Genomic DNA, 70,820 nt, shown 5'->3' on the forward strand with positions numbered 1-70,820 from the left:
TGGATTGCCTTTATTTGAAAAACGAAGTTGGTTCTCTTTGAAATCTACACAGATTAAAAGATCTTGCTGTTTTTCAGATTATTCCTTCTGTCTGGTGTTATTGATATGTGTCTGGTCTAATTTTAGACTATAGCAACCTGCTTAAAAAAAGAGCTATGGATAAAACAGCAGCAAAGATGACACATATGGTGGGCAAAGACAATTCTGTGGGAATTTTTCCACTGATGGAAAATAAAGACAGTCTTTTTTCCTCAGGGATAAAATAAGCCTAACTGTGTTTAATGCCTATGAATTAGAATGTGCTTCTTGTTGATATATATGAATACAATATTCAGGAAAAGTTTATTTGCTTACCCTGCAGAAGAAGCTGGCATTTGCATTTAGCTGCACCATCCGTTTCTCCTGCTCTGTTCCCGTGGCAGAGTTTATTGGAGTGAGGGATGCTCAGCTCCATACGAAAGAGTACAATAGAGTGCTGGATCTCAAAGCAAGCTCTGGGGACCAGAGTTCAGCTGTGGTGAAGTATCCTCTGCCCCAGACCTGTTCACAAGTGACTTCCCAACTGCCAGGGAACAGCTGCTTGCAATCACAGAACTGCTTATCTGGGACCCAGCAGACAAAACACTTGCATCAAAAAGCCACTCACATGGGGCAACAACAGTGGAGCCCCCTAAGAGGCTGGATATGAAGTGAGCAGTGGCTGACAAAGCATTATTTGTCCAGAGAGAGCAAGGTAGTTTTGTACAAACTGCTCTCTAGCCTGGGAGGCTGTGGCAGGCCAATATCAGAGGCTTCACAGGGAGGCAGAGGTGTTCTGCAGCATCAGCATCAGCTTCCCTGCAGGAGCATTGCTTCTGAACTCTCCATCTGGAAGTGCTGGTGCCCAGCCAGCAGAGAGAAGAGTAACCGGACAGGCCACACAGGCTGTGACCGTGGCCCTGGAGAAGCATTGTTACCCTGCCAACCATTGGCTTCATCCCTGTTGCTAGACCTGTCAAGCCAGGTGTGAGAGGGGGTAACAGCACGTGCCAAGTGAACAAGAGTGTGGATAGATGCTCCTGTTTGGGAGCAATGCTGCAATGCTGCACGTCGACAAGAGGATGGTTTAAGGAAGAGAGGGTATCCCCATCATGCCAAGGTACAATGAGGTTAGGGGAGAGTTCAGCTTCCACTGAGAGATTGGTATCTCATTGAGATACTTCCACCTTTCATCTGGATACAGAGAAAGGGTAGAAGTGAGAGAATATCCTACCAATAGCTTAAGGAAGGAGAAAGTTTCAAGTTGATAAGATTTATCATGTTTTCTGTAGCTGTTCCTGTGGATGAAGGGTTAGCCCAGTAAGTCTTTATGTGTGTGTGATGGACAACCAGCTCTATCCACTCATCCAGGGAAGAGACTGGTCTTTCTGTATGCCTGCAGCAATTTCTCCCTTTATGCTGTGTGGTTTCCACAAGGCAGTTTGCAATAGAAAGCCCACGACATGAAAAGTGTCAGCATGAGATCAAAAGTCTTAAGCATTCTGCAGGTTTGACACACTAAGGTTGAATTGCCCAAGATCCCCATGCCATACTTCATGGTGTCCCTTGACGTAAGCATCACTCATTTCACAGGCTTTTCTGAATGCCTGCAGTCTGTTAATTGGAGGTGCTCAGGTCAAAGCCATGAGAAATTAAGCTGTGAGAATCTGGATTAGCATTTCCACGGGCAATGAGAGGGTGAAGATTTCCCATGTGTGTTGTGCCTTTGCTGAAGTTCTTCCCAAACGAGCGGCTTGCAGCTGCTGTAACTCTGCTTGTTTTGCCATGTCCCACATTTTTAGGCATTACTACTGTCAGTGAACAGTAGCCTTTGGCATTAAAGGTGTCCGCAGTGACATTAGATAAGAAAAGCATTAAGCCTTTACAAGCCCAGATCAAAGGAGGAATGGACGATATGAATGGGAAATGGGGTGTGGAGTTAGGAGTGAGGGAGGCATGGTCAGGCTTGGCTGGAAGCATCTAGAACAGATTGTTTTTAGAGACCGGGGGTGCCAGAAGAAATAGGCCATACATGGTCTCTCTGCACTTTTTGCAGATGCGAGAATTTATGCTTGGGAAAGTTCTGTAGCTGAGTTCCCATGCTCTCTGGGATGCTTTCAACAGGAGTTTAACTATATGCTATTTGGATGTGCTTTTCTGGCTAACTAGCTGCAAACACATATTGCATATTAAGCCCCCCTCAGTCTAAATAGCATGTCTTTCTACCTAAAGAGTTCCTCTCTCTTGTATGTGCTATTTATTCTGTGCATCGTCTTGCTGGCTGGTTGCAGGACAAATGGAAGTGATACAGTCCGTGATGTTCACAACTTCTACACTTGTCATGACATGGAGAAGGCGGGGTGGAGCCTCAGCTGGTGTGTGGGTTTAAAGAAATAGAAACCAGCAAGTTTCATACTGCTCTGCAGTGGTGCAACTGATGTGTTTGTGTGTATATTGTGGGGTTGTCCATGTGATACAATAATTTGCAGAGACAGGATAAACCTCACAGCTATGTGTTAAACTGCGTTTTGTCACGCCTAACTTAAAATGTGAGCAGTCATCCACTGGAGAGGAAAGGGCGGTGGTTCCCTTATTTATAGCTTCACTCAGTTTTGAGGAAGCGGATATTGGAAGTCCCACCTCTGTGGTTTTGGTCATTTCTCTAGTGTGTCTTGTCATGTTCCTGTCCCTCCGAGGACTGCTGTATGTCCAGTACTTAGGGCAGCTGGCTTTGCAAGCTCAATGGTACAAGAAAAGGGTGGATTACAGTCAACACTGAGCAGATGTAACTCTTCCTGTGCACAGTTTAGTTTTTGGGTTAGGTTGTTTTTTTTTGGTCTGTTGTTTTTTGTTTTGTTTTGGTTTTTTTTCTGTCAGGGATGATCTCTGTTCTAAGTACTCTGGTAAACTGTATGATGAACAAAACCTACAGAAACATCTACATCTAGTTTTTCCAAAATCATTCAGGGTTGCCAGACTGACTGATCTTTTGAAAGTGCATGATAGGTATTGAATAGAAAATGCCCTGGTTTTACAGCATTTGTGTAGGCATGTTTTGTCACAAAGCTTTAACAGGTAAAAATAGGAATAGTTCCCTCTAGGACTGTAGCAGTATGAGTGGGATCTATGACAGAATACATTCTGCACATCTCACTTATCACATCTGGGAAGACCCAAAAGTTCCCTTGTTTCTTAACATGAATAAAAAACTTAATATGGACATGAGATAAGGAGGTTGTTCCTACTATAGTTGCATAGTGATTGGGATTTAGTTTTGTCCTCCCATGTGGAAAGGACCATAACTTTGCTCTTATGTCAGAAAGGGAGGTATGATTCTGCTGGGCAGTGGGTGGACTTGCATCTCAGACTGTCTGACAATCACACTGTGGTCGCTGCAGAAGATTCTGTGGGATTGGGTTCATGGCAATCCATTTGTAACTGGTGGAGGGGTTTGAACTAGTTCTCAGGGGGATGGATAGCCCAAAGGTGCCTTGCCTTCCTGGGTGCTGTTGGATGGGATGAACGGGATCCTCAGGCTGAGGTTCTGAACACATGGAGGAAGCAGCATGAGCTGGCTGGTGCTAGGAACAGAGACCCAAACCTGGAAAAATTAACTTTTTTTCTGTGCTTTGATGTAAAAGAAGGTGTGGTGAGATGAGAGCCATCTGATATGTGGTGGTCTTCCCCTGCTTTTATAAGAGCAGGGGAGCTGCAGTCCCCATCTCTTTAACCTCCATCTTAGTCTCTTCCATTTTTCCATTGGAAACAGCCCAGCTGAAGGTATTTGCTTATAATGTGCAAATGGTACCTCTGCTCTGGCAGACCCATCTGAGCTGTCACTTCCCACAAGAACCTCTCCCACTCCACATCAAAGGGTTGGTGGTTGGTGGTATTCTCCACCTGCACATGAAGGCCTTTCTCATGCATTCTGGCAACCAAAGAGGTTTTCTTTATTGCTCTCTCCTGCTCCTGGTTCATTTCTAACTCTGTCTTCTGTGACTGTTGTACTGTGCAGTGCACAGTACCACTTGCTTCAAGGTTTTACCATGTTAGTAGAGGAAAAAAATCCTACAAGCACCACGAAGTGGCATAAGTTGACAGTGTCTTACTGTTCTTCTTTCATTCAGTGACAACAAAGTGAGTTGTCTGCTTGACTGTCCTGCATCCTGGACTGCAATTGTGTTGATTGTCCATAGAAATGGACCTTGGTTAAGAGGCCAAGGCAAGGGCAGTGTCATTTGCACTGTGGTTGAGGTTTGATAATGGGACATATTTCTATTTATCTGCTGCTCCCATGTGCCATTTGCACGTGTTAGTTCTACTCAAGGTTTGCTGGACTTTCTCCTTAGAGCAGATGCTGGTGTTCTGAGAAAGTTATAGGATCTCCTTTTGCAGGCAGAAGTAAGGTTTGGAAGGCACATAAAGATTTCTGTACTTGCTTCTCACTCTCTGCAATATTTTGCTTTTTTGAATCTCAGGATGCATTTATTTAAGTAATGTTTTAGTGTCACAGGCTCTACAGATATGCAGGAAGCCTATGCTAGCCTGGGAACATAGATGGCAGAGACTGAAAAGGACCTGGCAAATTAACAAACCAAGCAGGCAGATCACTTTTGCAACTAAATGGAAAGAAAAGCCCAGGGAAGGCTTCCTGGTGGTTACCTATACTGTTCTCCCATTGAGGAGAAGGGTTGATGGGAGGGGGAAAAGCACCAAGCCCAATGCATAGCGAGAAGAAGGAGATGAAAAAAAGGAAAGTGTCTCTGGGATGGAAAGACAGCTAGACATTGGCAAGGTCAGGGCAGGACAGAGAGGGCTGAACGCCATGGATGATGCAGCCAATAAGGATAATGCCTCTGAGCTCCAAGTTCCTGACCAAAGTAAACAGAGCTGGCAGGAGGCTGGGAAGTCCTCTCCTTTCTGTTGCTTTTGCATGGAAGAGGGAGGGGACAATATCTAGGTTTGCTTTTTCATTCCCTGACAGAGAAGGAAATGATTCCTGTGACTGCAGAGCGATGGTTCCTTTCTGAGAGGAAACATCTACTTGTGTCACACTACAGGCCAGCTTCTAAGTTCATTTGCAGTAGGACAGAACCAGAACAGCTTGAATCAACTTCATGGCAGGTTTTCTGATTACTAAATCAGGGATTGAAGCGGTGCCACCATGTCAAGAAACTGGTGGTAAAGAGAGAATTTGTGGGGGAGAAAACCTCTCACCACAGCACAAAGATTGAACATTTAACATTTCCTTCCTTGCTCCCTGCCCCCCTTGCTTCTTGCCAACTCTTGATTGGACTTTTGAGAAGAAACATAAATTCTACTTTTCTTCCCCTCATCCATACCCGCTCCTCGTCTGTGCCTTATGCATTCACAAACACAAAAATCGTCATGACTCCATTCCTTCTGCTTTTGTAATGTACAGTCACCGCTTGTGTGGCTCCCTCGTGCTTGAGGCAGGATATGGGCAGGAAATAATAGCACAAGATTCAAACTGGAAAAATGCAAACCTATTATCTGGGGGAAAATAAATTCAAAGTTAGCTATTCATAGGGTGTGAGCCTTTGGAACTTGCAAGTAAAATAAAGCTGGAAGCAACTTAACAGGGACAGCAGAGAGAGAACTGGAGAAGAGGTTGCAACGTGATAGCACAGAAGAACACAGATCATGCCATTTAGAGCTCTTCTGATGCTGATGTCCCTCCCACATCCACAGATCTCAGAGCCGTATTTCACCCCTAGATATGCCCTATCAGTGGTAATGGCAGTGGTTTTCATTTCTGAGAGGATTTCACTTAAATCCTATGACAAGGGATCTCTCTAGTGTAGTCACAAACAGTGCTGTGGGACTAAGGAGTTGCCTGGATGGTCTGTGATACTTTCATACCAGAGTCAGAGGCATAATGTCCCTGTGCAGCTCCATACTGGGAGTATGGGGGAGGAAATGAGCTAGCAAGAGGAAGGAGAAGGGGAGTACTCACCACATTGCCAGGCTCTGAGGGTGATTAAATAGCACAAAGGATTAAAAGCCTGGGATTTTGGATTTCAAGTGTGCTTATCAAAGATAATGCTTTGTGACTGTGAACAAAATTCAGCAAAACATCTCAATGTCACAAAAAGATTGCTTGGATTTGATAGGCGTGTCTGAACACCTCCGTCCCTGTGAAATATATGACAAAAAGTGAGAATTAGTGAATTGAAGCAAAGGACATGATACAGGTGAAGAGTCCTCACAGGCAGAGAATAAAGACTTTTGGAGGTGAACTGAAAAAATGGAGATTTTGAACCTTGGACTGAAGCTTAAGAGTTGCTCTAAAGCTGTAGGTACTGCCTTGCTGAGCAAATATGTTACATCTCCTGTGATATGCAAGAGAATGGGTCTACTTTATAATAATCATCAAAATTGGACTAGAGGGTCAAACTGAGCTAAATGAGGCCCAGGCTGAAAAACCTGCAACAATAGCTTTGTGGTGCCCAGGTTTGGTATGAATGATGAGCTTTTTGGGTCAAGTGAAGCACAGAGGTACAAGGGGCACCATCATCTTCATCGCTTCCAGAAGAACAGGACACAAGTTTTCTGAGTGCAGGGTCTGATCCTCTTCACAGTGCTGCTGTGAGTGTGTTGAGGTGGGCAGTGTGCAGACAGCTGATTGGTCACTCCAGTGTCCTGTTTCTGTTATTGTTGCTAAAGAGGCATCGAGACACGTTAGGAACTTCATGTGGTACTTGTGTTACATTTCTTATAGCTGGTTATGCTCCTTAAAGTGACAGTGTTTTCTATGATGCTTTGGAAAGACGCCCTTCTGACTCACAGACCACTTGCAGTACAGCCATTCCCACCAGATCACTCCATGTGGCTGGCTGCAGAATCCTTTTGTCTATAAGAGAAGTGGTCAGGGTGGAGGGGAAGGGAGGTACTGATGTCCTTTGAACTCTCCAAGTGTTACAGCAAGGATGGACTCATTGTGAATCCTCATACATGAGGAGCAGTAGTGTGGCAGGGCAGACCAGCTCTGATCAGGCAACGAGCGCTTATGGGCCGCACAGCGTACGGAGGTTCCTTGTGCTGTCTCCTATCCGCTTGTTCCAGTCCAGTGCTGTCACCTTCATGGCTCCATGCAGAGGTGATATCCATGCCATGGGGCAAAGGGTGGGCAGGGTGAAGCTCTGTAAGTTAGTAGAGATCTCTGCATGTCACAGCCACCAAAATAAGTGATTGCCGAGTGAAAGCAGGATGGAAACAGCAATGACAAATGGAAACTGCAAAGTCTGTGGTACCTGATGTGCATCTTTGTCTCTCAGAGGGGTTTTATTGTTGTCTCTGCTGTCCCCTTTTGGGGGAGCAGGATATGTGGCTGCATTGGAGACATGAATTCCAGCCTTTCTCTTTGCTGGAAACTGATCCCTCCCAGTACTCATACAAGTGGCCACTGATGGTTCTCCATTGCACTCTGTCCCAGCAGCAGCTGATGCTGCTCACCAGTGTGGGTCACCGGGTATGCACTGTATCCCTCCCAAAATGCCTGGAGAGTTGCCAAGCTGAGAGGCTCTGAGTCAGAGAGATCTGTGGAGGTTTCTCTTCCCAGGAGAGCAGTCTCTGAAGGCAGGCTGTTGCTCAGCCTGTGACTTGCTGGGTTCCATGCAAGCTCAGTTCTTAATACAAGAAAGGCCAGCTTGTCACTGTAATTTAAAAATCCTTTTGCCGTCTAGGGAAATGTCAGCCGGCAGAAACAAGTAATGGGAGGGCTTGACCCAGACACAAAGAAGCTTCTGTTTTCTGCCTGTCCTGGCTGTCAGTGGTGTTAGGTTGCTCAATGCTGCTCAGAAAAGCAGCTCTGGAAACTCTCTGCCTTCCACGAAGGCCGAAGACACGTGAAGTGAAATGCCTCTGCCTGAATAAACATCTGTCATGGGAAGAGCTGGGATGCTGAAGTACAGCAGGGTGAGAACGGGCACCACGCCCAAACTGTGAGTCGAGGAGAATCCTCTGGCAAAGCTGACACCTTGTTTTTGCTTGCTTGTTTTCCACCTTCAGGTGTAATTGATACCCAGGTGCTGGAGTGACTAAACTTGCCCGCTATTGCTGCCACTGGTTCAGCAACTGCACCAGGCAGTGTGGGGGAATAGAGGGAGGGGATGGGTGTGAGAGAAATTCCTGTCTTGAGAACCACAGAGGCATTTTCATGCCTGGGATACTTTCCTATTTGCTTTCCCCCAAGGTGGCCCCTCTCACCTTGGAGACACTGTGGCACCTGACCATGAGGTTGTTGGCAGCTGTAAAGTCAGGAGCAGAAGGCATATTTTGCAGTTCAGAATCCTGACTGAGGGACTCTGAGGGGCTGTATGTAGAGGAGCTGGGCTATGTCAGAAGAGGATATCAGGATGATACCCTGGCTGAGCCTGTGGCTTGGCAGAGGAGAGTGGAGGGTGTGTTGTGCCCATACTTGGCCCACTGATCTGTTTCTAAGCCATCCTACTCTTGATAGATGGAGGCGAGGAGTTGCAGTGGAATGGTGCAGATCTGCACCCCATCCTCCACTGGTATGAATAGCCCCAACATTCCCTGTGCAGCAGGTCTGGTTTTCCCATGCACCCCTCAGATCCTCTGAAACTCAATAGCACAGAAACCAGCAGGCATCTGTGTTCAGTTTCTTGCATCCCTGGATTTGCTTGATTTAAGGTCCAGGTCGTTAAAGCAACTAGGTCTAGTTATCACAAAGAGTGGCCTCACATACCTGTTGGCTGAGCACACTGCATCTGTAAGGGCTGGTGCCAGGCACTCCTGTGCACTGGACCAGTCTCAGAGGCAAGCCCTGGCTGTGGAGAGCTCTGTAAATGGGATCATAAGTAAGAAAACAAGTGTCAACCTGAGCACTTCAAATGGTCAGTCTCGACAAAGAGCTCATCAGAAGGACCTCACAGGGCTCTGTGGTAGCACTAGTGCTATTCAACACACTTGTTATGGTCTGGACAGGAGCATGAACAGCAAGTTTACTTGAGTCCCACAGTTATTCCAGAAAGGCAATATAAAGCTGACTGCAAAGGATTGCAGAAAATCTCGTGGCACTGAGTGGCTGGGCTCTCCCTGGCAGATGAAATTCAGTGGTGGCAAATGCAAGGGAATTCCACTAGGAAGAAAATAGTCTGGCTTTACAGATATATTGAATGTCTCTAAGTCAGCTTCTACCAGCAGAGAAAGAAATTCTTGGATCCATTTCAGATAGGCTGCTGAAAACAGTCTCTCAAGGCTCTGTTGAGGTCAAAAAGCCAAAAAGAAATGTTAGGAATGAGTACAGAAGAAACAAAGAACATGATTATGCTTCTGTGTACTTCATGGTCTGCTGAAAGTCTGAAAGTTGTGAGTGCTTCTGGTTACTGCACTGAAGAGCATAAAGAAACACTAGTAAGAGAAGAGAGGACATCAACAATGATCAGAAGTAGGAGATAGTTTCTGGGTAAACACAGATTGCTAATCTTGAAGAAGAGATGCCTGAAAGGGAATCACAAATGGTATGGAGAATGTCAACAAAGAACTAACATTCATGCAGTTCCATATCACAAAAACTAATGGCACCCGATAAACTGGTTAGGCAACAGGTTTAAAATAAACAAGCTATGGACTTTTCCACGTAGGCATCAAGGAGTAATGGAACTCTGCCACAGACTGTTGGTGGGAGACAATCCATGAAGGGGTTGGGCACATCAGTGCAGCATATTTCATTTGGAGACTGTCAAATGCAGCAGCACAGATGTTACCTCTACATCAGAAGTGTCCTAAACAGCAGGATGATGGGAGGTGAGAAGGTGGACAGGGATACAGTCTGTATTTCCTCTGTTTCTTATACTTCTTTCCTAAGTGAGGCGACTGCAAGAGAAGAGATACTACTTCTTCAGTCTGGGCTAGCACAGGTCATCTTACATTTTTAGTAAAACTGCTTTTTGGGGTCTTTGTTCTACAGTAATTTCCCAAATTATTATCTGACCACTGGTGATGTATTGCAGGGGAAGTGGAAAGTGAACTGATGAGGTGGAAAAGAGAGCAAACTTCCAGATGGAGAGCTGACATCTCTTAAGGACATTCCTAATGTTCTTTGCACTGGTGTGCTAGGACATACCATAATCCAGAAATAGGTACTTTTGAGTGAAAGTAAGCAAAGATTGTGGTAATGTTCTTAAAATGAGGAAAACATGGTTTTCCCTATTAGCTTTGCCAGGGCTGTGGATTTCCTTAGACATTTAGGAGATAGAAGAGACATAGTCTTCCCTTGCAGCAGATGTGCTCTGGCTGTCTGATCCAAACAGTTACACCTGTCCAAGCAGGAAACACCAAATTTTCTATCAGCAATGAAATTTGGATTCTATGTATTTGCAGCTGTGACTAGAACACTTGCAGAAATAACTGAGAGTAAAATTTGTCCCCAGGGATGCTGGTCTTTGCAGCTTGCACAGATTCATTGCTTGGACACAAATTTCAATTAGGGAGAATAATTTTGCATGAATAAGCTGAGAGAAGGTATAAGCTGTCCATAGACAATCTTTGCAGAGGCAAAGATAACTAGCTACAAGTCCAGGACTGTGGGGTGCTGGTAAGAGAAGCATGCTGGTTGTGGCTTAGCACAGTTTCACCCAGAAGCCATTTTAGACGCAGCCTCCCTGGAGGTGTTTCACAGTGTAAGATCCTGTCACAGCTCTGGGGAAGGAGAGAATATTCTCTCTGCAAACAAAGCTATGTTTCGGTTTATTTGGCCTTTTCCATTTCAAAGGCCTCGATTGTTGATGCCTGCCATATTGTTTAATGACCAGTCCCTCCTCAGAGACTACAGCTTTTGAGATGATACACGTCCTGAACCATTTCAGCTGTGGTCCTGCTTTTTTTTCCTGTTCTGTTCTGCCCAGTTTCTGACTCCACCTTCTCTGTTGCCCAGCCTCCTCGGTAGACAATGTTTTTCCATTTAATTTTATGAGACTAATGAAAGGCATTTTCATCCCCTCCTCCAGGACTAGAGAAGAAAAACCCACATCTGGAGGCCATTCACAGCTGGAAGATCTCTTCTGACATTCCTTGCTTTGAAATCCAATCCATGTAACCTTCTGTCTAAATACTCTGTTGCAGACATGGCAGAAAGAGGCTTTGTGAGGGGAGTCTATGAAGAAACCAGTGACCCTCACATCCTCTTTCAAGTGCGAGACTTCGAGGCTTTCTTCGCCACAAGGAAATTTTTATCTGGATTTAGGGGTTTCCTTGTTTTGAGGTCTCCCAATACACATTTCGGAAGCAATTAAAAAAGGGAGCTTTATTCTTCTGAGGTGTTAAACGTACCCAGCAACAGTTAAAATGAGTTGTCTGAAACATTGCATAGGTTCCGACATCCACAACTGACTTTGTCCAAAGGGTCCAGCCCGTGGCCTGTGGGCTGCATCTTGCCTGTAGAACAGTTCACCCAGGCTTCTGGTGACTTCCACCACTGAACAATAAAACTTCATGTTTCTTGCATCCCCCTTGCCCCCTTAGAGTAAATTGCTGTAATCTGACCCCTGCTTGCCAGGAAGGTGGGTAATTTGTAATTCAATTTTAAATACCTCAGAACAGCGGCTTATTTGTTATCGCTGGGTTTACTTGGCCTGTATAGGCTTTCTTCTATGACTACATCATGGGGTGCTTACAACCACACTCATCATTGTCATAAATGCCCCTGTCATGACTAATAGGACAAAGATCATTTAACTGGTGGTTTGGAATTTAAGGCCTGGCACAGAGGAAACAGGTGTGTCTTTCCCCTAGAGTAATAAAAAAAAAAAAGTGAGGGGGGTGCCCTGTTTGTTCCCCAATGGGATTCTGTCTGCTTTTATGTCCTGACAATGGCCAGCAGCTCCCTGTGCCTTTCCTGTGGGAGTTCACTGGCTTAGCTGCACAATAGCCTCAGGTGTTTCACCCTGCATGGGATCTCTGGGGCCTGAATGAGTCCAACTGCCTTAACTTCTGGCCTCACACCAAGGTGCTGTTTGCCTCCTTGCCTGGAAACATCTGCCTTGATGTTCCTCCTTGCATTACAAATCTGAACTAGAGAGGCTGTATTCTTCTATGTTAGAATAATTTGGGAACCATTTGCGGCTGGTTGTTGAATTTTTACTCTTAAAGTAAGTGAGCCTTATTCTGAAAAGAATAGATGTATTGTGTATGTACATGCATCCAAGAGCTGGAAGAATATATTATGATAGATCTGTCTCAATTTTCTAGTCCTCAATCCCAGAGAGACTAAAGGCATTCATTCACCTTTTGATAAGTTAACTATTGCAGGGTGTGATTTGTGCTGTTCTGTTTCACGTCATACCACTACAGGCACTGTTCAGCTCGTGTGTCATAGCTCAGAGGATAGCAATAAACTGCTGAACAAGAGTGACTTAAACCATGACACATTTTATAGGCACTTGTCTGACTCAATTTAACTTTCCAGGCTGCCCCACGAATGTAACGTAATTTAATGGTCTGCACATACATGGGCCATATTCAGCTTACATGCTACCTCAGTTTGACTCACATATTGTGACTGTTTCCCTGGTAAATCTGCTTAGGCAACAAGGGGTTAATAGCTCTGGAGAATAAGTGACTATTTTTTTTCTTTTCTCAAGCTTGAATTGTTCTTTTAGTGACGCAGTCACCAGAACATCTGGAACAGACATGTATTTTGGGGAATATGGCTGCTTGTGCCTAGAGCTAGCGTCTCTGTGGCCTCATATCTCCAAATGAATACCTTCGTAGCACTGGAATTAAATTTGCACTGGTATAAAAGGCAAGCACAATGCTCATTACTCTTACTGACAACTTATTCTAACAGTCTGAGGAAACAAACCCAACCATATTATTACTAATGATTATTACCATTATCTGCTCTATGGCAATGCTGAGAAGCCAGGCCCCAGTGTGCCAGGTGCTGGTTAAAAATATAATCAGTCACCACTGCCCTTGGAAGTCCACGTGATGTTGAAAGGCAGTAGTCATCACTAGCATGGCTATCACAGAGATCTGTGACCATGTTTTGGAGTGCAATGATTGGCCTGAAAGAAAACCATTTCCTTTTCGTAATTCTCTGCAGTTTTGATACTTTGGGCAGTATTTCTAGACATGTGACACTGACCTTCACACCTTGGTTATTCTGTTTCTGGTGGTCACAATGCTGTCATCAGGAGCAGCAAGACCTACCTCTGGAGGTAACCAGTCCTGTCCCACCAGGATTGTAGCCTCTCTGCCTGCTGTGGCAGCTGGATGTGGTCACAGCTGCAGCTCCCACAGACTGCTCTGGAACTGTGGTTCCTTCATAATTCTGAAAATCTGAGTCTTGCTCCCAGCATTGCACATGCTGTGCTTCCTTTTGACAGGGTGGTGAACCAAGGTAGGGCAGGGCTGGGACAGGCAGTTCTGCTGAAAAACTGGGCTTGCATACATGGTGGTGAAACTTTGTCTTGGAAGGACAGAGGCAAGTGGAATATGCTGCTTGAGGGAGAAGATCCAAAAGAAAGTATCTGGTGTAATGGAAAGAAAGGAAATTTTTAGCTGAATATCAGGACTGACTTTTGTTGGTGTGTGGAATAGCTTCCCAAGGGAAACCCAGTAATGGAAGTCTATCAGTTCTGCTCTCCAGCATTGGAGTGGACACAGCAGGACATACTGCAGACCAGGAAATGACCTTGCTTTGTCTGGGATGAAGACTATGGGTGTGACCCTGCACCACAAAAAACCGATGTGAGTGTTGCCAGTGACTTCAGGGAACACCGGCTCCTTCTACCCAGTAATCCAGTGCTGATTTTCCATGTCTCCTCTACGCTCTAAGGCGTTTCTTATCAGTGCAGTTGTGTCACCGTATATCCAAACCATTGCCCTTCCATTCAATTCTACGGCTTGGTCCCTTCAGGAGGCTGTTAAGGAAAGGTCCTGAGAGTTTCAGATGCACAGAGCATGAGAAGAAGAGAGCCAGATATACTTCTCACCTGCAGGGATGGGCAGGAGTACATCCCTGTTGTGCATGAGGCCTGCAAGACTTTGTTTATTTCACAGAATCATTAAAGTTGGAAAAGACCTTTAAGATCATCAAGTCCATCTGTCCAGCCAGTACCACCACCACCATGTTCACCACTAAACCATGTCCTCAAGTGCTGTTGTTTAACTGAAACTCACCCTGGCCACTGATGCGGCAGAGGCAGGGAAAAGCAAAGGCAAAGGAATTGATGCCTTTCTACCAGGCTTGGTCTTACTTCCCTTCACTTGTGCCCCCTGCTCCCCTGGGGCTACTCTGCCCAGTAGCCCTTACAGCAAAGGTAGGTGACATTTTTTGCTCTTTTGTGCTGATGACTGGTCCCAGTGGACATCTGTCTCTTGCCAGGTGCATCCTGGTGCAGCTATCCTCCTAGAGCTCTTTACAGTTCCTCCCAGTGCTCCCAAATGCTAAAGAGTGTTAGTACTGGGGTACACAGGGCAGTGGTGAGAGGGGTGGAGGCAAATAACTGTGGTTTTAAAAGTAAATAATTTATGCAACAATAACCTCTCCACCCAGGTAATCACCTCGAACAAACATTCTGAATGTCAAAGGTGTTTCTGGAGATAAGGGTTAGCACAATGAGACTCCTGCTTTCTTGGCTTTATCTGGTGCTCAGCACTTAATGCCACCTTGCTCTCTGCTGAAGGCAAAGTTGTCCCTCTAAGTTCCCCAGTGGAGGTTACCAGTCAGGTGCAAGACTTCAGGGGGAAGTCTTTGCACTGACAATAAGGACAGTAAGCTTCCAGTGTGCTAAGTGTGTTATTTTCCAAGAGGGCTGGACATAGCCCCTAAAACTTTGTCCATGATATGGATAGTGAAGTATTTGCCTTGGGGAGAAAAGGGACAGATACAGAGAAAAATACATTCTGATGGCTGGGAAACTAAGCTCATAGCTGCAAATTGTATTTGTGCTTGCAAAGCAGGCTGAGGCTTTTTCTTTTCTTTTCTTTTCTTTTCTTTTCTTTTCTTTTCTTTTCTTTTCTTTTCTTTTCTTTTCTTTTCTTTTTCCTTTTCCTTTTCCTTTTCCTTTTCCTTTTCCTTTTCCTTTTCCTTTTCCTTTTCCTTTTCCTTTTCCTTTTCCTTTTCCTTTTCCTTTTCCTTTTCCTTTTCCTTTTCCTTTTCCTTTCCTATACTGGTTGCTGGAGAGAATCTCTGTCTCCCGGACTACCTGATCATGGAGAGCTCAACAGAAGAAGTCCTGGAGTTTGCTGCTGAAGATTCAAGACTCAGCCTTGTGACCTTCCTGTGGTATATTGACCGGCCATTACCACGTTGTGATGGTTGCTTAGCAAGGTAGTGACACTTGTGCTGAGGCACAGTGACAGCTGTGTCACACCTGAGGGCTGGTGAGGCTGAAACTCGGTAGTATTTGTTTTGCAACAGTGCAAAGCTTGCATCAGTGTATCCCTAAGTCAGTGAGAGCCGGTGTAGTGACAGGCTGACACCGTCTACGTGCTCATCTAACTTGCAGCACTGAGAGCCCTGCAGTGGCTCCCTGGCTTGGCGTTGCCAACACCCCAGCGAACAGAAATGACTGAAAGGAACCTTGCTGTGGCCATAGAGGCAAAGAGACTGAGTGGGAGCTATTTTCGCGTTGCTATGGAATGAACAGGAACATGGCATGTAAGAGTCCGTGGGCTGTGATGCAGAAACCTTTTTTGCGGGTGGCAGGGTTAGAGGCAAATAGCCAACACCACCTCTGCTGCATGGCTGGAAGGTGTGTCGATGGTTAGACCTCAGAAAGCACCTGCCAGGGGAGATCCTCTTATCAGCAAGTGCTTCTAGTGGGGTTCCTATGAATGTCATCTTTTAGCCTGATGGTACTGAACTCATTTATCAGGAAAATTTAATTTCGACCATATTTGCATATCACATAAACAATAAGGAGGAGGACAACAACAGTAAGGTCAGCTCAAACTGCACAGATGGATCTCTTAAGTGCATTTGAACAACAAAATGCCATGGCTACCTTATTGTAGCAAAGTGTGTATTGGGATGTGACAGGGAGATTGGAGACAGTATCCTGTCTCACAGTGCCACTATAGAGGATACAGGAATCAAAATAGTCTCCAGGCTAAAAACCTCAACAGATTAGGGAAGATGTCACTCTGAAATATGTGAGGGGAATAGCAAGGGACAACGTTTTTATTTTTTCAGTCCCACTAACTTCTGTGTCCAATCTGAGCAGCAGAAGTGTAACTTGGCACCCTCTAAACTCCTGAGCCCTTGAGAGCTCATATCAGGGACCAGGTTAGTGTATTCTCCAGTTGGCACAAATCTGTAGGATTCCTGACCCTGGAAATGAGGTACCCAGGTGAGGGACAGGAGGACTTGTGTCTTGTGCTATGCTCCTAAGAGGAAGGCAAGCTGGGAAGGGCCTGGAGTACAGGCCTGGCTGGTAAAATCATGCTGGAATACTGTCTTCTGTTTCCCTCTATGAAGTTCTCAAAGGATGCTGAAAACTGGAAAGGACTCAAAATGTAGTTTATGTAAAAGAAAGTTAGGAACTGACTTAATCAAAGTCCACAAATATTTCACTTGAGAGATAGATTTCTAATAGTAAACAATGCTTGCAGAAAAAGTCTTGTTGAAATCTAGGTTACACCTACACTGGTAAATAAAGTGATCCAGGGTTAGTTCTCTGAACCTGAGGGCAAGTAGCACAGCATCCATCTGAATAAAACTTCTTCTCCCCCAAAGAAAGTAGCCTTGCCCAAATAATTTGTTAGGAACAATGCCCTGACCCATGCTGTCAGAGCCAGCCCTGCTGTTAGGAGAGTACCCTCTGGTTGTTCAGAGAACACTGGCTGCCACAAGCCAAAACTTGCCATGAAGCATGCGAACAACAGGGAAAATTGCCTGTCAGGACTTGTGCGTATCTTGAACTGCTCAGCTTGCTAACAGAGAAGTCACCTCACTGGCTGGCGGTGAAGACCATCCAGAAATAGGGTGTACACTCCAAACTGTGAGGTTGGTTAGCTAGTGGGACACTTGAGGGACAGTAAATTCTTTGTGAAGTTTTTCAGTCCAGCTTGGATGTCCCTAAAGAGACCCTAAAAAGACAGAGATTTAAGAGAAACCATGGCCACAATGTGGGCAGGAGGGAGCCCAAAGGTGAATGCTGTGCACTGGGTGAGAGCAGGTATCTGCCTCATCCAGCAGAGGCACCCTGAAGGGTGTGACCTCTACAGGGAAAGCCTCTGTGAGAACCTCCAAACGACTGTAGAGAGAATCATTCTCCATCATCACTGCTAGAAGCCCTAAGCTCTGTGGAAAGCACTTGATTAAATCTCTGCCTCTGGGATAGGAGATTGAAGTGGCACTCCCTGTGTTCCCTGCTGCTCTCTTCTGTGGGAAGTCTTAGCGCCTACACGTAACCTAGTAGCTGAGAGAGGCTCTGGGCTCAGAAGAAGAGTGAGAAGTTTTTGGGGGTGGACATAGGCATCCCAAGCCATGGCTATTTTCCAAGCAGTGGTGGAATAAGTGGGCTAAGATCTTGCAGACATCAGGTCACTTTCTCTGCATGTGCATTTTGGTTATGGGCTAGTGAGCCAGGTGTCTGAGTCAGGACACCAGTGAACGCCTGGGAAGGTGGAGAAGGAATCTTCCCATTAGGAAAGACAGTAAACAAAGCCAGATTGGATGTATGGCTCCTCTGACACCCCCGCCTATGCTTTCCTGGATACATCCCCAAGGCAGCAATTGGTGCTGTCTGGGACAACCTGTACCTTACCAGATTTGATCTGCGACCCACAGGTTTTTTCTTTAGCAACAACAAAAAGACATCAGCAGCTCTTCTGTTCTAGAGGATCTCAAAGCTTCTTGAGGACCTCAGAAGAGCTTTTGAAACAACAGTCTCTAGCTCTTCAGTGCAGAATTTAAGCCAGCCGTAAAAATGGTGATGAAGGTCTGTGGGGAAGTTCACTATAGATTTTAATTTTCACTTAATAATTAAAAAATGCATTTTAATCTATGAAGAGAGGGGAACAGCAGATCTGCTCCGACAAAGCTGTGAAGCACACATTTAAGGTCTGTAACAGGATGTGGGTGGAAAGAAACACCAGTAAACTCAAGAATGGTTTCATGTGGAATCTTAGCAATATTGTACTTCACACATCACCTTTCCTATACCAAACCTGGAGCATGTTGATTGCAGAGGGAGGAGTTTTCTTGATCTGCTGTGCTAGCCCTAACCAAGAGGTGTTCCAAGGCTGGAATAATAAATGTGGTACAGTAGGATAGACTGAACTTTCCTAGGGCTGACTGGGAATTGCTCAATAAGGTTGGACTTCAGGTGTCCCTTAGCAGAGCCCGAGGCCATCCTTAGGATTGCAGCACAGACAGATTTACCAGAAGTGGTAAAGGGACGTAGCACAGGCCAGTGACCTGCTTTAAAGGGGAGTGGCTGACCTGTGACTGCATCCAGTCATGAACTGAAATGCTAGGGATGTTGAAAGTCAGGATTGCAGTGCATTGGTAAAGCTGTGTGTGAGGCTTCATGACTGATGGGACTAATTGAGGATATTTATTTTCCAGCACTGGATTGGAATGAAAGACCAGCTCTTCAATCCCTGTTTTAATCCAACCCTCTGAAAGCTGAGTTCAAACCAAAGCAAACCAGAAAATTCTTGTTTAAAAGAGGAGAGTGGGAGAGAAGCCCCTAATCAAAATGTTCTGATAATTGAAAAATCTGTTGGTAAAAACTAATATTGGAGAGTCATGCAGAGAACGGGAGCTGAGCCTTCCCACTTCTCACCCAGAGCTGAAGACTGACCGTGAGTGATGGCAGCATGCTTAGGCAATGTCACTGCTCTCTCAAAGCCACCCTCTTTAGCACTGGCCTAGCCCCTAAATCCTCAACCATGATGTCCTCAGTGTATCTCACCCATGTCTCAGCCTGGTAGGAGCAGTCCCTCCGAGCTGTGTTCCCTCCTTTTCTCTCCAGCCAGTCTCCTAGTTTCACAGCCTCTTCCAGGCTGAAGGCTTCTTTGTTTTTCTCCTTTGTGTCATTCAGGAAACAGACTCACCTCCCTTGCTCCAGCCTCATGTTCTGCCTCGCTCAGAGATTCTGTAACTCATGTGGAGGAATTTCAAGCAATGCAAACTGTGGCAACTTTTTTTTAAACCATGGAAATTAGAGATTGGAAAATCTTGCCAGCTCATCCAGTCCATTATTTCACATTCTAGCCTATCCCAATTCCTGCAAAATTCTTGCCTGCAATACATTTTCCGGTGCATTACCCAGTCTGCATCCTTTGCTTCCCATGAGAAACTGTACCACAGAGGACTACTTTACACTGTTTGGAAGAGGTTTCTGAAGTTTTCTTTCCATTCTGCCTGACCTAATTTCTTTAAGTTCTGCCTGTGGTAACATGCTAGCTGGGTTCTCCTGCCTTCATGCTTACCTTGTTCAGGTGATGGCACATAATTCTTGTTCAGTCAAGCTGTTTAGCCACAATGCTTAATACGGGGTTGTAAAGCTCAGCAATAATAGTCCTTGGCTACCTGGGAAAGACTAACGTTGAGATTAGCATGTTAATGGGTACACAGAACACAGCAGACACTGCTAGTAGTGTTGCCTCTTTATTATAACAGTCACTTGACACATTCCATCACAAGGTCTGGCTTTGGTTGGTTTTGCCTTTGCCAAACTTGAAACCAACATCATCTAGCTTATGTCTGCTTCAGTAGTTTTATAGGGCTCTTTTGGGTTTTGTTTTTAATTTCAGTCAAGACCACTTAGCTATTTCTTGAGAACAAGGCTGGCAGGGGAATATTCTGCTTTATCCACATTAAAAAAAAAAAAAAAATCCTAATGACTTTTTCTCTAAAAAACCCAACAAACCACATTTTGAGCAATGTTTTGCATTAAAATAAATCATGCTTTTTCTGTCAGGAACACATCTTTTGTCATCTATGACAAAGGCTGCCCCCCTCAGTTGGCTAAATAATGAGCTTTTGAGTTATTGCAGCTTGAGCCTGCTCAGAAAAATTGATGGGGGCTAGGAAGGACAGTTGTTTATCTTTTTTTTTTTAAACTGTGAGCCTGATGGAAGTAATAGCATGTGATTTAAGACCCAGGTTACAATGTACTTGCACAAAGGCCCCTTTTGCACAAAGGCTGTGGCTGCCGGGTCACCTCGTTCTGGCCTCCCTTGGGCCAGGATGCTGTCACTGTGCCTGGCTCTCTCCTGCTCATGGCCAGGTCACCCTTGGGAACTGATGTCCTTGCCCTGTGCATGGAACTGGGGTTGCCTGGGTATGGATGCTAAAAAAGTTAGCAGAGAAATTTTCCACCTTTTACAGTCTTCTGTGAAATTCTCTGTTCTCACACAAACTAAGCTGAGAGATGCTTTGCTGTTTTGTAAACTATTTGCAGGTGCAGGGTGTTGTGAGAATGCAGTGGATATTGTTTTGATTCACTGAAAAAAATATTTTGAAATGGGTGTCGTAGCATTCAGCCAATCACTCTGGGAGGTGTATGGCCAAGCACCCAATAATGTTACACCACTTTTGTGAACAATGCTATGTAAATGAGTTAGTAAATAATTCAATCATTCCATTCCATCCCATTTACCCTGGACTCCTGTGTTGTGATTCTCACCGTCCCTGTGGGTTACAGCGACACCTGGGCATGCGGAAACCTGGCTACAAGGAAACAGGGAGGTGTGGAGAGAGGAGGAGAGAGAAAAGGAAAAAAACCCAACCGAAAGAAAGCCAACCAAAAAAATACAGCAGAAGAGAGGCACACGCCCCATTTCTCTGCTTGCTGTCTCCAAAATATTTCGTGTTTGTGTTTTCAGTAACTGGGGCACTCCTTTCCCTCAGGCCTTGTAGGGAAGCCTGGGTGCCCCGAAACTCCCCTGGCATGGCCTACACGTGCTGCATCCACCCCATGTCCATGGCAGTGACACCATCTGCTTCCGGCATCGCCTGCTCCCACTGGGCCTCCAAGGCATGGGGCCAGGGCCCCAGGCTGGTGTCACCACTGCCCTGTCCTGACCTGTCTCCTCCCTGGTGCACAGGCAGATTCAGCGTGCTGCCCATCACAGCATGCATGGCCATGGAGATTAGACTCAACAGCAGGACTGTCTGTGAAGCCACAGCTCCAAAATGTCATAAAGGAATGGAAAGGAATCCCAAATCCTCATCAAATCTGAGGAACAAAGGAGATGCCCTCAATCCTAGATAATTATGGGGACATCCAGAAAGATAAAAGGTGCAATTGTAATATCTAGCATGATTGTTTTCAAAGCACCCACTGTAACAGAACCCCGCTGCTCGGCACTGTAAGGAAAACTGGTCTCATTATTCTCTTTAGACAGCATATTAGACCTTGGCTCCTCTGATCTGTGCTTGCTACCACCTCTGTTCTGTCAGGGAACACAGCCTGAGAAACTCACTTGTGCCTTCTGGCCACCAAGCTTGCTGCATCTCTTGCCATGCTGCCTCTTTATTCATTAATCCTTCTCCTCCCAGTTTTCTCTTCCCCTTTTTTTTCCCTTGTCAAAGCAAGGAGTTTTTAATAGCAAAAGAACGAAAACACCTCCCACGCCTCGCTTCAAAAAAGCTAACTCTCTGTCTTACTCACTCTTTTAGATTTCCAAACCTTTCCTGCTAGCTTAGATGTTTCCTTTGAGGCACTGGTTCCTCAAATACTAGCATGTGAGTATAACTTTAGTAAACCATGTAGCTCCAATGGCCTTGAGAGGACAATCCATGTGAATAAATAAATCAGATGTGGAATGGACACACGACATTTAGCAGAGATGGAAAAGTTTTCTGTTTTATACTGTGATTTGATTGGAAAAAAAATTATGAGGGACTTTATTCCAGGATGGAGTAGTATCTCCCTTGCAAAAAGTTTTAACAGTAGGCTTGAAGTTCTTCTGGATGCTAAGGTCATAGTGAATGCAGATGGATTGATAAGATAATCTTTGGAGGCTTCCTCTAACTCTGCTTATTCTGATTTGCCATGGTGAAATGGAGGAAAAGATAAATTGAAGCAAAGAACAATTGCTTTGGCTTTCTCATTTCCATGAGTGAAACCAAAGTGCAATGTGGTTTAACCATATTGTTTCAATTTTTTTTTCCTTTAAAACATATTAAACATATCCTTGACTCCGAGATCACCTGCATATAGTGAAATACTCTTTGCACGGATTAATTTTAGACCCTCAAATTTTGTTATTACCAAAACAGAATGTCTCCTGCTGTCTTTGTGCTGATTCCAATACCAACGAGGATTCCCTGTGCTGTAGATCTGCATCTGTGGGAATGACTCCAAAGACCCAACCTTACAGTGTATGGAAACAAGGACTGCTTTTGAACTATCAGTCCAGCCATGGTAATGTGGAGTTTAGCACAGCGTACTCCGATTCTGGACTTAGGTTTGTACCCTGCATTGTGCTCCGTAGCGCTGGAGTGAAATTCCTAGCAACACCCAATTAAAACAAGCACTGAATGTTTACTCCCCATCATTGCCACCGCTTTGACTGCAGTGTAAACGCACCACTAATAACTTGGCCGATGGGAGAGGAAAATTACATGTCAGAGCCAAGTACAGAACTAGGAATTTGGGCCACCAGCCAGCTGGTTAGATCACACTGTGTGCCTCTAATGAAACGCATTGATTTGTGACTCTTACAATAACGTTTTTAGGAAATCACTAGGTGTTTATTTATGCGTTGGAGCAGCCTGTTGAGGTTGGAAAACTCAAGCAGACACTGCTTAGAGAGCAGAAGCACAATTTTAAGAATGAGCTTAATTAATCATTGGAATAACTTTTCTAAGGATATGATGGGTTCTACATCATATTCTGCTGCACAGTCAATACCAGTTAGTTGTATAAAATACATGCCATAGCTCCAGCAGGAGTTCTGTGTACACTGGAAATGATTATCCAAAGTTCTTTGGGTTCTGTTACATCTGAGAGGAGACTATGTCGTTGCAATGGTTCCTCTTGGTGATAAAAAACCCCATGAGCCTGTGGTAGTCATTGAGTCTGGGTGTTTGTGATTCTGTGTAGTAACAGACTGAGATCTCGTAAGTGGTAGATTCAAAAGTAGCAAATATTGTCAGAGAGGGGACTACCAAATTGCAAAGACTCATTCTGCACAAGTGGACGCCCTGCCAATCTTGCAGCTGATATAATATGCTGTGATGATTTAGCGAGCTCAGAAAGAATGAAACCATCAATAAAATGCCAGACTTGGTGCATTTCAAAGCGTCTGGTTAGATCTCATGGAATTTCTTGGCTACTACATGTTCAGTCAGACGGAAAGACATGGGGGAGAGTCCACGATCACCTTGTGGTATTTCACTGGATGCCTCAGAAGAGCAGATGGGAATAGTGAGCAGTGGATAAGGTAAGTGTTTGTCTACTTGGAGTTTTGTATGGATCCTTTTCTGGTCTCGCACCTCTTTCATATCCTTATAGAGCTATATAAAAATTTGTGGTTTTCTTGCCTGTTTACAGTTTATGGTTAGCTAAATTACATAAATACTGTTTTTCTTCTGTGTGCTCAGGTGAACACATCCTAGAGTTTAAGTACTCTGTGAAAAACAACCCCCTAGCCTTATATATAATATCTTGTATTTCCTATCCAGAAATTGAGACACCTAGAATCTCTAGTGAGTCCTCAAAGTCCTCGTTGCTGCATCTGATCTTTTTCCTTTTCATGTCTGCTTTCTGTGTGTTTTTTGAGTGGCTGATAACCATAAAGATTAGGAAAAAAAAAAAAAAAAATCCAGCCAACTAAGACTTGTTTTGAGAAAAAAAAACATTCAAGGAAAATAAAAAGTAATTAGGTCCAAACTGGCCGACTTATTTGTCCATCTTTAAGATGAATTTACTTAGTCCAGTTCAATCTTTATTTCTGTCACAGTCTTAGTGTCTAGCAGTGTAAGCTGATCATCTTTGAAAACAGAATTCACCTTTAAATGTGCTTAGAGTAGAAAAAATATGCCTGGTGAGGTCATTTTCAGAGCAAGAGTTAATGCATCATGCAAACAGCTAAATAAAGGTTACAATCTGAGTGGAATTATTCAGAGCTCAGGGAGAAATCTGGCATTTGCAGTCTGTCACTGGGTTTGAGAAGTCTGGCTCTCTCCATGTCGCTGTCACTCGGGAGACATCCTGCTTTCTGTGTGGCAGTGAGGGAGGGGACTGCGGCTCTGGATGAACTTCCTGTAAAAACAGCAAAAACAGGAGCGGTGGGAAGTGTCATGTGCGAGGAATGTGTGGAATGAGGGGTGAGTATGAGCCCATCTTTGTCCAGTTTTCATAGAGTGACTCCATGGGTGTAAATAGCCACCCTTCCTCCTCCCCTTTCCTCTTCAGGTCAGCTCAAGAGCCAATGTCAGGACAGCAAATGATCCCTGGTATCCCTGGAGGATCACTGCATGGGGGGCTGGGAGGAGTCGTGTGCCTCTTGAGACCCTCCAGTTAAATACTGCAAGTTTTGGGCCCTATCTGGCAAGGTCTCCTTGACCTTCTTTTCCACTGACATCCCTGGGCGTTGAGTGTGTCACTTTGGGGCAGGATACACCCAAGCCAGGGTGTAGATGGTGATAGAGCCAGGGTAAAAACGCATCACTTGTCAACGCCCAGGCTTTTTTAGGCTTGGCAATCTCCATAGCAGTGCTGTGCAAAGATTTTGGGGTTTTTTTTTTGCATTTTGTTTCCTTGTTTTGTTTCTGTAAGTCAAGTGCTTGGCTGATTGCACAGGAAATCAACTGCTGTGGGCATTTACTTCAATGGGCGAATTTTAAACGAGTCACCAGGGACTGGCTGCTGCTGAGTTCAAAGAGAAAGAAACATCCAAAGACTCTAGCCAAGCCAAATTATGGTGGGAAATATCAGATACAAAGAGGAGAAAACTGGAGGCACGGTAGGGTGAAAGACAGATACAGCTTGACTTTCCTGTCTACAATAGGTCAGATTGACGTGAGGTTAAAATAGAGATTTAAAAAACAACAATCAGCCAACCAAAATCCAAACCAAAACCAGATAAAATCCCCATAATTTTCCTAAGGGAAGTTTGTTGAACATCAGGAAACATGCTCTGGTGTTGGTGTTCTATGAGTTGTGTGCAATAATCTGGGGAAATTTAATGTGAAACTTGACAAAATATTATGAAAAGTGTTAGAAAGAATCATTTCATGCAGGGCAGAAGGTGAACAAAAGCTAAGCTCCTGCGATCATTCCTCTTTTTTTTTCCTTTTCCCAGTGATTTCAAGTGTTCCCAGGCTCAGATAAATCCAAGAGACGGACTCACACCCCGTTTCACAGTCAAGGTAAAGAGTTTGTCTTCATAAAAATGCAAAAACAAGAGGGAGGGGGGTGGAATTTCAAGAGAAGGAATAGAAGTCTAAACTTGGGTGTTGCTTCCACCCCCCCGGCATACACGTGAGCAGCAGGGACTCCCAAAAAGAAGACTAGAGAAAGATCGCCATCTTCTGGAAGGATAAATATCTGCCATTATTCAGAACACTAAACCTGCTGTAAATGTTTTAAACCATAGCATATTTCTGATAAATTTATCTCCCAACATGAATTCTTATCCATGTAAAACTAATTCAGTTTAATTTCATCGATATATATGCCATGAACCCAGATTTAGAAACTGACATAGAATCTTGGGTTTTAATGATACTCTCATCAAGTTTAAAATTAGGAAGGTGTTCAGGATTATCAGTAGACATGGACTTTATCTATTCTTGAGCCTGTAAACAAGGCTTTTCTTTTTTTTTTTAACTGAGCATTTAGAAGTCAAATTTAAGGTGTCCAGATGTGAGCAGACTGAAAAAAAAAGAAAGAAAAAAAAATCACTCTGCTTTTAAACAGCATCAGCTGTTGTTCTACCTACTTCAGCAAATTAAGTACATCTGTTTCAAACAGAACCTTTTTATTAATCAAAAACCTGCAGGCAGTCTGTGGAGCACAGGGACATTTAGCATTGCTTTCAGTTAGTCCGTCTTAGAAATGCTTATCTATATTAGAAGAGTTTATGCAGCTGGGATTAAAATACCCACAGAGCCACTGCCCATTCTGCTCAGGGCAGGAAGGCTCGGGAGCCCGGGATAGCACAGCCCACGTGCTGGACCGTGAACTTCTCCGTCTGCTGCCCGTGCTGTGAGGGGCTGTCACAGGCTGTGCTGTCACCCAGAGCTATTCCTGCACCTGCCCCCAGCCTCTGGGCTCTGCTCTTGGACATGGGGGATGAGAATGGATGGACCGCTGGTTTCCTCTGTCTTGGCAGAGCTGCATGCAGGAAATCTGCCTTGTTCCCTCCCAGTCGGTGGTGCGAGCTTCACCTGCTTGGCACTGGGCAAAGTCCTCGTGGGCAAGACAGGATGTGTACCTTTGGGATGCTCCTCTCCCTTGCAGTTTGATTCAGTGCAGCTCTGCTCCGTGGCCTCTAGTACATTCTCATGAGAGGTGACGTCATTCTTACTTTTCATGGTTTTGATACCACATTTTGGGAGCCTTTAAACTTCCAGGACAAGAGCTCAGAGGGGACTTCGCATGAATGTGAATCTTTGTCTGTTCTTACTAGGTTCCCAAATTCATCCAAAGTGAACTTGCTGGGAGCTGGGATTCTTCTGTGTGAACTTCACATTTTGGTAAAAGCTGCCGCTACAAGTGACACTGACAGTCTACCTCATTCTCCCATGCTCTGAGTATTGGCTTGACTTGCTGCTGTTTCACATACCTCCTTCATGGTGGTGATGCCATGCTGTCAGTCTGCTGCTCAGAAGCTCTTCTGCTAAGGGGCTCCTTTTGGCATCAAAATTTCCAGTGCCCATGGGGAGAGCTGCATTCGCATCTCTTCAGGGACTGAAATCCTCAGTTCTCAGAGCAGATGCAGTTGCATAAACTTTCCTCTCCCCATTTTGTTACTCTGCCCTTTCTGCAACTATCAAGTGTGTCCAGGAAGATATTCTAGGGCTGGGATGCCTTTGGTCTTTGCCATGCTGCTGAGACAGTGCACAGGACAAGGGGTGGCCTGATGCCCAGGGTGCTGGCAGTTTCCAAGCTAAGGTCACTCCTCCCCTATAGCATTTGCCAGAGCTGTCAGCTTGCTCCATACAAGCTCCCAAACAACTTCCACATGGGGATGGCTGGAATCTTTCAGTGTTTTAAAGAAACTTTCTACTCAGGCAATACAGGTCACTCTTCTGCACTTAATCCCAACCCGCAGCACCAATCTCTTCCCATATAATCTCCCAGAACAGCTGTGCTGTGATTGCATTGTGGATTACAAAATGACCGTTTTCCACAAAACAGCTGCTGATCAGAAGGATAGCATTTAATAATCACTGGGGAGGCAAAGGAGGAGGGGACCAGACAAAGGAGGAAGGAGTTTTGCAGCTATTGGGTTTCTTGGAGGATATAGAGATGAGCAAAACAGCAGACAAAGCGTGAGTCCAACTTCTGTGCTGTTCATCCAAATTAACAGTACTTCAAAGACTTGCTGCTAAGGTAAATTCAGCTATCTTTTCTGTTGGGGCTATCTAGATACTGTGGTTGGTTATTGTCAGTGAGTGCTTGGCTTTTGTGGAGGGAAGCTTTTCTAACAATGTTTTCAGGAAGTAGTTCAGATTTGCTTCTCATTCCATATGTCTTCTGCATCCTTGATCCACTTCCTACATCTGACTCATTTGTTTCTTGTATTTTTTATGTCTTTTTCTTAACACTCATCCTGAAATTATACATCCTTTCAACTACTGTCATAAATCAACTGGAGAGAATATTTTTCCCACTATTGAAGATCTAAATTAGAAAGATGATTTTTGTCAATACTGTGAGTGGAATTTTTTTTTGTTAAATAAAAGCATTAGCAACCCAAAACCTGATGACAGAAAATCTTATAATCAAGCAGTGATGAAAAACTGAAAAACTTTGTGTGCTGGAGGTTTCAATTTTCAGGTGAAAAATTATGTTTTTGAGGAAAGCAATTTCATCTGTAATTTCCTTTTCAGTCATAAGCCAATTTTTCCACCAAAAAAACTTCCAGTGAGAAGTTTGCCACTAGCTTTAGCCAGAAACTGTTCCTAGTAGGTGCAAAAATGGTGATATTCAACATACATTCAAATCATGAAAGTCATTAGTTATGGCATCACTAAGATGTTACCATCTCCAGGGTGCAGAAAGAAATGTCCTGCTGAAGAGACAAAAGAATCCAGAGTATGAAACAAAACAGGAAAATTTCAGGAGCTGAATATTCTCTTGCTTTCAATGAGGGTGTCTGGGGTCAGGCACTGCTTTCTCAGTGTGATGAGATGCTAATAAGGTCCTGCTTTTCAAGAGGAGCTCCAGCTCATCGTCTTTGTTGACCATGTTTCCAAGCTTGCTAGTTAGCAGAAAAAATGATTCTAACTGCACCACTTTTAGCTGTGGTGCAGTCACAAACAATGCAAAGCTTGGTCTCATATTGTTTATTTATAGTGGTGTCCACAGAACGCTGGGTCTTTCTCACACATTCAGCATTAGGTGAGTCAGCCGAAGTTAAGTGAAGAGGACCAGCAGCAGGCAAAGTCTGCACAAACTGAATCTATTCATGGGTAAATAGATTTTCAGAGTCATAAATAGGAAAGGGTGGGAGTATCTGGATGAAGTTGTGCCAAACATAGGGAGTGCCATGTGGGAAGAGACATGCGTTGATTACATGAAAGTTGATGTGTGGGTAGATGACATCTAATCAATCTATGGAATGATATTTTGGGGTTCTCAGGAGTCAGTGCAGGGTTTTGCAGGAACCCTAAAATCTTTATCTTCCCTCTGACTGAGAAAGTCCACAGGACACTGGTTCACAAACTGCTTTCTGAATTACTTTTAATGATGAGATGAAACCAGTAAGAATGTTTGTGGCAACGTTCACTCTTATAGGAAAAAAAACCTTTGGCACTTTGTGTGAAAGCAGAGACAGTCATGCCATAACCCTACCAAATTTCTGATGTGCAGATGAGAGCTCAGGTGGAAGGTGCTGCTCTGGAGCTTGTACTCAAGATGCCAGGCCTGGGTAGCTGGGTGTCCTCTCTGAGCAGGTCACTGCTTTGATGTGTGGGAACATTTTCCTGCCTTTTCCCACTGTGATATCACTATATTCTCTATGTCCTTAGGTACAGTAATGAACTGCTTGAGTAAGTGTTGTGGGACATTTGGCAGCAAGATTTCTCATTTAGTTGGAGAGAGCATTCATTGTATTTCATGTAAAGGCAACACATGGTATTCAGGGAAGTTGGTTAACAGTTTCTCCCCATCATCTCTGAGGTGGATGAATGTGATATTCCTTTCATTTTGCTCAGACACCTCAATGCACTCAGCCCGGCTATGTCTGCTGGGTCACCCTCTCTTCCCCAGTACAGATATTCAGCATACTTTGAAATGGTAGAAGCTGACCTATTGGTCCACTGGCCTGGCTTTCAGAAATGGTTCTTCCATGCTGAGTGAGCTGTTGGGATGTTGTGAGGAGGGCAGAGTGCTCATAACCCCTCCCCACAGATGCATGCTGGGAAAAGGTGGGATCCATAAGGCTAGGTGGGACAAGTGGTGTGACGGTCCCTCCTGTTCGTGTGTCGTAGATGGAGCTGCTGAAGGGACTGCCACTGCGCCGTACTTTCCTGGCTGTCATCCTGAACCTGCTGGCTCTCACCCTCTCCACCACTGCCTTGCTGGGCAGCTACTGGTGCACCGGGACCCAGAAAGTACCCAAGCCTTTGTGTGGGAAGACCAAAGCCTCCCAGTGCGTGGGTGTCCCCATGCCATCTCATGCAGATGCTAGTAATGTTTCGTCTGAGGACATAGTGCACTACAGCTGGGAGACTGGAGATGACCGCTTTGCCTTCAGATACTTCCACACAGGGATGTGGCTTTCCTGTGAAGAGAGCATGGAAGGGCCAGGTAGTGTGTTGCTCAGGCAGCCACAACTTATTGCCTTGTATTTACTCCACAGAAGTTTGAAACTGAAAGGTGGGAGGCTGACAACACTTGGGAGAAAAGTCTTCTTCCTTTTCCGATATGGTATCAGCCCTGGGCACTGGTGTGGTCAGTATATTTCTGTCCTTCACTGGAATGTTCACAGAGCAGGGAAACGGAAAATGGTTGTCTCTGATGTGCCATTTGGCCTGGAATAGGGGCTGTGAAATGCAAGTGATGGTGGTGATTGCAGTGACTTTGTGATGGCACTGTTCATCCTGATGGGAACTGCCATGAGCCTCCTTTTCCTTTCCCCATATCTCCATTTGTACACACAGCTTACTTCATGCATGTAAATTTGTGCATGTCCTCTCAGAAATTTAAGTACAGTGATTTTATGCAGATGTCAATTTTTAGCTATCACTGTGAGGACTACAATAGTTGGTGTTCTCCTTAAATCACCAAACTGAGTGGTTTTGTGTTATTAAACAGAGACTGGGCTTTTCTTAAAAAAACCCAATAAAACAGAGAAATAGAACTACTACCTTGTAGATACAGAAAAAACCTGGAGGATCTGAACCCAAAGGAACTAAAGCCAGGAGGCAGATTGACCTGAGGATTAGAGCTGCAATATTGTAATTGTTTTTAGTTTTTGTGATATTGTGACAGGTTTCATTTGTGGTTTTTGACCATGTGGGACTGGTACTGTAAATCCTGGAGTGCTGGGGACTGGTTGCGCAACCTGTACTAGAACCATTTGGTGCTTCCCTTCACCCTTGACTTGTTCCTGCCCAGACCTGCTCAAGTCCTTCTGCTGGAACCTGTGCCACACCAGCACAGGTGGGTGCTCTGCAGTGCTCAGATGCCCTTTGCTGCCTGGCACACACATCAAGGATCAGAACTAATCCAGAAGGTGGCCAACAGGGAGATTTGTATCTAAAGATAGAGTGATGAAAGTCACTTTCATCAGGCCCATTCCCCTGAGCCCACCATCCTCCTTTCAGCTCTGCCCAAGTACAAACATCTCACCTTCTTTAACCAAGCCATCCTTCCAGTATGGTATTTTTCATCTCTGTTGCTGTCAGAGTTTGAAAATAACTAACTGATGAAGAAAAGCAGACAGAAGGAGGGGCTGGAGCAGAAGGGAATGTGCTTGAAACTCTCATGTCCTAACAAGTGGGCTGCTTTTTGTTTGTTATGAGCATTTCCAGACAGGCGGTGGAAGGAGATGTGTTTATTTAGGACTGGTTTGGGTTGGGTTGTGTTTCCACAATGCTTGTGGGAATGAAACTACATCCCTTGACTGATTTCTCTAAATGACTTATCTGGCCACTGGGCAGTCCTGGAATAACCCCAATGCCTGAAGGAACGCAGAAAGTATGTAACATCTGGATCGCAGCAGAACATGGGATAGAGCACACGGTAGAAGCACAGTCAGTCTCAGTCTCCTGCTTCCTGTAAATCAAGCACAACCCACCCACTACTGTGCATCTTTGAAGCAAGTGCATAGACAATAAAAACAACAAAAAAGGGACTACTCTGAACAAAAGGAGTTTGAGTTGAGCTGGAGAAAGGATTTCATTATTCAGGCTAATCTCAGGATCAGTTTAGATGAGCCGTTACTGAATATCCTCATTAAAGTTCTAGGTGAAGTAGCAAATTGCAAGTTAATGAGAACTGCAGATGGCACTAAACTGGGTAGCATCCTGAGAGCTGTGGATGACAGAAGTAACACAGGAGATTTGGAAAGATTAGAACTGGGGATAGAAATTAAGAAAATGAGATTCTTATATGAAGCGGAAACGTCTGAGAGAAAATACTGTGCCAAGTGGAGGAGAGGACCCTCAAATGCAGTAATGCAGTATGCAGGGACAGAGACTGACAGATAATAATGATGGACCCTCATCTGAGACAGTAGTTTGCACCTGGCCAACATGAAAAGCCAAAGCAAATATTTAACACCATTTGTTGAAATAGCATGCGTAAAATGTGAGGACCAAGGACCACATTTCTCTATGAGTCTCTGCCACAGAAGGGGGACTCACATCTCTGTCATAAAGTATTTCATTTGGGAAGCTCCTTTTTTGCTTTCTTTTTTGAGAAGCAGTGCTTGAAATGCTCTTCTGAGATTAGGGTGTGTGGGAATTCAGCAGAAGTGGTGGATCTGCACAGTCTGTTACAAGCTACACTCTTAACAGACCTGATCATCAGTAATGTTGTGAACGACTAGCAACAGATTGTTATATCCAGCAGAGGCAAGTAAGATTTATGAATTGCTGAAGCTTTTTTTCTGAAAAGGCCATTTCTAGCTTTGCAGGCAAATGTTGCCTTCCCATCCTTTGCCTCAGTGAAGGTCTGGAAAGATAGTCAGAAAAAGACCAGAGGTGAGAAGGTCTGATGGGAAGATTCAGGGATGACTGGATGTATGCATTGAAAAGAGTGAGATGAAGAGATTTTCTTTTCCTTATGTTCCCTACATTGTTTTGTAAACTAAAAGCTTTGGTTTTGTGTTTCAGAAGAGAAATGCCGCAGCTTTATTGAGCTTTCACCACCAGCAGAGAGAGGTAAGAGCAAATCCCTGTATCTCACTGTAGCTACCCAGTGTGCCTCCTTGGGACAGGGGACCTGCTACATTTTGCCTGTGCGGGGACAGCAGGGTGAGTCCCCAAAGAGTCAGGCATGAAATCCTGTCCTCGTGACAAAGATTTCCTCCCAGATGTTCACATAAACCACTGCCATTTGTGAAGTCAGTGCTAGAAACCTCAGATTCCCTCCCATATGAAGTGTGATTTGTCTCATGTAGTAAGTGTCCTGGTCTGGGGTTGTCATCTTGTTGTTGTAAAGGGAAAGAGGACAGATGCTGCCTCAGGGCAGTTCCTCACACACAGGCTACATATTAACTGAGTGCTTCAGTTTTGGGGTCTAATATGATGAATCTGGAAGCTGAATCCCCTCTTACTTTGTGGTAAGTAAACAGGACATCTGAAAGTTTTGTTTTCAAGGTGAAGTCCCTGCCTCATTAAATACAAAACTACATTTGGGTAAGAGAGATCACCCCTCCTGTCATTATCACATGTTTCAAAGCACCGTGCAGATAGCCTCAGTATACTTTGATGTATGTGTACATATGCTACGGAGATTTTACTTAATGAAGGCTTTTCAATTGATGTGGGCTTGCTAACTATTCCCTGAGATGGAGGCTGGAGGCAAGTTGTTTCAGAAGATGTTCATATGTCAAGGGAAAGGCCTGGGGTGCAGAGCCTGCGTCAGCGTTCGAACCTTGACAGCAAGGGTGTAATAAATGCTGGGGATTTGCAAGCATTATTTTCACCCCTTCCTGCACATGGTATCATCTTAAGATGACCGGTGCAGGTGCTATTGTATAGCTGGGTTAGCACTGGACAAGGTGGTGTGACTGCTGGTTGTGGGATGGGCTGGTGAGCTGGGTGTGTGCAGAGCAGCTCCACAATACACAGGCAACATTACAAGACCAAATGACATATCAGCAGTGGGAAGCCTGGACTCACAAGGAAGATGATGCAGAGGTCTCTTTGTATGTGTGGTGCCTGCAACCTTCAGAATACTTTTGACAGTCTGACCTTTAATGAAATATTCTCCTTCATGGTGCTGCAGCAAGCAAGTCAGCCCCTTTAAGCAGGGAATGCAGCTCATCTATTTCTGCTAAAGAGCTGGCTGACTCTATGGCGCTAATGATGTTGAGTATTCAAGTCAGTGCCACATTAATGAGGGTTTTCTTCACACTCCTTTTCCCCAGCTGAATGTCTCCTCTACAGCCATTTATAATTGCTAACAGTAGTGTTCACAGTGCTGCTTCATTTGTCAGATTAATGTTTCTTCCTCAGTGAATCCTGTGCTTTTCCACAGCACAGCATTACAGAGTGCCTTTCTTCATTCTCCTGCAATTCCTACTGCACAGCTGTAGAACTCAGCTCAGCTGTGGAATCTGGTATCACTTAAATCCCACTCAAAATCCCAGCATGAAAGTACCTGTACTCTATTCGAGAAGCAGGGTGAGTGGTCACTGCTACTGCCCTGGCTGGATATCAACCCCAAGGAATGTACTATCATTCTCACTGGGGTTTCAGTGAGAAATACAGGCTTGCAAGGGGCTTCCTGAATTCCAGAGGCCACATCCCAGTCATGGATGCACCATATAGTTCTTAACTAGTTGAGTCCCAGGTTAAAAGTTGTTTGCTTAATGTTGTGATTAGAGCTCAGATGTGTTCATGGCCAATCTATGACCATTAGGTTTTATGCTAATAGTCAACAGCTTCCCCAGTCTTTTCCCTTTTACTTTCCTCCTTGCTGTTTATGAATAATGCTGGCTTGTTTACAGATGGCATTTTAGTTCCTCTCAGCTCTGCCATGCTAGAGGAGCCAAGCCATCCTGTGTGACAGGCACTCTGTCCCCTACAGCATCCACTGATCCCTTGCTCACAGGCTAGTGAGATTGCTTTTGGGTGTTTGCTGTTTTCCCTCATTCCCTTCTATCCAAAGGACATCCTTTCAGGATTGGGTTGAGAGAGGGGTGTAATCTCCCTTGAACATGGCTTCATCCTGTGTTCCTGGCAGGAATCCTGTGGCTGTCACTGGGATCAGAGATGCTGTACATCAGCTTGCTGCTCATCAGCTTCATCCTCCTGATGCTGGAAATTCTGCATACTGGCAATCCTGTCTGTGGGATGAAGCTCAATGCTTTTGCTGCTGTCTTCTCGGTGCTGTCAGGTGAGTGTATTACTGTGGTCTTGGAATCTCAGCACTGGAGAGCCTGCTTTCCACTCAAGGCTGAAGTATGCTGCTCTGGCTCCTACTGTAATTGTTTTGCTTTCTTGTCTTTTGTGTCCAGGTCTCCTTGGGATGGTGGCACACATGATGTACACTCAAGTCTTCCAGGCAACAGTTAATTTGGGACCAGAGGACTGGAGACCGCACACATGGGACTATGGCTGGGCATTCTAGTACGTGAGCTCTGAAGCCATCTTCACCTCCCCAGCCTTTAGAGCTTCAGCCATGCCACCTGCTTCCTCCTCCTTTCTTGACCTTCTATGTGTTCCAAAGACACATGGTTCTCTTACTACTAATGTCCTGTCTTTGCCTCACCCAGTTTTAATAAATAGTGGCTGAGCTACTTAAATGAATAGCTACCAAAGGACTGGCAAAACAATGGGGTCACACCTAAACAATTACCTTCAGCCCTGCTGACTAATCAGGCTTGCCCCTCTGCTGGTTTGCCCTGTTTGGTCTCAGCTCTTCCCTGTGTGCAGAGGCCAGTGTCACACCTGTGATGATGCTCCCAAACACACTCTGTTTTTCTGCAATTTTAGAAAGTTGCATGCTGGTTGGCATCTTCACTAACCAGTGTTAGGCCAAAGGGCCCATTCCTGCAACACCAAGCCTAGACATGTGCCTAAAGATGTGGGTACAGCTCAGCCCCCAGCCAGCAGTCACACCATCTTCTCTAGTGCTGGCCCGGCCATATATTGGTAGCTGCACTGGAGGCCAAGGTCACCTCAAGATGGTATTACGTGCAGGAAGGAGAGAAAGCAGGCGATAGACCACAGCCTCACTTGTGAGCCAGGAAGAAGCGCCGCACAAAGCAAGTGGCTCAAGTGGCTTTCTCCAAAGGATAAAGCAGCCAAACACAGCTGATGTGACATACCTGACTTGAGGAACAGTTGGATGAGCCTTGCAGGTGCCCATGGAAAGTGCAGGTTCAGTTTGCAATGCTGTATTGATGACCACATTGATTCTTAAACACCCCAGTGCCGTGTGTCACCCGTAGACATCAAATGCCCGGATGGCAATTTGGTTACACTCAGGTAGACAAGCCTCATGCACAGTAAGAGCAGCCCTGCAACACAGAACTTGCTTCCAAGCTGTGCTCTCCTGCTCTGACCAGTTACAGATGTTCCTGCTGCCCTTTTCCCTCTATCACTCCCTTCCCTGTGATGTGCATGACCAATATTTATCCCACTGATCTAAGAAGGCTATTGTGGTGGGATAACCACTAAGAACTAATGCTATTAACCTTAGTCATTCTAGTTCATGTCTATGCCCAGTAGGTTCTGCCTGGCAAACCAGGGAGAACTGGGGTGCGTCACAGTGTCCCTTACCCTACATGGCTTTTCACAGCATGTGCTTCTTCTGTGTGTCTCTGGTAGCATGGCCTGGGCCTCCTTCACCTGCTGCATGGCCTCTGCTGTCACCACTCTCAATACCTACACCAAGACGATACTGGAGTTCAAAAGGAACCACATCAAGGGATACGATGGGAGCCTCAAGGATCACCCTCAGCACCACCAGTGCTTCATACAGCAAATAAGCAGCTATTATGAGCCCAAAGGCAAGGCCTTCCACTCAGTCTCTGAGGGAGTTGACTTCTACACTGATCTGCAGCAGAAAATACTACAGCGGGAACCAGAGCTGGACCTGGATGAAGTCTTGGCCCAGACAATCGGGGAGGATCGCTGTTAGGGATGAGTGCACAGGGACAGAGCAGTGGGGTTTGGGAGGCACAAGAGCTCTGAACCAAGCACTGGCAAGTTTTGGGGAGCTCTTCCTTTCTCTACAGTTCGGGGAGTGAGGAGGCAGGCACTGGGTCAGGGCAGCTACAGTAGCAGTTTGGGGGTCCTCCCTGGTCATACAGTGTGATGGGTGCCCTCATCTGACAAGGGTGAAACTGGAGGGACATGCTGGTGCCAGCTGTCTCCAAGCACTTTCAGAGTTGAGGCAGATGTCCCAATCCCAGTATTGCACTTGGGAATAGATAGCACCATCCAGATGGCAAATTGCACTGCTGGGTGGTGTCACATTGACCTTCTATCAACCGCTCCAGTTCAGTGCTATGGTGAAGGGCATCAGTGTTCATACTGACTGGCTGTCACCCTCTCTGAACACCCTGTTTATTCTTACTTTCCAAGCCCAAAATCTTCTTCTCCCTGCCCCCAGATTAAAAATCGTGGTGCAGTAGAAATAGGGGGTAGCTTTCAGACATCTCTCCTCTCTTTCCTACCTGTAATGACTCCCACTTATTCCCTTCTTGCTTTTTGCCCAAAAATCTCCCATTCTGAGGTACTTTGCTGTCTGCCTCTTTTTACTGTTTCTTCACAATCTGTAAGAATTTGGCTGGACTTTGCTTTTTACATTACTTCTACTCATCTGTTCCTTTTTGCCCTTTGTAAAAATATTGCAAACAACCCACTAATCAAAACCCCAAGCAAACTGATAATCTCTCAAAGGTGAAACATTGGTTCATATGACACATGATGCTGTACACAATATTTATTTTGCTTCACTGCAGTTCAAATACATTTTCCCAACAATATACAGACAGACTCTTTATTCACAGTAGGGGTGGGGGGTGTGGGCAGGGTGAATTCACATTAAGGAGGAGCTAACATCACTGCTCTCGAATATCAGTTCTCTCAGGAAGAATCTCAGAAGAGTAACTACTTAGGTAACAGCCGCTTCACCTTTCCCAGCAAGGTGGTGGCTGGACAGGAGGGAAGAGGCACTCCTGTTTAATCCCTCATACGTTACTGGTCCTCACACTTTCAGTCCTATTATGCAGCTCTATTAACTAAACACTATTAACACTAAACCCTGTCTGGAGGAAAATGCCAGGCCTAGAGGCATTGCTACAGTTGTGCTAATATATACAAAGCTATTTACATGAAAATACCATTTAACATATACAAACTGTTCACAGGCTCTGACATTAGGAGATCAGGGCCCAAGGACCAGCCTTGGGGCTTGCAGCTAATCCTGAAGGGCTATCCTGGAAGCTTTATATAGAGATGTGGGATGAGAGAGAGGGTGATACAGCAAAGAGAGGTGTCAAAGGCCCAGGAGAGTAAACCCATGGCTAACGTGCCCATCTGGAAGGAGGGTCGAAGTCTGCTGTCACTTCACCACTCATGGAGAAATGTGGGGAGGCTGGAAGGGCACATGCTAGACAGAAGAGTCCTTTGCAATCCTCATCTCAGCCTGGCTCTGCTTAATGTCAAAGGCCAAACTTAGAATGGCATACTAGGAAAGCAGTTCCTATATTGTTGCCCTAAACTGTGGGGAACTACTGGGGTACCAAAATGATTCCTTTCTATACAGTCTTTTCTATGACAAGAAAATTCATACAGATGCTCTTCAAATGCAATACAGGAGAATGATGGCACACTCTGGGGCACAGTTCAAAACACCTAACACACTGTGAGCAAATGTGTCCCAGGGGTACCTTGTTCCTCCTGGAGCTACACACAGGGCTAGGCTGGCAAGGGAATGGCAATATTGAGCCCAGAATAGGGTTAAAATGCACAGAAAAGCTTTCTAGTTCTGTCTCTGAGCCTCTAAATCCTGAAGCAGCAGCGTAAGAATCAGCTTTTCTTTGACTAGACTGAGTGACCTTTAGTCACTTTAGATCAGTCAGGATCTACTGGACTTCTATCCCAAGAGGGCTGTGATACTTTTGCAAAGGGGGACTCTGCCCACTGGACTGCAGTGTGATGTCACAATTTGGGTTCATACAAAGCTTAAGGATGGAGAGAAATAAGCTGTGAACTTTTCACTTCTACATCACACGCATACACCTGAACTTGGGTGTCCTGAACTTGGAACTGGGAAAGAAAGACACAAGTGCAAGGGGCTGGCAAATGCTGTGGAGACCATCTTTCTCTAGATCAGATAATTCAGCCAGAGAACTAGTTTGTTTGTGAGTCTGGTAGCAGCATGGACAAGAGAGCTGAGAGCACAGGGGAAGTTGTAGATAAGACTAACCTTGCAAGAGTCAGAGGCTTCTCTCCAAAAATAAAAAGATTAAAGGTGTCCTTTAGCCACACCACTTGCCTTGACTCATCATGGCCCACTCTAGGCATAGAGCTTGTTAGACTGCTTGGGAACAGTATTTGGACATAAAAAGGTGTGTCCTAAATCTCATTCATAAATTAAACATACAAAAAATATACATATATTGTATAAATTAACACATATATATATAAAGCCTGATTTTATATATATATGTATATAAATTCTAAATTCACATTTCTGTGTTACCTGGAAGGAAGCATGCAAGAACAGCATATGGAGGGGGAGTTGCTGAACAAGGTTTCTCTGGTACAGAACAGGTCTGCCTAGGACAAACCTGCCTCCAGCAGCATTCCCCAGATAGCTGAAGAAAGGGGAAGTGCTTTTAGCTCCCATTCCCTCTATGTAGCCGTTTTCCTGAAGATACACAGAGCAGCTTCCTATATTCCCCATACAGGCCACAGGTCCAACCAACATCTGAAGAACCACCAGGCTAGAGCTGAAGAAGGAAAGGCAAACAAACATTAAAGCAAAAATCTATTATCATCCAGTCTGGTAAGGTAGTAATTTACAAGTCGGCAACAGAACCTGAGCACCACTATGTGGAGGACCCTTGTTTGCCTATGTCAAAACAAGTGATCTCAGTCCCACCTCTCTGATCCCTCTGCAAGTCTCTCAGTCTCTTATGATGACCACCCGTTTCTTTCTAAGATCCTGTGCTGTGTTCAACTGCCAAAGTACATCTTTGCTTCACAATCTGTCCAGCTTATGCCCAAAGGGGCAGCCAGTCATCTTGCAAACAGTCTCTTTGCATCCCACCAGTCTCTTTCCATCCCAAAGAGCACCTTAACTGTGTCTGTAGGGAAGAAACCAGATGTTTTCAAAGGCCTGGATTTCATTAGGGATTCCTGCACAATCTCACCTTCTGAGGAAAGTCAGCAAATTTCATCCGGGCAAGAAATCGCCTCACTTCTCCACGGCTGATTTTTGGAGTCCTGCTGTCCTTTAACCACACCATTCGACCTTGACTCATCATGGCCCACTTCAGGCCCAGCTTGCTGACCGAGAGAAATCCTGGCTGTTTTTCAGAGGTTGCAGTTGTTGTCACAGTGATGTGAAATGCATCCTTTTGGAGATCATTAATTCCAACTGGTCCATCAGAAAAGGGCAAGAAAATAGTGGTGAAGAGTAAATGATTATGTTTCTTCCAAAAGGAATTTTATAGCCCTTACTCAGTCAAAACATCCACTGGATTGAGGGTATATTCAATCTGACTTTACAATTCCATGTACCTTAGTTGATAAGGAAAAAATTATTTTAACATTTTTCCATGGAAAGAAACCGAAATATAGATCAGAAGTGGAAGGGTTTGTTACAGGTTATGCTTTTGGGCTTGACATAGGATATGAACATATTTCAAAAATACAGTTCACTTTCAGCTTTCCTTCCCACATCTGTTAGTAGTTATTGTTTACCTCTATAAAAGGGGAAATTTGTAAAGCACTGGCAAGTCAGGTGCCTCCAGTCACTACAGAATGATCTGTACAGACCTCAGAAATCCCAGTTTCTTAAAAACCCCTCTAAAAACAGTATTCTATTTGTTCTTGACTGAACTGTGTTTTTGATACAAGTCCAATTAGATGTTATTACTATGCAGCAGTTTTTCTATGCTTCCTGGCCTACTTCTCTCAGTTCTGGATGAACTGATCTTTTATCCCACACTGCCATGCACAAGAGGCCGGCTATTTGCCGAACAGCTTTAGAAAGAGCAAGGAAATCCAACAGGGACTGTACAACCTTGTATAGATGTTAAATGCAGATCTACTTTTCCCTGAAAATATGCTTAAGTATTTTGGATTCCCCCTTACAAAAAGAAAGAGGAAGAAGTAGCACAGCTGCTATCCCAAAGAGCAGGAGATGGCCAACAAAAGCAGAAGTGTATCTGAGGTGACAGAGAAAAGTTTTATAGTGATTCTCCATGCACTGCACTAAATTATAAATAGCTCCATGGAAAGCAACACAACTTCTCTGGTGTAAAACACGCATTAAATCAAACTTGAACCTTTCGTTGGTTAAACATGTGTAAGAAACTTTGTGGATCTTTTATTTGCAAACTAGGGGGTGGACAGGAGGAAGATGAATCTTATTTCCCACTGTTATCCTACGTGTGATGGACCTTAGGTGCTACCTTTAAAGGCACAGCTACAGCCCATTGTTTCTCACATTGTTTCTCCTCTCTCCCTATTTCTAGCCCAGGTTGTTTCTCCTCCATTTGTACTCACCTGCTGAAGCAATGACTTTGTCTGTTGCATTGGTGAGGTCCAAAAGGACTGTAGGAAAAACAGGATGGAGGAGATAGAGGTGGTGCAGCCCTGGGCGCTCAAGTCTGGGACCAGGTTGCTGTTGGAATGCAAGAGACAAAAACTTAACAGCTGGCTAGCAAAGGGGAGTCTAGCTTTGTCAAAAAATAAAGTTTTCTGACACTGTGTTGTTTTCATATGGATCAGAGAATGAAAATCTATGGTTTTATAAAGATGAAATCCTGACATCTTTTTCTCCCTAAAACAGAATTTGCTCCACATCTTCTGTTTGGTAAGACTGAAATCTAGCTCTGTCCTATGCAGCCTGATGGGCAAAGCTACAGGCAGGATGTTTGAGTCTCCATGCTGAACTGTGCTCCTGCATGGACAGAAGAAGTACTCTGGGCTGGGAACAAATCTGCAGTAATAACTCTTCAGTGCTGCATGAAAAATGAAATTCACAAATTTTCGGGTTTGTGGATGCAAAATTTCTGTCAACAAAGCTTTACGGTGAAGAATTTACACACAAAACCTCCTGTGTTCAGGCTCAGAGAAGTCAGAATGTCAAAGGAAGAGATGTCCCTGACAGCCTTCTTATATGTTAGGTTTCAAGTTCAATGACAATAGGAATAAAAGACAGAGACTGCATGTGCTTCACAGAGAAACCTCGAAGTGAAGAAAGGATGCATGCTCACCAAACTTTGTAACACAGGCTGTGTTTCGTCAGCCCAGAAGAGAAAAACAGACTTCTTGTCCAAAGTCATGACTGAGAGTGCATCGAGTTGTTGCCTCTGCCACGGAAGTTCCTGGTTCCAAACAGGGAGGCCAGATTTGCCGTCTACCACCACCACCTCAAGGCATGGAGAGATCGAGCATTAATGGGTGTCAAGGCGTGGGTATGCAGAGCCCCCTTGCAGAAGCATGGCCTGTGCTGTTCCCTTTCGTGCCTGTGGCCACACAGTAATGAGTGCCAGCCAAAGAAATGGGAAAAGCAAGGACCCGAGAATGTTTGTCTCCTTTTAGCCAACCTCCCCCACTCCTATGCTGCCATTGCCCTCCTTGCCTTCACCTGTTTTACCTTTTTGTTCCCATCTCCAGTCTGTGCTTGCAGCATGAAGTCCAGAGTTTGGTCAGCACCAAAGTAACCTGGTACAGGCTGGCTGTAAATTTGGAAAAAGAAACACTCAGCCCCATGGTAGAAAAAAAGCCATTTCAGATGGAGGCAGAATAATTGCCTTCATCCTCCATTCTGCCTCTTAAAATGGCAGGATTTGTCATGCTAAATATGATCTTTCATCCACTCAGAATTATTTTGACTGCCAGGAATCATTTGTTGGTGGATCAGAAAAGTGAAAAATGGTAAAGCAGCCCATGGTGCCTGTCAGCCATTCTTCAGAGTTGTCCGTGGGGGGGGCATCCCTTGATGGGCTGTGTGCCCATGATTCCTTGTATTCTTACTGCTAGCAGGTTTACAAGCCTTTCTATGACCTTAAACAGGTTAAGTGAAGTCCCTTCTCATCCTCTCACTTCTGGGTGACATAACACATTAATATCTCTCATTACACTGTTTTTTAAACATCTTGCTTGCTTTTGGCTTTCTGAGCCTTGCCTCTGTCTTCCTTCAATTCACCACAGCTAGACACAAAGTTCTAAATAAGCACAGTTGAGTCCACAAAATTCACAGAACCAGAGATTTTATGGCAAGGCAGGATCATCAGAGTATATCCTCTCTCCTCTTATTTATGACAGATTACTGTATTTCACCCAATTAACCAAGTATCAGTAGGCTGACTTTGCCTCATCTTTGATGAGATGAATTCATCACTTCTCATGAGAGTCAGTTCTAATGATTAATTTCACCCAAAGAAACATTCCTGCATCTTCATTTTCTTGAACATGACTGGCTTTTGCTTCAAGGCACTTGTTCTTGCTATGCCTGTTAGCTTCTATTTCTTACACATGCTTATGAACTCACCTCTCGGGCTTCTCTTTGATCATATAAACTCAGGAATTCAAATCTTCCATGCTAAAACATTTTTTCCAGACCTTTTCTCAGTTTTTTTCCAGCTTCTCCTTTAAAATGTGCATGACAGAATGGTTCCTGAACAGCAATCCCACAGTACTGCAGTGGCTTGACTTTATACTTACGACATCAAACAACGTCATTTGCTTTACAGACACCTTTGGCAACCAGGTGTTGCTTTCAAGGCAGTATCATGAGACACTCCTATAGCTTGAAAGCTCTCCAGTAACAAAAGGAAGTAGCAGGCAATTCTATCCTATGACCACAAACTCAAAACATCTCCTAAGGTGCCTCTTCTCATGTCCCTTATGGGTTAGAGTCAGTGGCAGATCCCACAAACTGAATGCAGACAGACTTAAGTACATCGGATGCTACCAATCAAGTGAAAAATCCCCTGGGCACTTTCTCAAATGAACCAGAAGGCTAGTAATTATTCTGCCCAACAGTAATCCCCACAGCAACCTGCTATTAATCCTCTCTCATCTGAAACATCCATTTACAACACAATTTGCAACTGCTTACTCAATTTCATGGTCTCGGAACTTCGCCCTTGTTTTATGACTACTGATTCTCCTTTATGGTTTTCCAGGGATCTTGTCAAAAGCTATCTGGAAATGCAGCACATTTGCAGTAGCCATGTGGGTTTTCTCAGAAATTATTCCCACAGGTCTGGACTTAGTCTGCCTGGATGACGTGGTGTACCTGGGGCAGGTTAACCCCGGAAAAGGGGCGCTCACAGCTGACTCTGTAAGCTTTGTCTAATAAGGAATTCAGTCAGTTTGACTCTGTGGTAACATCCCTGAGCTGAATTTGTCCCCCAGCCTGTGGTGCTTAAGTAGAACATAAATTCTAAAACAATCCAAAAAACCCTCTTAATTAAATGCTTGCCCACAATACATTCAGTGCAGCAAATTTTGTCTTTCTTAACTCTGAGAAAACAGGTAGTCCAGGACTTCAGCACAATGGCCTAGAACACAAATTGCTTTCATTATTTTTCAATGATTATCAGACAGCTCCTCTACATGTATTGTACTCTGTCCCCTAGGAGGTCAGGAAACAGGAAGAAGCAGCAACTTTGAATACTAGCTGCCCAGAGATGTTGTGAAGTCTCCATCCTTGGAGATTTTTGAAACCTGACAGCACACAGCCCTGAGTAATTTGCTCTAGCTGAGTCTGCTTGAGCAGGTAGGTGGGATTAGGCAATCTCCAGAGAAGCCTTCCAACTTCAACCACACTGGTAAAGAAGTTTTCAACCCTTCTTGATTTGTATTTTCCAATTTATTACTGCATCCATTTAGAAATTTCTTGTGTATAACTGGTTCTACAGCACCTATGAAGTGGCTTTGCTTAGTCAGTACACACTTACCCTTTAAACTCGATGCCAGACACATTCAGAAGTCTGCAGATTCTGGGCCCAAAACACTTCTAGTCCATTTCCTTTCCCCACAGCACGATCAACTAGCCATAACCCATTCCTAAAGTCATGGTTTATGTCACCCATCAGCCCTCAAGAATGTGGACATTACCTGAATATCAAACATAGCTGAACACACTTTTTTTTTTCCTTAATGAAGTTCCAGTGCCTTCTTCCCATTTATGCTCTTGACAGTTGGGTAAAACTGAGCTGAGAGCTGCTTTCTTTATTCTCAATACTAGAGCAAGCAATTGTTTCCCATACAATTTCCCTCAATTGTGCCCAACTGCCCTTTGCAAATATTTAATACTGGGCAAGCTGAAATTGCTGGTTATTACCAACCCACAAGATCTGGAAAATGACTTAATTTCCATGTGTGAAATTAGAGGATGAGCAGTATTATTTTAAGGTTTACATTTAGTATAGATGGTGTGCTGACTGTCATCAGAACGCTCATTTTCAGCTTTCAAGGAACATTAAGATCTCTGGGCCATACTCATTCACCTGCTCTAAATTCTTAACATCACTAATGTAACTGATCCTCTCCACTGAAGCCCTGGACAGCAGGTGGGCTGAATCACACATCAGTAATTCACTGAATTCCAATGCCCCATCATTCCCATGACTTCAGTGTCGGGTACCTGAATCAAGCCCCTTATTTGTGGTCACTCACAAGCACAGCTCAAGTTTCCAGCCTTCTGTTCCTTGCTCCCCCTGCCCTCCTCACTTGGCTCAAGAACACACACCTCCAGTTCTTAGATTCCTCTGCAGACTTGGAGAATTACTGTCAATTGCTTTCTAAGGAACACATGTGCTTCCAACTGGAAGTCAGGAAATGTTACAGGAAGATATAGGACAGAAAAATGTTCCCAGTAAGTTACCTGCTGATATTCTGCAGCTCCAGGGTCCAGTGGGGCTCCAGGTCCTGTCCCCTCAGCAGGATCAAGCTCTCTTTGGTTGTGATGAGCAGGTTGCTGCAGTTTGTGTCAGGTGTTTTCACTGTCTGGAGGAAGTCAACCCCCTCACTGGGACAAATGGAAAACAGAGAGGAAATCAAGGCTTGAGTCTGCACATCTCAGCAGTAGCTGCCTTTCCACATGGCAATTGCTACCAAAGATTTGAACTGTACTTGGAGAAGTCCATCTTTTCCCCAGTGATGTGGGTTCCTCAGTTAAGTGAGCTAATTCAAATATGGGGTCTTCTGAACATCATGAGTTACTATAAAAAGCGTGAAGTTTGCGAGTTCACATTTGCTCCCTCCCTTTATTCCTATAGAGGCCTGTCCCACAATTTGGCAGTAAAAAAGAATGAGCCGAGAAATCCAGGCCCACATAGACCGAGCTTCTCAAAGAGACTCCATTAGCTGGGAACACTTCTTTTTTTCCCTTCAGCTATGCATATGGGGCTGAAGAAAGGAACAAGGAACAGGAGAAGCTAAGGTCTCCCTTTTATCATACTCTGCACTTCTTTGGCTAGGACAACCAGAGGACAGGGAGGAAGTGATGAGTTCCCCACAATATTCCCCAGTTATCAACTGGACAGTGAAGGAAGGACAGTATTGAAGTAGAAGCGACCACCTCTGGGAGCACTAGTAAGTGCCTACCCTTCCCTTCCTCTCCCAGAAGGAGCAAGATGACAAGTCCATCTTCTACCTGTAAATGCCAATGAGCTCTGACAGGTTGACAGATCTGTGCTTTTCCCACTCTGGCTCCTCCTGCTGCAGCATTGCAGGAAAGTTGTCCCGGTTTCTGGCTTGGGTAAAGATATCCCTCAGGGCAACTGCTTGAACATTACCTGCCAGGAAGAGCAAAGATGAAGAGTCCTGACTGCAAAAGATAACCTAGTAGAACAGAGGGTGATTGGGACCACTGCAGTTGTGGTAGAAGGCAAGGAAATGCCCAGAGCTGGAACTTTCCTGGCATGATGTGCCTTTGGGAAACTCCAAGGTTTTTGAAGACTAGCAGGTATTGGTGCTCCTGGACTTTTCCACACCATGGCAGTGAGACTTGTGCTTTCGCTCTCCTAGCTTTTACAGCAGAAGGCATGGCAGAAATATTCCAGGGATGCTCTGGACCATTTTAGGTACAACAAATGTTTTCTCAGGAAGGTGAAGTGCTGCAGACCCAAGGTGCACCTTACCAAAACCAAACAGGATGTAGATGGCTCCCCGGCTGGTGATGTGGACTTGGGGGCCAATCACTTTCCCTTCTCCGTTGGTGCTGTACTTCACAGGCCCACCCAGAGCAGATCCAGTCTTTCCTGATACCAAGATGAAAAACACATCGGGCTGCAAAGAGAGAGAGGTAGAGATTTTTATCTTTCAGAAGTGCTTGCATGCACTTCTGCACCCAGAATCTTCCCCCAGCCCCACAGCATGAAGCTCCATTGATCTTTTCCCCCGCAGCAAGGCGTAGATAGTGTTTGCTTTCTCTTTGCTCAGTCCAGCTTCCTGGGCATCTTACAGTAATGTTTTTCTCTTGACACAAATGCATCAAATATAAAAGGGACTTCAAAAACCTGAGTTCCTCTAACAACATCAAAGTTAGGATTGTGGGGAGGGATGAACGTAAAGGAAATCTGCATCTGAATCAATCACACAAGTATTTCTTTCTTTCGGATAAGCTAAATGCTCCTTTCTTCAGAGATCCATCCCTACACTTCAAACCACACATGCACTGAACAGAAACAAATAATTCTCAAGTCTCAGTCAGGTGCAAATAATGACCCTTCTGTTCATTCCCAGCTGTCAAGAATGCAGGTAGTGTCATTATTGTTTGATCTCACTGCTCTGACCTACTGGAAGAAAAAGGGTGCTTTTCAGCAAAATCCAAGCGAATGAAAATTAGGGGCTCTTGCGGTTCCCATTACAGTCCTTCCACATCAGGCTGTTTTTCCTCTACACAAAGAGTAAAGGTCCTTCCAAACCTCGAGTAGGGATATGCTGTACCTGTGTCTCTTTGAGAGCCAGAACAACAATATCCCTAATCCCATCTCCATCTACATCTGGAAGAGTTGCAGCTGGTGCAGCCAGGATCCCACTTGAAAGGTGAATGGAGTTCAGTGTCCAGATGGTCTTGCCTGTGGAAAGAACAGGATAAAAGGGACCTAACGTATTAGGGCAACCAGAGGGCATCCCTAGAGGGTTCCACAAAACCTTCTTGAAAAGGGAGCAAGAGAAATTATTTTTCCCATTCTGTGTGAAGGAGAAAGACAAACTTACAAACTGAGACAAGCTGCAGTGGCAAGCAAAATTCTTCTCCCAGCATTTCTTCAGATTGCCTTTGATTCAGGTTTCAAGTCCTACTCTGCTTCCTTCTTAGCATCTCTCTAAAATACCTGAGCCCTAAACAATTTCTGAAATAGCAGAGAATATTTAACGTTCACTTTTGGAAGGAGAACCTAAATGAGAGTGCTGCTCTGCAGGACAACAGTTGTTTGCCTCAGCCAGCAGAAAAGGCGAGGTAGATGTGAGGAAAGGGAACAGATGGATAGTTCTGATATTCAAAGTGCAAATCTGTGTCTCAGTTATATTCCCAGCAGCAAATTACCACTCCAGCATGACATGCTCACTCCACCTCAGGGTGAAAGCATGTTAGCAGACAGGATGTCAAATGGTTCAGCAGTCCAGCATGGACCTACCTGGGAACTCAGTAAAACCAGATTTGCAAACTTGCAAATAAACATCAAAAAAAGGCAACAATTAAATTTGATGCTTTTACTTTTTCATCATTCTTTGCCGACACTTCTGCTTTTTCAATCTTTAAAAATGCTCTTCTGCTGCTGCTGCTCTGTAGGATAAGGTTTGCCCCTGTATGATAAAGTAAACCAAGTGCCAAACTTGTACATTAATAACACTACTACTGCTGGTAAAGGAGGCAACTCATGGTCCTGACCATGCAAACACTTTGCAAGTAACCTGGTCCCTAAAAGCATTTGAAAAGCAAGCAAAGATAGCTACAGGTAAAATTAGAGGAAACTTGAGAAGTCATATTCACATCCTAACAGAAGTTCTAACGGTATGGAAATTATAGGATAAAATACAGTTGCTGCTCCCTGGTTGGAATGCGGTTGGCATGCCCGAAACCTACTCCACCATGATTCCCCAATCTGCAACCATAGCACCTGCTAAGGGGGATGGAACAGAGGGTGGAGTGGAGTGGGAATACCACGGCCAGACTGTAGAAATCCTTGCAGGGAGGGGAACTTGATGTTACTTTGCAGCTGATAAAACTGCATAGCATCTGTCAGCCAGGGGAGACAGGAGAAGATGTCTTGTTGCTGAGCCAGCAACTGTGGTGAAATCATTCTCCTTGGATGAACTTGGTTCATTAAAACCTAACTGTAATATTAACACACGCCTCCATCCCAAAGTTACCCGCCTTCAGGGCACCTTTTTGTCGATTCCAAAAACAACCCTATACCTACCTATGAATATTTCTGCCAATGAATTAATGTGGTAGAACAAACAGCAATCACAGAATGAAGGTTCACATGATCAAGTGATTAAAAAAGCAATATTCATTCACATCTAATCAATTCAACTATGGGCCTAATTTCTCTGCAAGGTTTCCTGGATGTCGTGTATATCGTTATATAACTTCTCCAAGAATGCTGTTCAGCTCTGTGGTGCTGTTAGGTAGGTCCTGACTTGTACCAGCAGCTCAATGCTAATGAGAACAGACTTTACATATTCTTTATGACATGGGGATGCTATAGGATAAGATTAACACTTTGAAATATTCTGAGATGTAGGACGAAGATGCTGCCGCAGAGATGAAATGTTTTGGATTCTCTTATCCTGTGTAACTAGAAACTCATTAGTGTTTTGACTCCTTCCTGTGTGCCACTAACAGCCACCGTGACGTGCCAGAACCAAATTATTCATGCTTATTAGTCCTTCAAAGAAAACAACAAAGCAGTAGCATATTTCTAATATGCTGGTAGTTGACTTTACCTGTGGAGGCACTGAGAAGGCTGAGGAATTTTGACGTTCCTGTAACAAGGCAGACAGGCCCTGCAGCTGCCCCCAGTGACAGCCCATTGCACTGCAGACTCCGAGTCTCCTCTGGAAGCTGGATGGACCACAAAGTGCTGCCATTCATACCAGAAAGTGCCACCACAGTTACGGAGGGTCTGGAGACACCTAGAAGAGGCAGGAAAGAGAGGATGTAATCCCTTGGTATCAGAGGGATTACTATGACCACGTTGCCTTGGGTCCTTGTGCTGGAATTCCAGCTCTAGCTCCTGGAACTGAGCAGTTCAAGACAGACAAATCCACACTGCCTGAAACCAAAGGTCAAATGTCACCCTGTGGCTGAATTTCTCTGCCACAGAGCCTAGCAGTGGTCTCCAAACAAGCTGGGCTGAACATCAACAGCCCAGAAAATCATGGAGGTTGGACCTGAGCTCATAGCAAGAAATGTGGTCAGCTGGGCAGAGAGAACCAAGTTCCTGGGGACAATGTGCTCAGTTGTGCTGACTTTGTGCTGACTTCCTCCTGTGAAATTTACTGCTGTCAAACCAGATTGACTCTTCTGATCCCCTCCTCCCTTAACAAAACAGCTAGCACCAAGGGGAAACTTTAAGTGACTCCCAAGGTAGATGTCACCTCATAAGAAAGTGCTGGCTTGTTTGTAATTCTGGAGCAACGGAAGGTGATTGGTGGTCTGAGAGCTTTTTCCTTTGTTTTCCAAAGGAGTTTCATTATTGTGAGAAACAGACTGAACGAAACCAATTGGTGTAACTCGGCGTTCTTTTTCCAATTCACCAGTTAGCACAAAATAATTGTGAAATAAAGTAGTCTATGCTGTTTCAACTGACTGTTGGCTCTGACTCCAAATGTGATCAACTTTTAGCTCAGCCTGCCCTCAGCTATCAGAGTGGTCATTGTAATTAATCTCCACCTAGTATGGTCATATCACAGTTTAAGATGAACTCCCACACATTTCAAAATAACAACAGACCCAGTCAACTTCTGTCTTACTAGCAACACATACAACATGGGATCTGATGACAAAAAGGGCATATATGGGCCACTGGCTAAATACAAGTCTGAGTCCACTCTCTAAATCAAACTAACTCTCTTCTCAAACTGAACATCATGTGGCTTATGCTAAGGGGTTGCCCCAGATCAAGTTATCTTCATCACATTGATAGGGACCAAGAATAACTAAGTCCTGAATGCAGCTCACAGCTGTTGTGTGTACAAGCTGGAGAAACAGTTAAAAATGTCACAGTTTACTCCCCCAGGTGCCTATCCCAAGCTTATCTCTACTTGGCACTGTGTGAATGCTCCAAGCACAAGCTACAGGCGGGCTGATATCCAGCTATGTGAGTTTTGGATTGTGATCTGCTTACACCTGTTTTAGTGTCTGGTTTTTGTCTTCCAGCCCAGGATGCAACTAGGTATGAACCAGTTTCATTCAGAAAATGCTGACTATATGTATATCTGGGATAAAAAATAAAAACAATGCAATGGCAAAAATACAGAATGCAAGGACAGACTATATGAACTGAATACAGCCTTTATGTCAACAGTATCTTCCTCTCTCACTTATTTTTTAAGTTATTTTACCATTTTCTCTATGTTCATAGGTTTCTTTTTATAGGACTTGCTGTGAAATACTGAGGGCCTTGCTTGGGCCATGAAGAAAGGCATCTTCCCTATCCTCTAACAATATTTTTATTAGCTCTTTGAAGAGCCAAGGCATTTTGCTCCCACAAGAATTTTCTTCAGGTTGTGCAATGTATGCTTGCTCCCTGAATACATCTCTGAGACTGAACAGATTCACCCAGTATCAGGTGATGCCAGGATAAGCAGATGCAGTACAGCAGGCAGCTGGGAATCTCCAGGACTTCAGAAGCCCAGGGCAATAGGATGCCACCAGATTTGGCAGCCTCTGCGTAATGGTGGCCAGTATCAGCAGGCTCTGCTATGTTACCTGAAGGGTGTGAGGGCTAACAAAGAGAGCAAGGCAGCCAGGAGGAGGAAGCAGGGCAATACCTGTGAAACAGCCAGGCACAGTAGCTTCCCCATCATCAGTCTATTATTTGTGAATTAACAATGATTTGGAGCCTGGCAAGTATATGGAGTGACCTGGAGAAAAAGGCAGCAAAGTGAGGGTGTTTGCTACAACACTAACCTACAAACAAAGTAAGTGTGCACAAATGCAGGACAAAGAGATGGAGTTGCCCCAAGATGAGGTAAGGGCAAACACATGATGTTGACCAAAAGGTATATGAGCACAGGCTTGTAATGAAAATTTTAAGCATGACCAACCACAGGCACAGCAATTTTAAGGAACTCTGAAAAGAGCAATGCAGTGGATTTGCAGTGGCAGGAGCTCTTCCTGTGTGTAAGACAAACATACAAAGGTCCATACTAACACATGAAGAGGAATGGAAAGGAGCTGCAGTGCTTACCCATGACACTGGCATTCATCAAGGCAGTGAAGACAATGAGGATGTCAGGGAGGCCATCACCATTCACATCACACAGTTCCAGTGGGGATAACACACCACCTGCAACAATTACACAGAGTCACCGCATGTCAAAAAGGCCACCCTCTTTTTTCACACCGGGAGAGGAGGGCTGCCCCAGAAATGAGACTTGTGGGTAGACAAGCCTCACAAAGTCTGCTAAGGAACCACCAAGGGCAGGCAGCTCACACCATGGTAAGATCTTTCATTGCATGGAAAGGCAGAAATGTAGCATCTGGGTCAGAGAAAGGAAAAGGAAAAATGGAGGAGCTAACAGAAAAAGATTCATGTTTCCCACTTCAATTTCTGAGGTGATGTGGAGCCATGTATCTTATGAAAAGCTTAGATTTGGAAGCCAGGGGCAGAAAGCAAGGAGGGAGAGACATATCTAGACCTGGCAGAAATTATTTCACAATACAGTGTTACTTTATTGCAGAAGCCAGAATGGGAGATACTTTAGACATGTTACCAGTGGCCCATACAGGATAACAAAAGATCTCAAATGTTGATTCATAAATTCAAGCAGGACAAAAAGACAATGGAATAAGGTTAGTTAAGCTAGTTAGAAGACACAAAGACCTCAAACCCTCTCCTCTCAAACACAACCACATACTTCAGCATGGAGGTACTGGTAAAGTCCAGGCTGTAGAAAGGGAGGCACTGTATTTTAAAGTGGGCTGGGCCATCTCCATCTGGAACAGAGCACAACATCCAGACAAAAAGGCAGGATGGAAGAAGAGTCAAAATAATTTTTGATGTTGGCAGAAACAAAATTTTGTGGCACTGTTATCTACTGATGCCAGATTTCACAGGCCTCAGCTTCAAGAGTGAGCAAAACACAGCGACCTGTCTATCATGTCGGAGCATCTGTAGTGGTGAGGGATGGCCTCTGCTCAGACCTTGCCCTCCCAGATAGGTCTCTCCCACCAATGCCCAGCCTGGGAGCTGCCACCTCCCCCATGCCAGATGCTGTTCCTGGGGCTTTCTCACCTGCTCCCTGACCTAGGTTGCGGTTCCAGGTGTTATGCAAGTCTCTAGGGGGACAGGGAATTAGAAATGCGCACACCAACACAAGAATCATCGAGATCACCACAGTGAGCAAAAAGATCGCGGTGCGCAGGTATGGCATGAGGGAGGGAGCAGCCTTCTGCTCCGAACTCCCAGCTGTCTCTGCAGGATAACCCTCAGGCGCGGTCTCTGACGTGTGCTGCTTTGTCATCCCAACCTCCACATCAGAATCGGGGTCCTGTATCTCTTCAGGAGGGCTCTTCCCGTTCTTGACCCCCCCATTCTTCTGGATGTTGAGTACGAGGTCATCTTCACTTTCATCACTGTCAGCCTGAGTGAGGGGATCATATTCCCCAAGGTCTGGGCTCTTCTTTCCTGAGAAAAAAGATGGAGAGAGATAAACATGAGTTCCTCACTTTTGCAGGATCTCAGTGGAGAAAAGGCTGCAGTGGAGAGTGACACAGAAGGGATGACAGAGTAGTCTGCATTTTGCATGGATCCAAGTAGTGCGAAGTGTGAGAGAAATGACAGGGTCTCTCCATGTTTCACAGTAGCAGCTGTGGGAGAAAAGATGCTGACAGTTTATTTTCCTCAGCCAAATGTGTGTGTGTGTATACATATATGGATGTGTATGCATATGTCTGTACGGAATTCATGGCCGATTCAATTCTAATACTTTCTTCATTGGTAAAGAGATACATGAACTCTCCTGGAAGATGAGGGAAAAGTGATTTTGCCCCTTTAGGCCAGTAACATGCTGATGTCTGGAGGGATCAGGCTGCTCCTCCAAGACACCACCTTCTCTGCATGGCTCAGCTCTGCGTGAGGGAACGCTCCAACCCTTGCAGCAGGCAACCACAGTGCACCTGCTCTGCTCCTGCTCCCACCAGAGCCAACAGCCTGTGCTTAGCCTGGCCAAGATAGATAACTTGGTACTGATCGCTTCAGGTGGTGGTACAGGAAAGTAGCTTAGCTTTACGTGTCTCCTGCACAGATGCCCAGCACACAGACGACTTCTCCCCCAAGCCCTAGACAGCCACAGGGAGTGTGGTGAGGGCAGGTATAGAGGCCAGTCACACACCCTGGCATAAGCCCAGTGCCATCTGTTTATGGTGACAGGAAAGATCACGCAGACTCACTGCCCTGAGCTACGAGTGGAGGGTCACGTCTCAGGGAGCTGCCCTGTGCCACAAGGCTGGGCATGGAGCCACAGCCACTGCTCTGATGATTGCAGAGTCTCAGTGTCTGGTTCTCTCTCTCCTATTCCAAGGTGGGACTTTGCTATCTGAGGTATCTGTCTCATTTCCTTTTGTTTAAAGCTGATCTGAGACAGGAACTAGCTTGTGCCCAAAGATTCCTGACATGATACATGCAAGGCATAACTAATAAGCAAAAACATGCAAGCTGTAACCCCTCTCAGACAGGAAGACGATGGGAAGGCTTTACAAAGTGGAAATTTTAGGGTTTTCATGATTATTCTTCCTAACTACGATACTATACCTTACTTTTGGTTTTCCTGTTAAAGACAGGCTCAAGTTACAGATGTATAGTAGTACCTAGTTAGTGCAACACACCTATTTTGCATAATCTAGAGTGTATTTTGCAGCACAAGTATCTCATTTCTTCCTCGTTTCTCACCCCACAAAAGGACCTTCACTTTCCCTCTGTCTACTACTTATAAGTGGTATTCAACTTCTTTTTTATGATTTAAGAAAAGCTTTCAATCCCACTAAAAACCAAATGCCCCACACTAAGTGGAACAGCCAGGACAACTCACCTACACTGAACAGAAGGAAATAAAAATATCCAACAAGCTCACATATCTAAGTCAGACTCTTCCTTTTTGAACTAGGGGCTTCTACAAAAGACTCAAAAATCTTGTGCACATACACAGTCCAAAAAGCAGTTCCTTGTGGAGGCAGAGCACCCAACCAAGAGATACTGCATTCTTATGGGTTGGCCTGGTGTATCCCTGTGACATACTGCATTGTTTCACATAGGTCTGTTCTATACATGCGTTCAAAAGTGTGGGCTTTTCAGGAAGTCTTGATAACCTTGGCTCCATCCTGTAAGTGCACAGAAGGCCACGGACCTTGGTGGCACACAGCTCTCTGCTCAGAGGCTGCAGCGTAAATTTCACAGGTGTCTATATCGTAGGTTGTGCTGAAAAGTGACCGAAAGACTACTCAGTCAAACAAAAAATTCCAGAGAGGTCTCACTGCCAGGGTATTTGCGGCTTCTCACAACAGATCCAGATGTGCCAGTTCAAGCCAGGTCAGACTGGCATGAAAAACAAACATGGCTAGCCCAAGAGTAAATGGTATTTAGCCTGGGAAGTCAAAGTCGGACAGTTATGTTAACTAGACTGCTCCCAATTTTGGAAACTGGTGACCCTTCAGTAAAACAACTCAAAGTGTACTTATGCTTCAGATATACTATGATTTAATTATTTTATTTCCAAACCGTCAACCAAAAGACTGGAACCGGCTGTTCATCCTTGAAGCGACCAAAAGCATTGGTGCCAATTAAGTTTATCTGGAACAGTTTTGTTCTGGATCCCTACGAGACAGAAAGGACGTTGAAAATACGGCTCACCCACTCCTTGAAATGGCAGGGACTGAAATGCTGGCAGTGGTGTGAACCACAATCTGTAACAGGAACACCTGTCCTACTGAAAACCACTGATCAGTGGCTAGAAAACAGCTACTACACAGTAATGATAGCTTCTGATGATCTACATAGGAAAGAATCTGCAGAATTATAAGAGAGCTATAAAGCAGAGAGCTGCTCAGTCTTAATTTATGTCTAAGCCTGACTAGGAATCAGAAACTGACACTCTTTTGCCCTATCTTTCCTCAAAAGGTTATCTGGCATGCCCACAAGGCACAGCCACTCAGTAAAGTCAGGCATAAAGTGCCCTGCTGAATTGTTTTTTTTAAGCCAAAATAAGGGAAGGTACTGCCCTTTAAGAAGGGCTGTTGGAGCACTCATGTAGCACATGTCAAACCCAATTATATATCTAATCTCAGAGGATTCAAACGCTTATCTCCCACTGTTCATAGAGAACCTTAACCAATCTGTAGGTGTTTTGGGAATGCTGGCAAGGATCTGCTCAGCTCAGTTTCCCAAGGCTGTTCTGTGGTGCAGAGAAAATGTAACTCATGATTCACCTGGCTGGAGAGAGAGCAGAAGAAACACAACTCTTCATCCAAGTTTTAGGTCACTTACTGTGGGAAGGAGAGATAACACATCTGGCTAATCAATCCCAGATGATTTTTCAGCACAAAAGTACAAACAAACATAAAAACCAGTAAAGAATGTGTGAAAACAGAGGCAGTCTCATATCATTTAGAGAATGATGATTTATTTATAAGTGCTCCATAAGTCAATTTCTTTCCTTTCTGGTTAACAACAAGGCTCAGGCTGGGGGAAAACAGTCTGTCCAAAACTGCCTCTGTTGCAAGCAATCAGCTGCCAGGGAATACATAGTTTTCAGTTTTCCATCGCGGAAGCAGAGATGTTAAGACCTGAGCTGGCCTCTTGGTCAAACTCTCACCATATCTCCTGAAATGATAATCACAGTGTAGCCTTCATGAGAAATGAGTCTCTGTGCTAAAGCAAGTGGCAGTTCTGCGGCCTTATGTAGGTACCAATCTGTGTAACTCACATTTTGTTATCTGTCTTCCAAAGAGACTCCAAGTGTATATAAACCTTGCATCCACTTTACAGGTGTGGAGCTAGGATCAGCAGTCAGTTTCCCTGCTGCTCTGTGTTCCCTCCCTCCTGCAGGTAGAGTCAACAAAGCGTCTTCTGTTCTGACCTGCTCTGAATCATATTCCATTTTTCCACAGCATCAGTGATAAAACAGAGGTTCCCATTCAGAGGCCCATGGTTACAATCAGAGGAAGCTACTGGTCACATCATCCGGGATTTTTTTTTTTTTTTTTTTTTTTTTTTTTTTTTTTTTCCAGCCACTGGAAGAAAAGCAAATACTGATGATGGAGGTTTTCAAAGGCAGAACAGAGGGAAAATGCCCCAAACGTATTGGCCTTTAAGGGCAGTAGGTCTCTAAACTGCACTTCATGACTTTGAAAATCCCCCGTGTATTTGCCAAATGCTGTTTTTGCACAGACAGCTCTTGCAACTACTGCAGCAGAAGAATGTGACCTCTCAGTGAAGAACAGATGATCATCGTGTGACCATGATCTGGAAAGAAGGCACCCGTGAGGTGATCTGTGTTGAAATGAGGCCCCAGTCATAATAAAATATTAATTTCTTGTGCTGATGGCTTCAAAGATATTAATTGTAATCTTATTTTTCTGGTTTCGACTGACTGGAAAGGCTTTTCTTTGCACTCACTTTGGAGTGAAAAGAGCAGATTTTGAACTTCAGAAGAGTGCAATTTTCACACTGGTTCCAGTGTCTGTTGTACTCACTTCACGTTCTGTTTATTCTTCTGGCAGTTGGCAGGCACCAGTCAGTGGATACTGCAGACATATCTCTAAGCCCATGAGGAGGTAAGTCGCCACATATTGATTCTTAATTAATTTAATGAGATGCAGCAGGAAAAACAGATATAGCAACAGGCTTTCTGCTTTCTCATTGCTGTCAGAAGTTGCATTTTTCAAGAATTAAATGCACAATAAAAGTACGATTTCTGCAGTTTAACCTAAGGACTGATGCAAGAACTGTTCTCTTAAGTGCAGCTGCAAGGCCTGTTATGATCTTTTCCAAATCAGTGTCTCCCAGCAGCAGGTATCAAACAGATCATGCTGGCTCCAAAGGTCCCAGAAGAGATCTGAGACCTCATGGTAATGTATTCCTTCCCACTCTGACAGACATATATATATATATACACACATGTATGCGTAAAACCAGTAAGAAACCGACTCGCAAACAAAATTTCTTTGAATGAGACTCAACAGGCACCACATAAACTAAAAGTAACCCTTAACTCCTGGCAAGGGTTATGAAAAGATGGCAGGAAGGACCTTGATGATGACATTAATGTGACCTTCATGGACTGATGGAGGAAGAAAGTACCATCAGTCCACTGAGTGCAGCCTCACAGACCGGGGCAGTGCAGGGCCACGGCGGTGTGTAGTGCCAAGGAGGAGCCCTCCCCAGCAGCACACAGCTGGGCCCTGTCTCTGTCCCAAATGCAAGACACTTTTCAGAAGAGCAATGAGGCACTTTCGCATTGAAGTTAATGCAGCCAGGTGCATTGGTACCATCTACAGTACATCCACCAGCAACTAGCATGCTCCCAAGATCTGGTTTGGCAAGGTATTTTAATTCCCTTTTCATCTCCTTACTTGAAGAGAATGGCTATTGGACTGCTGCTCACCACACACAATAGCCCTTTATGCTTGAATATCCCTTCATCTCGCTGAAAATCTCTGGCTGGAAGGTGCAGTGGCGGCAGGCAGCCTTTAAACATTTACCTGGGTAATCGCAGTGGCACTTACCGAACTCCTGGCCTGGCTTCTGTGGGTAAAAGCCGGCAGGAGTAGATCTGAGAGGCTCCGCGCTTTCTTTCCTCCCGCGCAGTCCCCTCGCAGGGCCGCGGCCCAGGCTCCCTCTGCTACACACGACGCCCTCGGGGCCCCGAGACGCTGCCCCGGCCCCTGCGTCCCCCCACTCGGCCGCGGGCCCCCCGCGGAGCCCAGGGGCCGCCTGCACCGCCGGGCCTCACCCCACGTCGCCACATCACTACGGCAACGCGCCCCGCAGCCCTCAGGCAGCGGCACCCGCGCCTCCCGTGAGCAGGGCTGCCCCGGGCGCGGCTGTACCTGGCCTGGCCTGCCCCCGCCCGGCCCGGCCCGGCCCGGCCGGCGCCCGGTCCCTCCCGCGGGAGCGCAGCCCTTACCCGGCAGCTTCAGCGCCCGGGACAGCACCGTAGCCATGCTTGACACGGCAGTGCGCACGCGCCCCGCGCCTCCGCGCCCCACGCCTCCCCGCGCCTCCCCGCGGCCTGCTGGGAATTGTAGTTCCCAGGCGTGAGGGGGCCCGTGGCCCTTCGTGTTCCTCATGACCGGGAGGGGCAGAGACCCGCAGGGAGGGGCGGGCCCGTGGCAGCGAGCCGTGACCGAGGACAGCCCGGATCTCCACAGCCTGCACGACTGTGTGGGCACAGACAGATGGAAAATAGGCTTGTCATCCTGAGTGGTTTGCACAGAAAGTGCCAGTCCTTTTAAATTGTTCTTGCTATAAATATATGCCTTCATTCTTGGAAAGCTTTTGGTTGGAAGAAATCTAGTTGTTTCCGTTTTATTTTGCAATTTTATTTTACTTTATTTTATTTTATTTTATTTTATTTTATTTTATTGTTGTCATTGATTAATTACAAAAGGTGGCCAGGTTGTTTTCCAAAGCTGTCCTCAATCATCACCGCAGCCTTCCGAGGTACATGAAGAAGTGCACTCTCCCTTTCCCACAATGGGGAAATTGAGCAAGGAGGGTTTTGTGGCTTCCCCAAAGCCACAAGGCTCCAGCTTCCTGATTCCCAGGCCCACACAGCGGCCATCTAACACTGCCACTTCTTCAAGTCATGATTTGTGTGAGAACTCACAAGGCAATGTCCTTTGTCACTGAATAAGAGGAAGGAGTATTGGCTAAATACATCAAAAGAGACTCCGCTTGGCTAATGAACACATCACATTTTCTCAGCATCTGCTGCTGCTCTTGCTCTCCCCTGTTTCAGGTGCTGTTTCTGCAAATAATGTACTTAGTCTTTCGTGTCCAGGTCTGTCCTGGAACTCCTTAAATAGTAACAACAAATGAGGAGCAGAAGAGAGACACCAAGTGGTCTAGCTGGTGAAGTGAATTTTTTTTTTTTTTTCAGATACGAATGGGAAAGAGAATAGTTCTGATCCAAAATCTTTTGGTACCAGAGGGTTTTTTTCCACTGATGTCACAAGGCTTCAGAGAGAGACCTACCTGAGAACACAGCACTTGCGGGGGCAGTCCCAGGTGGCAAGCTCTGGAGAAACCATCACAGTTCTTGTTATTTTTTCCCTTCCAGGTCTTTCTGAATACAGAGGTTTTCTGTTCCATATGCCATTTCCTGTCCTCCAGGCTTTGATTTAAGAGCAGTGACAGCCCTGTATCTATGTAAATATTTACAGGATAGATCCTGGATCCTTTACAAGTCTCAGTTAGCAAAGCCTGTGATAGACAGGGCAAGAGCTGTCCAGCAGAGTGACTCCTTCTAAGAAAATGCTTCTGGTACCAATTAGAGCTGGGAGCAAAGGAATGGCAGAAAACAGCCAGAAGCAGGAGCTGGGACGTCTGGTGTCCTCATTTGTGATCTTCTAACATCTGGCACACACACATACAGTGCAAAAGCCCATAGTTTGCAATGCTTTTACATTCGTTGTAGAGCATAACCCACTCTTAATTTCATGCCTCCCTGCAAAAATGGCTTGTTCCCCAAGCCCAAAATTCACTGGGAGACTAATGGATTGCAAGGACAAGTGATTTGTGGTTAAACTGATGCTTTTGAGGAACATATGACTAAGCAATATGTTCAGAGGATTTAATGATTTGCAAAGCATGAGAAATGAAGTTTTCCTTCTTTATGCTGTGAGTGTAAGCTGATTTGCATATAAATTGGACCTGTCAAGTGTTCTAGTATCAATCAAAAAGTCGCAAATAGATCATTAATTTATGTGAATGTCACTGTTCATTTTATTTATTTTTTTTCCAAAGCAGTTTGAAAAAGCCAGATGCCAAAAAATGAGATACTTGGGGTTAAACTTGGAATTCTGAGAGCTTTGTGTAGACAATGTGGTCATTTAGAAAAATGTTACAAGCCAAAAAGCATGAAAATACACAGCCATCGGCCCCTCATCAGTGTTAAGCCTGTGCCACCCCTTGCTTCTTGCCACCTGTCTGCCAGAGATTACAACCTTTTCCAGCCTGCTGGCACAGAAACCTCTGGTTGCTCCTTGACCCTGAAAGGAGACACATTAAACACTGCTATTTAAGGTCTTCCGGCTAGAGAAGGTCACTCATGCAGAGCTGCACAATGGAGTGATTGCATACACAGCTCTGCTGTAAGGTCAGAGGGGCAATCACCTCCTGACGAGCTGCTGGGGCAGGAGCTGTTCTCAGCTGTACCTTTTTCCAGGTGTCCAGAGGGGAGAAATAACCTGTGTCTTTGCATTCCTGTTAGTGGTAAGCTAATACTTTTACCTGTTTAATTCATCCCATCCTCCTATTTTGCATGGCTACATGACAAGGCCAGGAAAACCATCCTCTTTCCTCCTGTGCCTGGCTGAGTCCTTCCATGACAGAGCTGTCACACAGGAGTAGACATTGCAATAAATAGGAAATGCTTGTTCAAACAACAAAATAAATACAACCAAGCAGTGAAGGATAACAGTAAGAAACAATAAAAGCAATTAAACTCAGGAAATTGATAATAACATTTCTAGCAGGTGGAAAACAGCGGGGACACTTCAGGAAGTTTTAAGTAGTGCAGATGACCATGGAGTTTCTAATGAACCCATGCAGTAAAATCAACACCAGTTCATCCCAGCATGAGAAAAGGCCAAAAGGTGGTCAGAACTGTACAAAAGTTTCAGCTGTGCAGCACCTGAGGTTGTGGGATGTGCCCACATGCTGCCATCACAGGGGCTGGCATGGGGTGTGTTAGTTGAGGGAGTTCCTGCAGAGGGCTGCCCCAGCCAAACTCCTGATGGGTCTGTCTCCAGTCTCAATGTTGTTCTGCCAGTGCTGGGCACTCTGGCTGAGAGCCCAGAGGGAAGTGCCCAGTGGTGTATGAACTGGAGCAGCAATAAAGAGAAGGAGAGGGTAGATAAGAAGGGGATATGTTATACAAGAGGGAAGGCAGCATCTGCTGCAAAATCCCACAAACTGCCCAGCAGCAAGCATACATCTTAATGTGCCACTGGGAATTGCCCTCTTCCCTCTGAGCAGTTTGGTCTACCAGCACCGGGTCGATGCATGCTGTGAAGTGCCATCAGGTTTGCTCAGCCAGTGTCTCTGTGTCATGCCCCTGTGGAGGGCTTCTTGCTCGGAACATTCACGCTGGTGTCCCCATCTCACACTGACCATCAGCAGTTCGCTTCCTCTTAGCAGGGAGATGCAAAGGCATAACAGGACTGTGTTTGCCACATGCTGAATGGGGAACAGCTGGAGGCAGATGATTGTTTGGGTTATTTGCCTGTTGCCTGGACATTTTGTTTGCTTGTTAGAGCCCTGAAAAAATATGTTTCCAGTTCCTCCGGAGGCTAGTCTGTGTTAAGCCTGTATATTGTGCACTGATTTTTAAAACTGGTGTTTTATAACTTTGCAAATGAGTGTCCTGCTGTTTCAGTGGCAAGGCTCCATAAGTAAGGCAGTTTTCTCAGAAATTTCCCTGCCACAAAGCCAGTGGGACTGGGGGAGCAGAAGCAGCCAAAACCACATGCTTCTGATGTCAGAGAAGCAGATATCCCTGAGTCTGGTTCAGTGGAACTTCTCCTTGACTGGATTTAAGTGGCTGACTAAATAATGATGCTGGCTGATGTTTATGGACTGTGCTTAAGAGCCACTCAACTTCCCTCACAATCAGCTCCTCAACTGGTTTACACCAGCATCACTCCGTTGTGATCACAATACCGCATTTGTAACTGCTCCATCTGTTATCACTTGCACATATCCTCTGGTTCCTTACTTCTGGGTGTTTGCTTTTATTCTGAGTGGCTGAACAGTCCTTCACCCTGTGAGAAAAGCATCTTTTTCCCATTGTATAGTGCAGCATCTTGGCTGTGGAAAACTGAGTTAAGTAAAAATAGGCTGGTCAGGAAACAGAGAGGGTGTTCTTGCCAGTTGATACTGGAGAAGTAATATCAAGAAGAATGCAGATTTGGCCAAGGCAGTCACAAGTAGTGCCATGGGTCTAGTCATGAGCTGATGTGTGCAGCAATTCTGCAGCTTCGGGCTGTGTCAGCTGCACATCCTCTCAAATCACAGCAAAATATCAGTTCGACATGGACATGGGACCAGAATCAGGGGTTCACCCCCTGCTTCACAGAATTAATCCCTTTAACGCCTTGCATTTGTTTTGAAATCTCTTTATTAAGTACTGACCAGACCAAAGCCTGTTTGCTTTGGCAAGTGCAGACCTGGGGGAGGGGGTCAAAGGAAAAAAACAACAACACTGCAGCCGATTCATCCCTCCTTGTTTATTCCACTAGAAATAGATTTGGCAGAGTGCATCAGGAATGAACTAATCAGCAGGGAATTAATTGGCGTGTTAGTTAAAAGGCAGGAAGAACGCGGTGAACAAATTCATGACTGGATGGCTGGAGGGTTCAAGCAGCCAGAGAGGAGCACTGCATAGTGGAAACTGTGACTAGTACGGGAAGTCATACAGCTGTGCCAGAGAGCCAGCAGTTGAGAGCTGCCCAAAAGGACCGGGGGCAAAGATAGCACGGGTGTTCTTGGAGACAGAGCTGGTTTTGAGAAGGGCTCCATCGCCCAGGCTTTCCTTCCCATAAGGCTCCCATCTGTGGGGAGAGATGGCTAGTTTGCAGGAGTGGGAGGGAGGGGTAAGAGAGGTACAGCTGGAGGAGGCTCCACGGAAAGACTGTGGAAATGTGGAAAGCAGGGAAATGAAGAGAGACACGTCACTCGTTGCAAGCTGAAATGCAGAGGGGGTAGTAAGGGAAGAAAGGAGCAGGGAGGCAGAGATTTGGAAGCTTCATCACAGAAGAACTGGCCTCAAGAGCAAAGGTAATGCTTGTATACAATTCTCTGCCTTCTTTGCCAGGAATGTTTTGTTTCTTCCTTTGGAGGAAACATATCCATATACCTCAGAAAGAGGTTGTTGTGTTGAGGGACCCTAAAGGCACCTGTGGGAAGAGCCAGGAGAGGAGGGAATATGTGCAGACTGACATGGATGTGGAGGTTGGAGGATTGCTACCTACATTTCCAGGGAACAGGGGTGTGCAGAATGAGAGAAGTAGGGAGAAAGAAAGAGAAAGCAAATCTACTTAGAGTCAGGCAGACCGTCAGACAGACAGACATGGAGAGTGCAAGGTTTGTGAGTGCCTATGTAAAGAGAGAGAGGGAACTTCCTAAGAGCAAGGACCAAGCACTAAATGAGAGAGAGCTGAACATAAGACATATCCTGAAAAAGCAGGCACACCTGGAGAAGAGGCAGAAGGTGAATATTACCTCCTCAAAACCAACAGTACTTTAGTAATGTTATGAATTGCAGCAGATATCTTGCAGTAGATGTATGCTTTGCACCTGGATGGCATTTTTTCTCCTTTATCACCAGTATGGCTGCCTGCTGGCAACAGCATCACCCTAGCTGTCTGTCATCGGGGCTGTCAATCAGATCTCCTTGTTTGACAGGGTGGTCAGGCTCTTCCAGGGATTCAGATGCTCTTCACTTTCACACAACATCCAGGTAGAAAATGAGCAGTGTAACTCTTAGTTATATGAAAAAGCACTATATAACTCAAATTTGTTACTAAACTTGAGAAATTCAGGATATTGTTATTCTTAGATATCATTATTCCAACCCCAAACTGACTGTGTCTCTGTGTGTGTGTGTGTGTACCAACATACAGCATTATACCCACACACATAAATTGAAGAATATTCCATTACAATGGATTTATAACAAAGACTTTTGAAACAGGTGATATTTTAGCTATACCACTGTGGCTGGGTTAATATTGTAGGATCTAATTTTTAAAATTATTTTTGGCCTTTTTCACGATCTTTCCACCATTACATAATTCTACAAGCATATGCTAATGTTTCCTTTTTTTTTTTTTTTTTTTTTGCTTGGAGAGCTAACAAATGCCATCCACTTTGCAAGTAGAGCTTGCAAATACTTTGATTGTTCTGGACTCAGAGGCTTGGCAGCTTTCTCCTCTAAAAGCTCAGAGACCTTTCGAGATCCCAGGCTGGGAGTCTCACAGAACTGGCATTAGAAATTGTATGCAGCTACAATATGCTTTTTTTTTTTAATACGAATCTGTTTGGTTTATATAACATAAACCTTCTTGAACCTAATACATAAACCAGAACATTTTAGTTGGATGTGGGTAAGTAATATAACCTTAAAATATTGCAATGGAAATAAAAGAGATAGAAGGAAAAAGAGATAGAGGAATTTCAACAGTCTGCAAAAATTGTTTTATTATCTATTGAGATCCTTTACAAAATAGAGAATCTTAAACATACTTTGATGTTTAAATATCCATTATCATTGGAGTGAGAGCTACACTTTATGTATTTATGATTTCTCTGAGATCAAACTCCCTGATTCACTTAAAAGTATATTTTATTTCTCTACGAACAACCCAATATCTAGAATCACTTTTCAGCTTCAGTCTGAAAGTAGCTCAAAAGGAACTTGAAAAAGTTATGAGAGGAGAACAGACCTTAAATGAAAAGCATGAATGTCATTTACTTGCAGTTCAATGTTCAAATGCAGAAAAAAATTCCTTCATTTTAGGTATCACTACAGTGATTGATAGCTCTAATCAACAACATCCTCTTCTCAAAGCAAGCATGGGCTTGAGCTAACACACCGGGATGCTCATGCACTCAGGAGAGGGCATGTGTTTAGAGCAGTCAGAAGCACAGGGGAAGGTTTCAAGCCCTCTTGATGTACAAGGGGCAGGCAAGCTCTGCATCGTAAAGCAACAACTCACATGTCTGCAATAGGATGAGTCTGTTCTCTTCAGGCTTCAGGGGAGAGAGGGCTCTCTGTAATGAAGCTGTGTTTGGTACCAGAAGCAGGTAACCTGGACAAATCCCCCAGATCCTGGAAGGCAGCACAAGCCACAAGCAGTAGTGAACAGTCATCATGCTTGACCTCAGTTGTCAAAGTCTGGGGCAAATACCAAGGGAATCTCAGTGCTCTGTTGTGATTGCCCACTACATTGTAAGGAGGGATGAGCACTGGAAATGGAGCAACAAGAAACCAAAGGGGTTAATGGGAGAGGAACAGTGATGGGAGTTCAAATCCTGGCAGTACTCCTTTGCTTTGGGGCAAGGATTCTGGCTTGGATGGCACAACTGCGGATCCCAGCAGGGTTTTGCTCAGGGTATTAAGCTAGCTGAGCTCTTTTATAATGCTGAAGTGAGGAATCAAAAGGTTAAAAGATGAAAAAAGTATTGTGTAATAATGAGACAAATATGTTGGTCTTCACTGCCTGCAGATGAAGGGACTGTCCAGTGAATCACTGAGCCTACCCTGCTCCAAGGGCAGAATGGGATGTAATTTTCTGACAGCACTGCATATTATTGTAATTAATAGTAACAATGACAAAGCTAGTATGTTGCTATTGTTATTCTCTGTATTCAGAAAAGGGTTTCCATCCACAGATGTGAGAGAGTTCTCCCCGCTTGTCCATCTGTGTTCTACCCTGATAGTACTTTCCAGTGCACCTCTGCAAAAGAGCAGAAGACATATTTGAATCGGCTGGGGATCTGATTCCTGTTACAGATGACCCTGCAGACTTTTCCAGCTAGGAACTTTGTTAGTGAATATCCATTTTCTGTCTACAATTCCACTTAAGAGAAGGAAGATTGCTCATTTTCTGTGTGTCTGAGGTATGAGAATCTACTTCAAAGATGATTATAACCTGATGTTTACTGTGATAATAAATTACAGTAGACCCTCAGGAATGCAGGGAGCAAAGCTACAAAGAAACTGGTCTGTGAGGGGCCCTGCAAATAGAGCATGTGGGTATTGTGATTCATTTGGACACCTGATGTTTTAAAAAGTTTGAAGTCAAGTATGGTGGATTTTCAGTATCAGATGTAGGTGGAATTTATTACCACCCTTCTTTTAACAAATACAGAAAGATCAAAGTATCCCAGCTGTGGGGTATTGAAACAAGTGGGAGGTGAAAAGAGTAAGGAATGGACAATCTCTTCAGGAAGTTTTCCAATTAGCTTGGAAGCCACACTGTCCCCTTGATGTTGGCAGCATTTTCAAATCATTTGCAATTAGACACATTGGTGTCTGGTAAGTCCTTTCCCATCAGGGAAGATTAAAAAGGCATGTGCAGGGCATAGTCATTCAAAGAAAGCGAAAAAAAAGCTGTAAAGGCTGGAGCATTCATCTGGAAAAGATGAGAGGTGGAGAAGGTGTGGTATCAACGCAAATAGTTTCAAGAAGGCCCATGAAGACCTTTTCATTATGAGCCTTGGTGATATCGTCAGACCTTCTTAAAGATCTTTATTTTGGCAGCTCTGGGTTAGGGGGAAGAAAAGGTGTATGCATGTGTGAGATAGGAAGAAGGTAATTTATTTTTCCTTTAAATGAATACTCCAATTAGATGAAGAATACGAAATACAAATTACATCCTGACAGGTGGAAAGTAGTATTTTTAAAGTACCATGACATTTTCCATTAGTATGGCTATATTCATACTGCTGCTTTAAATAGTGGAAAAATAAATGCAGTTTCAATTAAAATGCACTAGTGATCAAATGTAAGAAAGGCACAAAGTGAAAAGAATTATTTATTTACTGCTTTATCTACTACAGCTTCTGGTAGGTGGCTGAATTCTTCCCAGATGGTTAGGAGATGAAGGCTATATTACATTCAAAAAGAAATTTAATGTCCTCATATTTTGCAGTGAGATCTCAGGCTTTTGATGCATGTACCTGAATAGGAGAATAATTTGGATTTTCTGGATGTGCCTGCTTCTCACATGAGCCCCTCCATCACTGTGACTACAGATGACCAAAATCATCACTAAGCCCCATGAACTTGGCAATGCATTTTTTGTTTTTGCTATGTGCAATATGTGCATTATGGATATTTTCAGCCAATTTCTAGCAGAACAGCTGTTCATGACATTTTTAAAAAAAAACATTCAAATACCAGATTCAACACAGAGGGACTAATTTATTAGGACAGAATAACAAATTAGCATGAGTAAGCTGTGGTGAGACTGATCTATCCTCTTGCATTTAGAGATGGTACTTGCTCAGGAGGGCTTGCAGGTTAGGGCTGACTTCCTTGGCTTGGGAATGATGGTCAACTTGAAAGAAAACAAGGAGTGAGGTAAGTGTTCCCATCAGTTCATATACCTGTCTTGTAGACTCTGCAGCTTTGCTCTGGAGGAACTGACCCCGTGACACCAGGGCAAGGTGGAGATAGTACATGGAGGTGGGGTTGCCTTTGAGGCTCCATCACTGGGCAGCATCTAAGATATTGCCACTGGTTAGTGGATCAGATCAAAAAGAACATTTTTTTTATTCTGGCCACGATGAGAAACTTGATAAATATGAGACACTTGATAAATTCTTTAATTTTTGTTTACCCTGTTTCTCCCAAATACGAAGTAGGGATGCAGCAATTTTCATACCTCATAGTACCAACTCCTGACACTGCTAGAACAATTATAGCTATAATGTGCTATCCCAACATGGCTACACATGAAACAAAGCTACTTCCCCAGCTGCTGCCAGTTGATGAAGCACCTCAGTACCCCTCTGTTGCTTGAAATGGAAGTAAAGTTCATACCTGTAAAAAAGAAAAGTCCTTGTGCTTCTGTAAAACCTAGACTGAGCAACTTCAACAACATTTTAAATAAAAACATCACCAAAGAGAAATTTGGTGTTGTGGTGACAGATGGGAAGTGGAGAAATAGAAGAAAAAAAGAAATAAAGCACTTAGCAAGACTTTTTGTCTCCACAGAGACAGGGGGAAGTCAAGATCCTACAACAGCCATCATGGTGACTCTTCCTCTTCTCCTCCTCTTCATCCTTTTGCCCTGCAGTAAATCTCAGGAGGACTTTCTGGACCAGCATCAGAAATGGAACTACAGAGAAGGCGGTAGGAGGTCACAGTGGTGGTTCAGCATGGGAGGCATTCAGTAACTTGTAGCTGCAGATTCACTTACTTTGCCCTTGGAGTGAGATAGACAGTGCTCATTCATGACTGCTCTTTCTTGATTCCTGGGTAGCTGCTGAGACTTCTGGAGAAAAAAATGGTTTTAGAAATGATCAGCTGGGGTATCCAGTGACAGCAGAAAACGTGGGCACCCAAGGCCAAGAATTACACCATGAGGGCAGTTATCTACTTTTTAATTTAGATCCTCCATGTGTTTAATATTTGGCATTTCATTGCAACTGAGTTGTGATGGGGAATGGAATCAAACTCAGAGCATTGGATCATATTTTCTTGTTCTGACACATTTGTTTTCCTCTCTTCCATGGACATCCTGCTAACCTAGCTGACAAGGTCAACATAGAAGGTGTTAACAGCATTACTCAAACTCTTGAGAAATGGGGAAACAACATCTTCTGGCAAATGAAGCACACCCTGCTGAACAACCCAAATGCTCTCCTGCCTGAGTTCTCCAGGTAATTCCTCTCATCTGGAGGTGGGATTCAGTCCTCTCCTGGGTGTCCTCCTGGGTGTCCATGATTCATCTTCTTAAAGATTAATTTTCATATTTCTCAGCTGAGGGGAAATAAAACACACTGTCTCAGTACCTGTTGTGCTACCAGCTCTGATTAGTAAACTGAATACTCTGCTAACTAATTATTGTGAAACATTCTCAACTGCCATCACTATATTACAAGAATCTTCCTAAAGAAAATGCCCTTGGCAGCTCACACTCGTGAGAGCAGGCTGGAAAAAGTGAATTGTGCTACAAATCCACACATGGGCTTGGCCACAGGTCAGGGAAAAGAAGCTGATTTGGTCTGTCATGGATTTTTTTTATTTCAGTCTCTAACACCTAGACTGAGAAAGCTATTCATTAGTTCATGTCATCATATTCCCCCTTTGCATTGCAGGAAATATTAACTGTTGAGAAAACTCACAAAATTTACTTCAATCTCCTATTTCCAGAAAGAGAGTAGGAAAGGCAGTGAAAGAAAGCAAGGAGAGGGGAATACTGGGAATTACTAGAAACCTAATTATCACTTAAATCAGAATTGTTCATAAAGCAAGTAAAGTGGCTGTCTTCCATAACTCATTGTTCTCTTTAGGAACAAGAAAAAAAAAATGTTTGCAAATGCTACACATTGAACCAACTGAAGAGGAAAAGCTAGAAGAATAAAAAAGGCACTAGTCATGTGGTCACATAGTATCTGTACAGATCAGGGGTTCAGGAGGCTATACTTGACAGATTATACATTGGCTTTTGGCATCAAGTAGATTTCTCCCTGGCTGTATGGTAGCTGTTGCTACCAGCACAGAATTCATCACAACTTTCACACTGACAGTGCTGAAATTCACTGGTGCCTCAGATTTTCAGGGGTGATATTCAGTCTTGTATTTGGAGAGTTCTAACTTTAGTCCGGGAAGATGTAATGAGACTATCCAGCCATATATCCTGTACTGGGCTTTGAGTAATGAGTTTGCTGGCAAGGACACAGACTGGTTCATTAGAAATGTTGAGAACTAACAGTACTCCGTGGCAATTGCTGGCCTAGTGTCCATGTGTACTCCAAGTTAATTAATACTAATTAAAATAAGGTGTTGGAAAGACCACGTTGCTCATGCTGGTCCCGAACCTTGTGGTTTCCAGGGTTCAGATGGGGCACCTCAGATAAATTCCCATCACTGACAGGGCACAGTAACTTTGAAGCATCTTTTAATGGTTGCTTGCAACTCTTTCATCATCAAGCGCCCTTACCCACCAAGAAACAAAGGTCATGGTAAGTTACTTTGCATGCTCATAAACACTCCCTAATCAAGTTATTCTTCTATATCACTCTCTTTGTAGTCTCCGCCCTGTCTCTGCAGCTGTGGACAATCTTGTGAGGGAAGTCCAGTCGATAAGGAAAAGGCTGGAAGAACTGAACGA

The 70,820-nt window shown here is 44.5% G+C and overlaps 2 protein-coding genes across 6 annotated transcripts; one reads left to right on the forward strand and one right to left on the reverse strand.

Moving 5' to 3' along the window:
* The first annotated feature begins 22,860 nt into the window (after window positions 1–22,860).
* GSG1 (germ cell associated 1) lies at window positions 22,861–37,314 on the forward strand. Of its 4 annotated transcripts, XM_048300348.1 has the most exons (8): window positions 24,093–24,301; window positions 25,279–25,345; window positions 25,466–25,552; window positions 29,636–29,954; window positions 32,486–32,533; window positions 34,563–34,715; window positions 34,837–34,948; window positions 36,152–37,314. In XM_048300348.1, exons 4-8 carry the CDS (start codon window positions 29,636–29,638, stop codon window positions 36,462–36,464), a joined length of 945 nt encoding a protein of 314 aa, XP_048156305.1. In that variant the 5' UTR covers window positions 24,093–24,301; window positions 25,279–25,345; window positions 25,466–25,552; the 3' UTR covers window positions 36,465–37,314. The 4 variants fall into 4 exon arrangements, with proteins under 4 accessions (XP_048156303.1, XP_048156305.1, XP_048156306.1 ...); XM_048300346.1 differs by lacking the exons at window positions 24,093–24,301; window positions 25,466–25,552 and adding an exon at window positions 22,861–23,415; XM_048300349.1 differs by lacking the exon at window positions 25,466–25,552.
* Window positions 37,257–58,951, reverse strand: FAM234B (family with sequence similarity 234 member B). Of its 2 annotated transcripts, none has more exons than XM_048300345.1 (13): window positions 58,880–58,951; window positions 52,993–53,385; window positions 51,946–52,044; window positions 49,478–49,666; window positions 47,471–47,601; window positions 46,663–46,810; window positions 46,176–46,317; window positions 45,405–45,548; window positions 42,165–42,246; window positions 41,782–41,937; window positions 41,069–41,186; window positions 39,709–39,935; window positions 37,257–39,285 (listed from the first exon to the last, which is right to left on the reverse strand). In XM_048300345.1, exons 1-13 carry the CDS (start codon window positions 58,914–58,916, stop codon window positions 39,280–39,282), a joined length of 1,872 nt encoding a protein of 623 aa, XP_048156302.1. In that variant the 5' UTR covers window positions 58,917–58,951; the 3' UTR covers window positions 37,257–39,279. The 2 variants fall into 2 exon arrangements, with proteins under 2 accessions (XP_048156302.1, XP_048156300.1); XM_048300343.1 differs by having other exon boundaries at window positions 41,069–41,189.
* Window positions 58,952–70,820: the final 11,869 nt, after the last annotated feature.

The sequence above is a fragment of the Corvus hawaiiensis genome, chromosome 4 (assembly GCF_020740725.1).
Source record: "Corvus hawaiiensis isolate bCorHaw1 chromosome 4, bCorHaw1.pri.cur, whole genome shotgun sequence".
Taxonomy (NCBI): domain Eukaryota; kingdom Metazoa; phylum Chordata; class Aves; order Passeriformes; family Corvidae; genus Corvus; species Corvus hawaiiensis.

Coding starts and splice junctions, on each gene's coding strand:
- GSG1 (XM_048300346.1), top strand. CDS start 23,291: ATGGAATTTCTTGGCTACTACATGTTCAGTCAGACGGAAAGACATGGG. Junction 23,416..25,278: donor AATAGTGAGCAGTGGATAAG/GTAAGTGTTTGT, acceptor TCCTTTTCCCAG/TGATTTCAAGTGTTCCCAGG. Junction 32,534..34,562: donor TTCACCACCAGCAGAGAGAG/GTAAGAGCAAAT, acceptor TGTTCCTGGCAG/GAATCCTGTGGCTGTCACTG.
- FAM234B (XM_048300343.1), bottom strand. CDS start 58,916: ATGGCTACGGTGCTGTCCCGGGCGCTGAAGCTGCCGG. Junction 52,045..52,992: donor CAACCTAGGTCAGGGAGCAG/GTGAGAAAGCCC, acceptor TAATTGTTGCAG/GTGGTGTGTTATCCCCACTG. Junction 45,549..46,175: donor GAGCTCATTGGCATTTACAG/GTAGAAGATGGA, acceptor CATTTGTCCCAG/TGAGGGGGTTGACTTCCTCC.